At 48.4% G+C, this 72,089-nt stretch overlaps 2 protein-coding genes across 2 annotated transcripts; both read right to left on the bottom strand.

Moving 5' to 3' along the window:
* Window positions 1-23,641: 23,641 nt before the first annotated feature.
* On the bottom strand, window positions 23,642-27,069 carry LOC120642238 (mucin-5AC-like). Its single transcript, XM_039918702.1, has 6 exons — window positions 26,762-27,069; window positions 26,471-26,654; window positions 25,748-25,848; window positions 25,483-25,645; window positions 24,707-24,773; window positions 23,642-24,172 (listed from the first exon to the last, which is right to left on the bottom strand). Exons 1-6 carry the CDS (start codon window positions 27,000-27,002, stop codon window positions 24,089-24,091), a joined length of 840 nt encoding a protein of 279 aa, XP_039774636.1. The 5' UTR covers window positions 27,003-27,069; the 3' UTR covers window positions 23,642-24,088.
* Window positions 27,070-45,051: 17,982 nt separating this feature from the next.
* LOC120640410 (protein unc-13 homolog) lies at window positions 45,052-48,607 on the bottom strand. The gene is made up of 3 exons (XM_039916238.1): window positions 47,282-48,607; window positions 46,360-47,017; window positions 45,052-46,231 (listed from the first exon to the last, which is right to left on the bottom strand). Exons 1-3 carry the CDS (start codon window positions 48,605-48,607, stop codon window positions 45,237-45,239), a joined length of 2,979 nt encoding a protein of 992 aa, XP_039772172.1. The 3' UTR covers window positions 45,052-45,236.
* Window positions 48,608-72,089: the final 23,482 nt, after the last annotated feature.

Below are 72,089 nucleotides of genomic sequence, written 5' to 3'. Positions count from 1 at the left end.
TTGGCAGTTCTGGGGCTCGCTAAGCCGATCAAGGATCTGGCTTTTCAGTTGGAATTCGCCTCTCTGGCGCACATGGTACAGAAGCTCACGACGTATGAACACTATCACCCTGAGCTGTACCAGGAAAAATTCAAGCGCCATGTGAATATGGCCCAAGCAGATGATTCTGATGATTCTAGCAGGGAACAAGAAGTGGTTGTGGCAGAGTGGACCCGGGGGGCAAACCCCGTCCCGTGCAAGTGGGTCAAACAGAAGGGGCTTGTGAAGGGCTTTGATTTTGACGTGGCCAAGGCAGAGCAGATATTCGACTTACTGCTCAAGGAAAAGCAGTTGAAGCTCCCAGAGAATCACAAGCTACCAACGATGCAAGAGTTGCAGGGGAGGCTGTACTGCAAGTGGCACCACTCGTTCACCCATGCCACGAATGAATGCAAGGAGCTGCATCGGCAGATCCAATCGGCTATCGAGCAAGGCCGATTAATTCTAGCCCAACACACGATGAAGGTGGACAGTCAACCATTCCCACAAGCTAACGTGGTGGAGCTGTCAGATTTTAGACCTGAGGGCCAGAACTTGGCGTTTCAAATTAACATGGCGGGACCCATGCGCCGCCGTGACGAGCAAAGGAAAGAGGCCGCTTCTGGCAAACGGCCCCAGGATGAAGACGAGCCGGAGCAGCAACATGTTACTGAAGAACAAGTGCGTCACATCCGCAATCAACTCCCAGCTTCCAATCGGCTTCTAGAAAAATACCAGTATCAGTACAAGTTGCGCCGCCGATATGAATCGGAAGAGGAGGAGTATGAGCACCGCACAGGGAGGACGCTGGGGAGGCGCCAGGCTATACGCGACCACTGGCATTGCCCGTTCTTCAGGTACTGTTGGAATTCCGGCATGAGCCGATTGCCTGCTATCGATGATTGCTTGGAGTGCAGGCCTCGGGGACGCCAGCCAGGCGAGATGTCGGTGTTCCAGCGCTTGGGGCCCAAAGCACGTCACGACGACCATATTGAGCGGCCATCCAGGGATGATCTTGAGCTAGAAGGGGAAGATAAGTATCATCGTCCACGGTGGTGTCCTGACGGGCTCAGCCACTCACAGAAGCACAGAGTGCAGCGCTTACGCAATCTCGAGGAGGCAGAAGCAAGGTACCTCGGCGTGCTGAGGAAAGCGCGTCCGGATCTCGCGGAGCAAGTCAGGCACCCGCGAAGGGTGGAAAGGCGCCCTCCAAGGAGGGAGTGGCGCCCCAAACAGCCAAGAGCCGATGAAAAGCCATCGGCTGATGTGAATATGGTGTTCGTGCTCCCGTCGGAGTTTCGGGCGCCCCAACCAGAGGAATTGGCCGTCGCGCGGCTGGATCTTGGCCCACAGCCGATCATCTTTGAGAAGCCCAAGGAGAAAAGCTACAAGCACCTGAAGGGATTATATCTCAAGGGCCTCATCGATGGCAAGCCTGTGAACAGGATGTTGGTCGACACTGGCGCCGCGGTCAATCTAATGCCGTACTCAGTACTGCGCCGATTGGGTCGTTCTGCTGCTGATCTTATCAAGACCAATGTGATGCTCAATGATTTCAACGGCTAGCCGTCGGAGGCACAGGGCGTCCTCAATGTGGAGTTGATAGTTGGCCGCAAGACCGTCCCAACCTCGTTCTTCATCGTCAAGAGTAAGAGTACGTACACAGTGCTGCTTGGGAGGGATTGGATTCACGCCAATTGTTGTGTCCCTTCCATGATGCACCAGTGTTTGGTCCAATGGGATGGCGATGAAGTGGAGGTAGTCCGTGCAGATGACTCCAGCGAGGTTTCGCTCGCAGACATGAATGCCTGGGACGCGGAAGGGCAAGATCCGATCTCAGGGATCACGCTAGAAGACTGTGATAGGATTGAAGTGACAAAAAACGGATTGAGGCTGGTCTTATCCACTGGCCTCACAGAATAAATACATCCTGGCACGCTACGGAGCCTAGCAGGTTTAGAGAGGCCGGTCCCAGCGACCGGCCCCAAAAAATAGACAATTCTTGTTTAGAGTCGAAACTGTTACATTACGGACAGACTTTAGCCTGCTCTGGCAGTTGGTTAGTTGATGAGCATTCAGTTTCGAGGGGTAATATAGAGACGGCCGGTCCGTGCGGTCGGCCGAAAATTTTCTTTTGTCATCTCCCCGTGTTTGCTGTCGACATGGCAGATGATGACGAGTCACCTGCGTCCACAGTCGATTTTACAGGCGACGGCAAGTTGGGGTACGGGTTTACATCAGCTGCCGATTTGGAGGAAGTTGATATCGGTACCGGGGATAAGCCACGACCAACATTTATCAGCAAGAAGCTAGACCCGAGCCTGCGTGAGCCGATGATAGCACTGTTGAGGGAATACCGGGATTGTTTCGCGTGGGATTATACTAAAATGCCTGGTCTGGATAGAAGCATCGTCGAACATCGGCTCCCGCTTAAGAAAGGATTTCGGCCATTTCAACAACGAGCAAGGCAGATGAAGGCTGAAGTCCTGGAGGAGGTCAAGAAAGAGGTGCAAAAGATGTTGGACACAGGGTTCATCAGGCCATGTAGGTATGCAGAATGGATCTCCAGTGTGGTCCCTGTACAGAAGAAGGATGGCCGATGGAGAGTCTGTGTGGATTTCAGAGACCTCAACAGAGCGACGCCAAAGGACGAATATCCGATGCCCGTGGCAGAAACATTGATCAACACCGCTGCCAGTCACAAAATGTTGAGCTTTATGGATGGTAACGCCGGCTACAACCAGATCTTCATGGCCCTAGAGGATATAAGCAAGACCACGTTCAGAGTACCAGGCGCGGTCGGCTTGTTCGAGTACTTGGTTATGACCTTTGGATTGAAAAATGCCGGCGCAACGTATCAACGCGCCATGAATTACATTTTTCATGATCTCATCGGCAAGCTGGTAGAAATCTACATTGATGATGTCATGGTCAAGTCCACATCGGCTGGGGGCATCTAAAAGATTTGCATAAGGTTTTGGAGCGGACTCGGAAGTTTGGGCTCAAAATGAACCCGAAGAAATGTGCCTTTGGCGTATCGGCCGGTTAGTTCTTAGGATTCCTAGTACATGAGCGAGGAATCGAGATCGGCTTGAAGAGTCAAGAAGCGGTAAAGACAATGAAGCGCCTACTACGAAGAAGGAGTTTGTTGTCGGTCGAAACCCACCGGCGAGCAGCGATGGGCAACACGAAGAGCCGGGAGGTTGCTGGTGAGCTGGCAGGCACTGCTCCCTCGTCGACGGCCCGCAATTCCGTCACGCGCCCGGAGAATGTGTGAAAGCCGGGCGTGCCACCTGACCTATACCCAATCAGGAGGGTGCAGACGTGCTCCGAACAGTTTCCTGGATACAAAGACACGTGTAAACGTAAGTCCGAGCCGTGGTCGGCTCCCCGGGACGACTCTTGCATCGGCTTTAAAGAGCCGATCGAGTCCCGGTGTCAGATGGGATCTGATTGTATCCAGATATGATAAATAAAGCAAACATTTGTAATGCTGCTTCAATTGAATCTAGCTAATCTAATCCATGATGGTAAAAGCTTCACTGCTAAATCGGAACATCCTACACGTGACTAGGCCTAATGAACGTAACAGACCACTGAACCGTAACCCAAAACAGAGGCCTAAGAACTAGCAAGAGCCGATTCCCGGAACAATCCCTATCAAGGCTAAGATAAAGTATCTACTACTCCACCGGATCATCCAGTCTGTTTGCAAGGCCTAACCAAGCAGATATTACGCAAACTCTTAAGAAAAGAGCAAACCATAATAGATTAGATCTACTAAACACAAAAGAAGCAGGATGTTGCCTATGCGCGACTAATTCTATGCGACAAGAACTAGCATAAGATTGAAACGCGACAGCACAGAGACAACGTGATATTCGTAGATGATAAGCAATGAAGCATAACAGATCTACTAAAAGCCATGCTATGAATATCAAGATAACTAGTATTACTCGCCATAAAAAATGCTTCAGTACAAGTAATACCAAGGTAAAGGTAAGAACTACGCTGCCCTGATCGCAAGAAGTGATCAGGGCAGCATGGCGCTTACTTGGATGAAACCCTAGAATTAGGGGTGGCGATGCGCCGAGAGTTGTTGTTTCCGAGATGTGATAACGCTCTCCTTCATGAATAACAAAGGATACATATTTATAGTCCGGAGACTTGGAAAACAATCTAAACTAATCTTGTCCCGATTGGACTCTATCTCTAATCTTGAACTAAATCTAAGGATACATGGCCCATGTGGCCCATATGCTCATGCAGGAGCCGATTTACAAGTCTTCTTGATCTTCTGCTTTAAGCCCATCTTGCTTTCGGCCCATAAATTAATCCTGTTAATTTATGGCGATAACACATGCCCCCTGGTTTTGGCAATGATAGTTCCAAAACCAATCTGTCGCTTCATCTTCCCATTAATGTTCTCTGATCACGCTGTAACCACCAAGGAAGACGCAACATCTCTGCAACTGGCTCCTCGTAGAATGTGAAACTGCCGATCCGTCTCCCATCTTTTTACTATTTAACTTCACTCCGCATCGGCTCTTCTTCACAGCAAAACTCCTTCTTCCTCCCAAAGCCAATAGCGCAGAAACCACCTCAATCCTCCAGCAGCCATGGCCATCTCTTCTTCCTCCGGCTCCAACTCCTTCGGAAACGCTTCTTCTTCTCCTTCTTCCCCTCCTTCTTCCTCCCTCTCGGCCTCCTCCATCGACTCTATCCCAGAGAGCCGAGAGCCGACCCCTGAGTGGGACCCAACAGCAGCCTACGAGGCGCTGGCTCCTCTGCACTGGGATGCAGAGGAGTTCGACTTCGGGGTCGCCTCCGAGGAAGACGAGCCCACGACCGAAGGAGAAGACCTCCAGCTCCTGTTCCAAGAGGAGTCGGAGAAGGACGAGGAAGAAAACCCCTCGTCGGACGGAGTCGACTCTTCCTCGGAAAAGGAGATCGACTCCCCCTCCGATGACGACGAGCCGATGGGCGGAAAGCCCTTCCAGTTCCTCGGGTCCTCCGAGAAGGACAGCGAGGAGGAGATCAGCGGAGATGACGACGGCTGGAGCAACTCCGGGTCTGAAGGCGGCAGCAGCGCCTTCAGCAGCGACGACGACGACGATGACGGCAGCGACGACGACGGCAGCGGGGATGTGCCGGCCCGAAGCCCCAAACGTCGTAGGTACTAGGTACCTACGAACAGTAGTAGTATCGTAGGAGTAGGATCACAAAGCCGAAGGATTATTTCCTTTGTAAAATCGGCTTTCCCTGTAATGAATTTCCTTTAATGAAATCGAGTTTCTTCAATTTTGTGTGTCTTTGTTTACTTTCCCAAAAAGCCGATGGCAACGCATCAGGCTTCCATAAATATCCAAGAGCCGACGAAATTCAAACTAGAAGTAACCCGCAGAAGAATAACACTTTTAGCCTGAACCGAACTCGACGAACTCTCGAATCCGAGCGCAATTCAAAAAACAAACTCTACAAATCCGAGCGAGAACTCTCCAAGCAGCCGGAATTCGAATCAGAACCCACAGCAAGCAAACCCTAAGTCAACAGATCTGTACCATGGCAGATTCTACAACTTGGACGACAAGCTCTGCAACTGATGATACGGCAATCTGCGGCCTGAAGGTAATATTCGGCCTAAACCTTTAATTTTCTTCAGCTTACCAAACTTCTGAAACTGAAACTATGAAACATGACACCATACGCATATTTCTGAATTTCTGAACTCCAGGTGTCAGACATCCTTTTGCTGCATCCCTCTAATCCAAAATCTTTCTGTCTTGGCCCACAAACCCATGAAAACCCCATAGATTTGATCTCTTGTGAAGCAAATAGGATTCCTTTTGTGAGTCAAAACATCGATTTGAACCTCTGGGCCGACTGCTTAAGAATCTGGCCTAATCTACCTGAAAGTTGGATTACATGGTACAGCAGAGTAGCAAAAGCTCACATGCCCTTATGGCAGGATTTGAACATAGCCGATGCACTTAGTTTATCACTATCACCTCTTGACAAAGATGAAAATCTTTTGAAAACCATCGGCTATTTCTGGTCTGATGCCTTGAATTGTTTCCTCTTTGGTCATGGACTCATGACCCCTACTCTGCTGGATGTTACCATGATCACTGGACTAGACATTAGCTCTCCTAATCCTGCTGCTCACAAAATGGCAGAAGTCCCCTTCAAACTTTCTTCCAAGGTTAACTGCACAAACTGGGGCACTTACATGAGTCAGCACATGAAAACAAAAGGTCCAGTGACTGAGAAGGAACACACAGCCTTCTTAAATCTTTGGCTAGAGCACTTCATCTTCTGTGGCCCTTCCTTAGCTCCAACTAAGAACTATCTCCCCTTGGCCAACCATCTGGCCCATGGCAATCACACCGGCCTAGGCAAACTTTTTCTTGGAAAAACATACAGATATCTTCATTTGATGACGTCTAACTTGCTCAACCATAAGAAACTGAGAACTGGAGGCCCTTGGTGGTTTATTCAGTTGTGGGCACAACTGTACTTCCAACACCATATTCCCAACTTCCAAAGTCTAACCAAGAACTCCTTTCCTGATGAGAATGGCAAACCAATTAGATGTACTAGTTACGACCAAGCTTTATTCAGTCTTCCTGGCAGTAAACTAAATTCAGCAGATGCAGCAAACTGGTTCAGAGTCTTCTACAAAAGACTAGATAATCCCCTATATTTCCCATTTACTGAATCTGAATCCTTCGAAAACCCAACTGCCTTCAGATTAGATAACTTTGCCGATGACGACAGCACTCGGCATCTATATTCTTTGATGATTCGACCTGGCTTCCTTCCTGCTGACATCAGCACTTCTAACAGAATTATCAAGCCAGGCTATGAATCTTACCAGCCAGTCATAGCAGCTCAGCAATTTGGCCTAGGACAGGTCCCTCCCCACTTCCATATTCACCACTTGGTGGAGAGCAGAGCCGATCTGCCTGATGGTCTCACCAGCTCGAGATGCTACAGCATGTTTGATGACCTCCACATTCCAATACCAGCCGATCTATCCTTCACATTCTCATCAATCGGCTTCAGCACTTGGTGGGGGAATGTGGAAAACACATGTATTCAGGAAAGCTCTAGGTCCTCAACTGCAGCAAATCGATCCTGAATATGTAATCCCCGAGAAAGAGATACTGAATTTACGACTCACCCTGCTTGCAGCAACAAGATGGTCCAGAACCCATGACCAGCACTGGGGAGCCATTCCACTTTCTTCCAACTGCTCCTGATATACTCTTTTGCAAAAGATCACCACCAATGAAGAAAGTGATAATGACTGTTCAGCCAGACTTACTTCAGTAGGCTTCCAAGCGAAGACACACTTTTGCAAGTGTTGCCCCCCGAGTCTTGACCAAGAAAAGGAAGATGATCACAAGGCATGTCGTCAAGAAACCAGTACCATCTTCTCTGAGTCCATCAGAGTCCAACACCAACCAGGTAACTCATCATTCAAGAACTTTCTTTATTTCATACATATGTACCCTGATTGATTATAATTCCATCTTCAGGATGCAGCTGAAGACATCCCCAACGCAGAAAGCCAAGTACAACATGGGATGACTGCTACTCCTAATGCACTGGTGGAGACAAACGAAGAACAAGCCGATACAACAGATGTTCTTGGCATCAACACCAGCTCTAACAGGACAGTTGCTCTTGAACCGTCCAACACCTCATCTTCAGAATAGGTAACATTCCAAAACCAATTCTGAACCAGCCGATAGCTTCATAAATGTAACTCGTTCTAACTCCAGATATGTCCATAGAGCTTTGACATTTCAGGTTTGCTTTCTTTCGACCCCGCATCGATGGGTCTAACTGTCCCTGGAGCAGAAACATCATCTCTACAGCAATCGGCTAACTTAACACATCCGCTTCAACTCATCAAGGATCTTCTATCTGTCCCAATCACTGCTCTAGTTGATGATTCCAGCAAGATAAAGAACATCTTCGAGCAAATAGAATCCCAACTTCCGGAGCCATTGCAAATCAAGCTCTGGTCAGCCAGCAACCTCCCATTCTTTCGGATAGAAGTCAGTAAAGCACAAGCACGGATGAAAGCACATCGCTCTCAAGCTTCTCTGAAAGCCGACATTACCCAAAAGTGCAAGGCCCTCAACCAGAAGAAGGCAACTCTAGATATCAAAGCTGACGTGTCTGCCAACATGAATCGACTCAACCTCCTGAAGAAATAACTGGCGGAACTCAAAGAAAAGGTTCGCACTACCAAAGAACTCATCCAGGCCGAGGAAGCTTCCATTGCAAACTCCAAACAAGAAACCCAGGAAATATCCAAGCAGATACAAGCAGAGTTTGCAGAGATCAGCACCTTGAGTCGGCAGATAGTTACAGGCGATGACAAGGATGACGAAGCGATTGTAGCACGAGCAGACGCCGTCCGTACTGAAGCCATCCATGCCATAGAGGAATTCCTGAACCAGTAGATAGGCTCAAGAGAGAATTAGCACTGCCTGTTAACTTGAAATCCGTAACTATTTTAAAAACATCTTAAGTCGATGGTTACACATCGGCTGTTTGCTTCTTATACATATATTTCACTAGCCAACTCAAAGTGTTGGCCTGTCATGATATTATTATTTTTTTACTGGCCAACTCAACGTGTTGGCCTTTCATGACTCCTTTTTTTTATTGCTCGGCCAACTCAACGTGTTGGCATGTCATAGTATAGCCAGATGGATGTCATCGGCTCTTGTTAATCGCCTTCCCACATGCTCGGGAAATACTTCTTGAGATGCTGACCATTGACGGCAATAGGAAACTTGACACCATCCAACTCCTCGAGCATGTATGCGTTCCCAGGCAAAACCTGATCAACCTTATACGGCCCATGCTAAGTTGGAGACCATTTACCAAACTTTTTGTCTTTAGTTCCCAATGGCAATACCGCCTCCCAAACCAAATCTCCAACTCGGAAATCCTTAGGTTTGACATTCTTGTTGTATGCACGGGCAACTTTAGCCTTGTTCTCCTTGATCTTTTCCAGCGACCAAAGTCTTAGCTCTGTAAGGTCCTCCACATTATCGTTCATTAAGGCTGCATACTGTTCGGCAGATAGATCATTCTGAAACTCAACACGCCTTGATCCAGCCGTGATCTCCCATGGTAGCACAGCATCTTGGCCGTAGACTAGATGGTACGGCGACGTCTTGGTGGACCCATGACACGAAATACGATATGCCCACAAAGCTTCTGATAACACCTCATGCCAACGCCTAGGATATTCATCGATCTTTCTCTTTATGAGCTTGATAAGGCTCTAGTTGGATGCTTCAGCCTGTCCATTAGCTTGGGCATAATACGGAGATGATCTGATCAGCTCAATCCCCATGTCATCGGCAAACTTTCTGAACTCCTCTGATATAAAGACCGATCCTCCATCGGTCGTAATGGTCTGAGGGATCCCAAATTTGTGGATGATGTGTTCTTTGACAAAGCTGATCACATCTCTTGACGCTACTGACCTCATGGGCACTGCCTCTACCCACTTTGTGAAATAATCTGTGGCAGCTAAGACCCATTGGTGCCCCTTGCTAGACGACGGGTTGATCTGTCCAATCATGTCCATGCCCCAACCTCTGAATGGCCAGGGTTTGATGATAGGATTCATCACTGATGCTGGCACTATCTGAATTTTGCCAAACCTCTGACATGCTTGACATCCCTTGTAATATTTGAAACAATCTTCAAGCATAGTGGGCCAGTAATAACCCGATCGCCTAATCAGCCATTTCATCTTATGAGCCGATTGGTGAGTACCGCAGGCTCCTTCATGAACCTCATGCAAGAGCCGATTTGACTCTGAAGGTCCCAAACATTTGAGCAGTAGTCCTTCCAAGGTCCTGTAGAACATGTCATCCCCTATCAGGACGTACTTCATGGCCTTGAGTCTTATCCTTCTGGGTGCCCCCCGAGCCAAATCCTTCAAGTAATTGAAGATATCGGCTCTCCAGTCTCCGGGTTCTAGAAACTGAACCTCCACGTCGACTCCATCGGCTGCTTCCCTGTACCCGGAAGCCATCTGTGCCAAATCATTGGCTTCATTATTCAGAGTCCTGCGTATCCAGTGGAAATTGATGTACCTAAATTGTGACATCAACTCACGGCATTGCATCCATATTGGGAAAAGAGCCTCGTTCTCACATCTATATTCCTCCGTGAGCTGAGAAATCACCAACTTTGAATCCCCAAAAATTTCCACTGCTTCTGCCCCAGCTTCGATTAGCAATTCCATCCCTTTGCGAACGGCTTCATACTCCACCAAATTATTGGTACATGGGGCAGTCATTCTGATGGAAAAGGAGTAAGTCGCCCCACGAGGCGACACCAGCAGAATTCCCACACCGCACCCATCATCACAAGCCGATCCATCAAAGAACATAGCCCAAGCACGAATAAATAATGCAGCAATATCGGTGCTGATCCTGTCTGCAATAAGATCTGCCAGTGCTTGTCCTTTGACTGCTTTTGCAGGCTGATACCGGATATCGAACTCTGACAACGCAAACATCCATTTTCCAAGTCGGCCTTTCAGGACAGGAGCCGACAGCATGTGCTTTATGACATCCGATTTGCATATGACAATTGTTTCCGCCGAGAGCAAAATATGATGAAGCTTTGTACATGTAAAGTATAAGCAAAGGCAAAGCTCCTCAATTTCAGGATACCTGGTCTCGGGGTCTAACATGCGTCTGCTGAGGTAGAAAACCACCCTCTCTTGGCCATCATGCTTCTGGACCAGCACCGAAGCAATGGAAGTGTCACCCACGGATAGGTACACGTAGAACAGCCTATCTTGCTGAGGAGGAACCAACACTGGAGGCTTTGACAAATATTCCTTGATTTCATCGAAAGCTTGTTGTTGTTCTGCCCCCCAGCGAAACTCATCATCGGATTTGATCTTCACTAAACCCATAAACGGCTCAATGCGCCCAGACAGATTAGAAATAAATCGCCTGACAAAGTTAATTTTACCAATGAGTTTCTGTAACTCCCTCTTTGTAGTAGGTGGCTTCATCGTCTTCACAGCTTCTTGACTCTTTAGACCGATCTCAATTCTCCGTTCATGCACCAAGAATCCCAGGAACTGACCGGCCGTCACACCGAAAGCGCACTTCTTTGGGTTCATTTTGAGCCCAAACCTCCGTGTCTGCTCTAAAACTTGACGCAGATCTTCTAGATGCCCCCCAGCCGACTTGGACTTGACCACAACATCATCAATATAGATCTCTACCAATTTGCCGATGAGATCATGAAAAATATAATTCATGGCACGTTGGTACGTCGCACCGGCATTTTTCAGTCCAAAGGTCATAACCAAGTACTCGAACAAACCGACTGCGCCTGGTACTCTGAACACAGTCTTGTTTACATCTTCCGGAGCCATGAAGATCTGGTTGTAACCAGCATTGCCATCCATAAAGCTCATCATTTTGTGGCCAGCAGCTGCGTTGATTAGTGTTTCTGCAACAGGCATCGGATATTCGTCCTTTGGTGTCGCTCTGTTGAGATCTCTAAAATCGACGCAAACACGCCATCGGCCATCCTTCTTTTGTACCGGTACTACGCTAGAGATTCATTCTGCATACCGGCACGGCCTGATGAACCCAGCATCCAGCATCTTCTCCACCTCTCTCTTAACTTCTTCTAGGACTTCGGCCTTCATCTGACGTGCTCGTTGCTGAAACGGCCGAAACCCTTTCTTGAGCGGGAGCCGATGCTCGATTATGCTTCTATCCAGTCCGGGCATCTCGGTGTAGTCCCATGAAAAGCAATCCCGATATTCCTTCAGTAACGCAATCATCTCCTCTCGCAAAGCCGGATCCAACTTTTTGCTGATAAATGTCGGTCGTGGCTTATCCCCAGGACCGATGTCAACCTCTTCCAAGTCATCAGCTGACGTGAACCCGTACCCGAGTTTGCCGTCGTCTGAGAAATCAGCTACGAATGCAAGCGAGTCTTCGTTATCCACAAGATCAGTGGTAAACACAGGGAGATGACAAGAAAAATTATTTGGCCAACCGCACGGGCTGGCCGCTTCCATAATTACATCATTACTCGAAACCAAATAATCGATGAGTAGCCAACTGCCAGAGCAGGCCATCGTGTGTACATGATGTAACAATTCCGAACCTAAACAGGATTTTTCTATTTTTTGGGGCCGATCGCTGGGACCGGCCTTTCTATTTCTATTACACCCCGTGGCATGCCAGGATGCATCTATTCTGTGAGGCCAGTGGATACGACCAGCCTTAATCCATTTTTTGTCGCCTCGATCCGATCACAGTCTTCCAGGGCGATCCCTGAGATCGACTCTTGTCCTTCCGCATCCCAGGCGTTCATATCTGCGAGCGAGACCTCGCTGGAATCGTCTGCAGGGACCACTTCTACTTCATCGCCATCCCATTGGACGAGGTACTGATGCATTATGGAAGGGATACAACAGTTGGCATGAATCCAGTCCCTCCCAAGCAGCACTGTGTATGTACTCTTGCTGTTAACGATGAAGAACGAAGTCGGGATCGTCTTGCGGCCCACTGTCAGTTCCACGTTAAGAACCCCCATCGCCTCTGATGGCTGTCCATTAAAGTCATTAAGCATCACATTGGTCTTGATCAGATCAGCAGAAGAACGACCCAATCGGCGCAGCACAGAGTATGGCATCAGGTTGACTGCGGCACCAGTGTCGACCAACATCCTGTTCACAGGCTTGCCATTGATGAAGCCCTTGAGATATAACCACTTCAGGTGCTTGTAGCTCTTCTCCTTGGGCTTCTCGAAAATGATTGGCCGTGGGCCGAGATCCAGCTGCGCGATAGCCAATTCCTCCGGTTGGGGTGCTCGAAACTCCGACGGGAGTACGAACACCATGTTCACATCAGCCGATGGCTTATCATCGGCTTTTGTCTGCTTGGGGCGCCACTCTTTTCTCGGAGGGCGCCTTTCTTCCCTTCGCGGTTGTCTGACTTGCTCCGCGAGATCCGGGCGCGCTTTCCTCAGCACGTCGAGGTACTTTGCTTCCGCCTCTTCTAGATTGCGCAAGCGCTGCACTCTGCGTTTCTGTGAGCGATTAAGCCCGTCAGGACACCACCGTGGACGATGGTACCTGTCTTCTTCTTCTTGCTCGGAATCACCCCTGGCCGGCCTCCTCACACAGTTATCCTGACGTGTTCTGGGCCCTAAGCGCCGGAACACTGATGTTTCATCCTGCTGGTGTCCTCGAGGCCTGCACTCCAAGCAATCATCTATAGTAGGCAATCGGCTCATACCAGAATTCCAGCAATACCTGAAGAACGGGCAGTGCCAGTGGTCGCGTATAGCCTGGCGTCTTCCCAGTGTCCTTCCTGTGCGGTGCTCGTACTCGTCTTCCTCCAATTCGTATCGGCGGCGCAACTTGTACTGGTACTGGTACTTTTCCAGAAGCCAATTAGAAGCTGGAAGCTGATTGCGGATGTGACGCACCTGCTCTTCAGTCACATGCTGCTGTTCCAACTTGCGTTCATTCTGCGGCCGTTTGCCAGAAACGGCCTCTCTCCTCTGCTTGTCATGGCGGCGCATGGGTCCCACCATGTTGATCTGGAATGCCAGATCCTGGCCCTCGGATCTGAAGTCTGACAGCTCCACCACGTTAGCTTGTGGGAAGGGCTTTGTGTCCACCTTCATAGTGTGCTGAGCCAGGATTAATCGGCCTTGCTCGATAGCCGATTGGATCTGATGACGCAGCTGCTTGCATTCACCCGTGGCATGAGTAAACGAGTGGTGCCACTTGCAGTACAGCCTTCCCTGCAGCTCTTGTGCCATCGGTAGCTTGTGATTTTCTGGGAGCTTCAGCTGTTTTTCTTTGAGGAGCAGGTCGAATATCTGCTCTGCTTTGGTCACGTCGAAGTCGAAGCCCTTCACAAGCCCCTGCTATTTGATCCACTTGCACGGTACAGGATTTGCCCCCCGAGTCCACTCTGCCATGGCCACTTCTTGCTCTTCACCAGAGTCATCAGATTCTTCTGCCTGGGCCATGTTTACATGGCGCTTGAACTTGTCCTGGTACAGCTCAGGATGATAATGCTCGTATGCCGTAAGCTTCTGTACCAGGTGCGCCAGAGATGTGAACTCCAACTGGAAAGCCGCATCCTTGATCGGCTTAGCAAGCCCGAGGACAGCCAGATCGACTGCCTCCTTCTCTGTGATGCGCGACGAGTAGCATCGGTTCTTGACTTCTTTGAAGCGTTGTATATACTCCGACACAGACTCTCCTCGCCTTTGCCTGACCTGGGCGAGGTCGGCAATTCCAGCTTCAGCAGCCTCCGAATGGTATTGGGTATGGAATTGATCTTCAAGCTGCCTCCAAGTCCGAATTGAATTCGGAGGCAGTGATGCATACCATCCAAAAGCTGGACCTGTAAGGGACTGGCCGAAGAACCGGACCCTCAGAGGATCCGATACTGAGATCATCCCAAGCTGCGTTAAGTATCGCCTCACATGCTCTATGGAGCTGGCTCCTTCTGACCCGTTGAACTTAGTGAACTCAGGAAGCCGATACATGGGCGGCAGCGGGATCAAGTCATAATCACTTGGGTACGGCTTGGAATAGCCGACCGCTTTCCTCTTGGGCAGGATACCAAACTGATCTCTCAGTATTGCACTGACCTGCTCCACACTAAGAACTCCTGGGGCCGATGGCTCAGCACTCGGCCCAGTAGCGTACTTTGCCAGCCACGCTTGTTTCTCTGCGTCTACTCCAGAAGCTCCTGGGCTGACCACCTGCATCAAGCGTGTTGGACTGACGCTGTCAGGGATGTAGGCGCACGTGTAACCATGCGGGATCTCCTTGGGTGGCTCGGTGAGGAATTGGCCTTCTCCAGGATTGCCGCCGATCTTATAGACGACGTAGATCGGCGAATTTTGTGGTCTTGGGGCCGTAAACGAGAACGGCAGCACCGGTCTAGAATGCAGCGTAGCTTCCTCTGTGTGACTCCCCAGGGTTGGCCCCGATGGAGAGTACTGGTTCTTGATTATCTCCTGGATGACGCGGTGCGCCATACGCTCGAGCTCGTTCATCAGGCTCTGAGAATGCCGATGAAGCGAATGGGCCACCATGTAATTCATCTCCTGACGCAAGGCCCTGGTGCGCTCCTCTGATGGTATAGACAGGTCCACGCTGTCGAGAGCGCCCTCAGGGGAGAATCCCTTCCATCTGATGCCATGGTTGCGGGTCCTCTCAAAAGAGCCGATGAGATCAGCTTCCAGCAGAGCTTTGACCTCGTCATACTTCTTCTTGTGTTCAGGAGAGAGCTCTTCATACGTGACGGGCTTAGGAGCAGGTTCTTGATCTTGAGCTCCGGTCATTGTTGTAGTGGACGTTGTTGGCGAGAAGGGTTGTCCCACCAGGCGTGCCAGAATGTGTTGTCGGTCGAAACCCACCGGCGAGCAGCGACGGGCAACACGAAGAGCCGGGAGGTTGCTGGTGAGCTGGCAGGCACTGCTCCCTCGTCGACGGCCCGCAATTCCGTCACGCGCCCGGAGAATGTGTGAAAGCCGGGCGTGCCACCTGACCTATACCCGATCAGGAGGGTGCAGACGTGCTCCGAACAGTTTCCTGCATACAAAGACACGTGTAAACGTAAGTCCGAGCCGTGGTTGGCTCCCCGGGATGACTCTTGCATCGGCTTTAAAGAGCCGATCGAGTCCCGGTGTCAGATGGGATCTGATTGTATCCAGATATGATAAATAAAGCAAACAATTGTAAAGCTGCTTCAATTGAATCTAGCTAATCTAATCCATGATGGTAAAAGCTTCACTGCTAAATCGGAACATCCTACACGTGACTAGGCCTAATGAACGTAACAGACCACTGAACCGTAACCCAAAACAGAGGCCTAAGAACTAGCAAGAGCCGATTCCCGGAACAATCCCTATCAAGGCTAAGATAAAGTATCTACTACTCCACCGGATCATCCAGTCCGTTTGCAAGGCCTAACCTAGCAGATATTACGCAAACTCTTAAGAAAAGAGCAAACCATAACAGATTAGATCTACTAAACACAAAAGAAGCAGGATGTTGCCTATGCGCGACTAATTCTATGCGACAAGAACTAGCATAAGATTGAAACGCGATAGCACAGAGACAACGTGATATTCGTAGATGATAAGCAATGAAGCATAACAGATCTACTAAAAGCCATGCTATGAATATCAAGATAACTAGTATTACTCGCCATCAAAAATGCTTCAGTACAAGTAATACCAAGGTAAAGGTAAGAACTACGCTGCCCTGATCGCAAGAAGCGATCAGGGCAGCATGGCGCTTACTTGGATGAAACCCTAGAATTAGGGGTGGCGATGCGCCGAGAGTTGTTGTTTGCGAGACGTGATGACGCTCTCCTTCATGAATAACAAAGGATACATATTTATTGTCCGGAGACTTGGAAAACAATCTAAACTAATCTTGTCCCGATTGGACTCTATCTCTAATCTTGAACTAAATCTAAGGATACATGGCCCATGTGGCCCATATGCTCACGCAGGAGCCAATTTACAAGTCTTCTTGATCTTCTGCTTTAAGCCCATCTTGCTTTCAGCCCATAAATTAATCCTGTTAATTTATGGCGATAACAGAGTTACAGAAGCTCATCGGCAAAATCAACTTTGTTAGACGATTTATCTCCAATCTGTCTGGGCGTATCGAGCCGTTCATGGGTCTGGTGAAGATCAAGTCCGAGGATGAGTTTCACTGGGGGGCAGAACAGCAGCAGGCTCTTGATGAAATCAAGGAATATTTGTCGAAGCCTCCAGTATTGGTTCCGCCTCAACAGGACAGGCCTTTCTACGTGTACCTGTCCGTGGGTGACACTTCCATCGCCTCGGTTCTGACTCAGAAACATGACGATCAGGAGAGGGTTGTCTTCTACCTCAGCAGGCACATGTTGGACGCCGAGACTAGGTATCCTAAGATTGTAAAGCTTTGCCTTTGTTTATTCTTTACATGTACAAAGCTTCGACATATTTTGCTCTCGGCGAAAACGATCGTCATATGTAAATCGGATGTCATCAAGCATATGCTGTCGGCTCCTATTCTAAAAGGCCGACTAGGAAAATGGAAGTTTGCGTTGTCAGAATTCGATATCCGATATCAACCTGCAAAGGCAGTCAAGGGACAAGCACTGGCGGATCTCATTGCAGACAGGGTCAACACTGACGTGTCTGCACTTTTTGTACGTGCCTGGGCCATGTTTTTCGACAGATTGGCTTGTGATGATGGGTGCGGCGTAGGAATTCTTTTGTTATCGCCTCGTGGGGAGACTTATTCTTTTTCCATCAGGATGGCTACTCCATGCACCAATAATTTAGTAGAGTATGAGGCTGTTCGCAAGGGGATGGAATTACTCCTGGAAGCTGGTGCAGAAGCAGTGGAAATATTTGGGGATTCGAAACTGGTGATTTCTCATCTCACGGAAGAATATAAATGTGAGAGTGTGCCTCTTTTTCTGATATGGATGCAGTGCCGTGAGTTGATGTCACAATTTAGGTACATTAATTTCCACTAGATACGAGGGACTTTGAACAGTGAAGCCAATGACTTGGCACAGATGGCTTCCGGATACAAGGAAACAGCCGATGGGGTTGATGTAGAGGTTCAGTTTCTAGAACCTAGAGACTGGAGAGCCGATATCTTCAATTATTTGAAGGATTCGGCTCGGGGGGCACCCAAAAGGATAAGACTCAAAGCTATGAAGTATGTTCTGATAGGGGACGACATGTTCTACAGGACTTTAGAAGGACTGCTGCTTAAATGTTTGGGGCCTTCGGAGTTGAATCGGCTCTTGCATGAGGTTCATGAAGGAGCATGCGGTACTCATCAATCGGCTCATAAGATGAAATGGCTGATTAGACGATCGGGATATTACTGGCCTACCATGCTTGAGGATTGCTTTAAATATTACAAGGGATGTCAGGCATGTCAGAGATTCGGCAAGATTCAGATGGTGTCGGCATTAGTAATGAATCCTATCATTAAGCCATGGCCGTTCAGGGGTTGGGCCATGGATATGATTGGCCAGATTAACCCGCCATCTAGCAAAGGTCGCTAATGGGTGTTAGCTGTCACGGATTATTTCACAAAATGGGTGGAGGCGGTACCCATGAGGTCGGTGGCATCGAAAGATGTGATCAGTTTCGTTAAAGAGCACATCATTCATAGGTTTGGGATTCCTTAGACCATTACGACCGATGGAGGATCGGTCTTTATATCGGAGGAATTTAGAAAGTTTGCCGATGACACGGGGTTCAAGCTAATCAGATCATCCCCATATTATGCCCAGGCTAATGGACAAGCTGAAGCATCCAACCAGAGCCTTATCAAGCTGATCAAAAGAAAGATCGATGAATATCCTAGGCGCTGGCATGAGGTGTTGTCAGAGGCTTTGTGGGCATATCGTACTTTGTGTCACGGATCCATCAAGACGTCACCATACCATCTGGTCTATGGTCAAGACGCTGTGTTGCCATGGGAGATCACGGCCGGATCGAGGCATGTTGAGTTTCAGAATGATCTGTCAGCTGAGGAGTATGCAGCCTTGATGAGCGACAATGTGGAGGATCTCACAAAGCTAAGACTTTGGTCACTTGAGAAGATCAAGGAAAACAAAGCTAAAGTCGCTCGTGCATACAACAAAATGGTCAAGCCAAAAAATTTCCAGGTTGGAGACCTGGTTTGGGAGGCAGTGCTACCATTGGGAACTAAAGATAGGAAGTATGGTAAATGGTCTCCAACTTGGCATGGGCCGTACAAGGTTGATCAGGTCCTGCCTGGAAATGTGTACATGCTTGAAGAATTAAACGGTGTCAAGTTTCCTGTAGCCGTCAATGGCCAGCACCTCAAGAAATATTTCCCGAGCATGTGGGAAGGCGAATAACAAGAGCCAATGAAATCCATCTGGCTGTATTATAAAAGGCCAACACGTTGAGTTGAAATCCATCACCTCCAGGAACAGTGTGGGGAGCTGATATGTTGCCATCGCCTCAAGGGACAGTGAGGAAAGCCGATGCGTTGCCATCACCTCCAAGAATAGTAACATTCAGGAAAGTCGATGCATTGCATCACCTCCAGCATATAAAAAAAAGAGCATGATCTATTCTATCGACCAATTGTTGAGAGCATCGGGAAGCTACAGGAGATCACCAACAAATTGCCAATGCCGCCAACACTACTGATACCGGTATGACGAGCAAACTTTATTTCTTACTGCAAAATACTTGGGAATTTTGAATTTAAATAGCTTAGCTCCTTAGTGATATGCTAAATTCCTACCAGAGCCATATATACACACTTAAAACCTTTATACATATGTTGCTTGTGTTTGCATTGAGCATTGTCAAATTCTTTGTGATCCTTGTGAGATTCGCTTAATATTTTTAAGATCAAGATCACATACACTCCATGTACTCAATCACTCATATGCTTACTTCTACACTGGAAGTTATGCAAGTATATGCCTTCCATCCATAAAAATGCTCCATTCCTTTTTTGACAGAACTCTTTATATTCATCATGTAGAAAGATTTGGGCTATGTAAAAAAAAGAAGAAAAAAATATAAATGTCCGTGCCCCAAAAAGCATGAGAAGAAAAAAAAGAAAGAAAAATGAAAGACAGCTCATATCTCAGCAAAAGATAAAAGGGAGAGTTCTACAAAAGGGGGATGCGAGTTCCAGCCACAAAAATTCCACACACATGCACATCTTGATCTGATTGTATGACTTGCTTTCTCTATTGGATCCGGTCTTTGACTTTGCAACATGTGCGGCCCGAGTATGCTACCTCTTCATTCCCTACCCTGAACTTCACAAAAAGCCATACTAGAGATAGGGAGAAAGGAGGCAATATAATGCTTTGGTGAGGAATCATACACATTAAGTGATTTGAGAGAATCATTTGAGGAGTGAAGTTATTTTCTGTTCAAAAGATCCAAGTTATTTAGAAGGAGGAGCAAAGTCGATTCGTCTCTTTGCGTCGGCTATCAGTAAAGCATCAGCTATCAGAAGAGCAGCATCAGAAGAGCCGAGGCGCTGAGTCTATCATGCAGATTGAGGCGTTGACTATACAAAGTTTCAAAGCATTCATACTTTGAAACTTGGGGGGCATGTCTTATCGCCATAAATTAATAGGGTTAATTAATGGGCCGAGAGCAAGTTGGGCTTAGTGCGGAAATTAAAGAAGGCTTGTGAATCAGCTGTGTTACCACCAGAATTTGGTCGAGAAGGATATGGGCCGAAGCTGCCGATGGGCCTATACAGATTGTCTAGGGAAGAGGCGATTGTGGTCCATGCCAAGAGCCGATGGGCTCTTCTTATCTGTGTGCGTCGGGAGCCAATGGGCTCTCTTTATCTGTAATCATCAGAGATAGATTAGTTTTCGTATTGGACTAGGTTTTGTTTAACTTGGTCGTCAAGTCTACAAGACTATAAATATGTACCATATGACATTTGTAAAAGGAAGAACGTCATCACGTTTTGCAAACAACAACTCTCGGTGCACCGCCACCCCTAATTCTAGGGTTTCGTCCAAGTAAGCGACATGCTGCCCTGATCGCTTCTTGCGATCAGGGCAGCGTTGTTCTTGCTTTTACCTTGGTATTACTCGTACTAAAGCGTTTTTGATGGCGAGTAGTGCTAGTTATCCTGATTTTCGTAGCATGATTTTTAGTAGATTCATCGTGCTTTTGTTGCTTATCATCTACGAACATCATGTCATCTCGGCGCGATCATGTTTTAATCTTATACTAATTCTCATTGCATGGAATTAGTCGCGTAGAGATGACACTCTGTTCCTTTTTTACTAGTAGATCTAATCTGTTATGGTTAGTTCTTATACTTAAGAATTGGCGTAATATCTGCTAGTTTAGGCCATGCAAACGGGTTGGACGATCCAGCGACGTATTAGATGCTTTGCCTTGATCTTAATAGGGATTGATTTGGGAATCGGCTTTCGCTTGTTCTTAAGCCTCTTTTCTGGTCAAGGTTCGGTTATCTTTTACGCTCGTTAGGCCTAACTACATGTAGGATGTTCCGATCTAGCAGTGAAGCTTTTACCGTCGTGGATTATATTAGCTAGATTTAATTGAAGCAGTTTTTGCAGTTATTTGCTTTATCCATTACTATCTGGATATGCAGATCCAATCTGACACCGGGACTTGATCGGCTCTTTAAAGCCGATGCAAGAGACGTCCCGGGGAGCCGACCACGGCTCGGACTAATGTTTACATGTGTCTGTGCTTGTAGGCAAATCGTCAAAGGCACGTTCGCACCCTCCTGATCGGGTATAGATCAGGTGGCGCGCCCTGCATCTCCGGAAGCGACGGCGTGTGCCAGGATTTGGGCCGTTGACCGAGGGACCGGTGCCAGCCAGCGCCCCGGCAGCCTCCCGGCTACTCGTGTTGCCTGTCACTACTCACCGGTGGGTTTTGACCGACAACACGCTCGCGGTTTGACCTTCCCGTCGCCTGAGCTGAACCACGCATCCCTCGAAAGCCCGCCTGGCCGCCTAGACCCCCTCTCTGGCCCCCGCTCCGCTCGCCATGCGCGCGCCGCCGCTCCTGAGCTCGACACGCCGCCGGCGTGCGTGGCAAGAGCCACGGGAGCTTCCAATCCCCTTTTATTCTCTGCCCAGAAGCACCAGGAGCTCATCTTCATTCTTTTTCCCCACCTCCTCTCGCGCAGCTCACCCCTCTCGAGCCCAGAACACCGCCGCCCCTCCCCTCGAGCTCTGGCGAGTGCCTGCGCCACCGTAAAACCGCCGCTCCAGTATAGCTCAGGCCCATCCCAGCACGCAGCTAACTTCCATGCTCCTCCCCGAAGTTCACCAGTCCATCCATCGTAGCCCAGGCATCCTAGCCCCGCCGGGACAAGCTCACCGTCGAGCTTTGCTCCGCCGCCGCCCCTGCTGACCACGGCTCTGACCTCTCCAGCCCTCTCCCTCCCACCTAAGGACACTAGAAGGTTCGCCCGGGCCCACTGGTCCTCCCTGACCCTCCGTCCTTCGCCGCCGGCAACGGATTTCGCCGGAATTCCGGCGATCGGCTCCCTGTTCCCCTTCTTCCTCTGTTTAGGGACCCAATTGCTTTGATTCGATTAGTTTTAGGGTCCCTTTTGCAAAAAAAAAAGACCAGAACCCTTTCTTGTTTGTCCTGTAAACTTTGAAAAATCATAGGAATTTGTAGAAAAATCCAAAAATAGCAAACCTTTTTTATCTGAGTTCTTTAGAGATAGATCTATAAATTTATTTTTGTGGGTTTGCACTGAATCCCTTGGTTTGTGCTCTAGATTAAATATTAGGAAATGGGTGTTTTATTTCTATCTCATGAACCATAGTTGTGCTGGACTTGGCAGGGCCCCGCGTGCGGTGTCTTTTGTGGGGCGACAAGAGCGACAACGGCGGGTGTGGCGAGGCCCCCACGCGTTGTGTCATCGCGGTGGAGACGGCGAGGCAGCCTGCGTGAGGTCCGGATTCGGTGGTTTCACTCTGTTTGGATGGTGCTGGGTGGGGTAGCGGCATTACGGCGACAGGTCCTGCATGGCAGTGGCCTCATCGGTGTGATGCGGTCTGTTTTTCCTTGACTTCTTATCGACGTGAGATCCTATCTGGACGGCGACTTCCTGGGCAGGACAAGGTTGGTTTCCGCGGCAACTTGGCTTACTCGACCTCCGTGGCTCTACAGTTTTTGAGTGTCTACCCGTGTTGATGTCCCAATCCAACCGGGTGAGAGCTGAGGTGTTGCGTTTCCTGTATTGATGCTCCAATTCAACCGGGAGAGTGAAGTTTGGAGTTCCCCGTGTTGACGTCCCAATCCAACCGGGTGTGTCTTCTTTTTTTGTTTTTTTTCTTTTTCCTGCCTATGGTCTTTCAGGACTGTAGTCTTTTATTTTTTTCTACTATATTAATAGAAACTCGCACTATCTTGTGCGGTTCGTTAAAAAAAAATCTTTTGGCTAGACCTTTGGACCCTTTTCCCTCCCCCTCTCCCTTGAAGCCCTCCTGGCGGTTGGTGCCGAAGCACGTGAGCCTAGCTAGCCTGCAATGCATCAGAAGATTACGTTTCCACTGTTGTCCTCGGATCTGCCTTTATTTAAGAACCAAATTTAACAACAGATTACAGAGATGGACTTGTAGAAGCCCCAATTGAAATACGGTTGTGGTGCACAGCTGCGTGGCTTACGGCGAGCACTGCACTCCTGTCAGCCACTCAGCCTGCTCGACGCATCCACTTTCAATTCAGCTTCAGCCTGTAGTGTTTCGGTCAAAAATTCAGCCTCTAGTGTTGCCACCCGTAGCCGGTGTGGCGCTGTCCACTGTAGCGATTCGTATGGCACGTGCGGGTCTGTGTCCGGCCATAGGGTGCTGCTGCAGGAACCGTCAAGGCCACGGCGGATACTATGGCCGTCGGCGGCCGGAGGCTACATCCGGCCAACCTAGGGCCTGTGGTCGGCAGTGGCGATGACCGTGAGCCAGAGGCGATGATTGACTAGCAATGGTACCGTCAGCCTTACAATACACCAAATATATACATGATCTAACATATTGTATCATGCAAAGGCCTAGTATACTGCCAATGGCTTTGTGTGCACAAGTACACACCCCAAATTCAAATTAACAAAAACAAGAAGAAACTTTGAAGAAAAATCAGAACAAAATATAATCCATAGTTGCCAGATCCTAACAAGCTAAAGATCGAGATATTAGCACTGTCAGCTGGCTCATTTTTCTCAAACAGTAAAAGCTCCCCCTCGTTTTCATATCACAGTATCTGCCACACACTAGTATGCTATAACTACAAGCTTGAACCAAAGGAACATTACTGGCTCAGTGGTGCATGGACTAGTAATCACTTTGCTACCATAACTCCGCAGCTACACTGTAAAAGGAACTCTGAATGTACTTCTGTACAGAAAAGGTCATATACTTTCATGAAAACCTATGGATCAGCTTCAGTTCAGTCCAGGTCAGTTTCCGAGACCTCTTCCTCTGCCAGTTCAAATGCATCGATATCTGCAAAGTACGCTCTGTTTCTTCACAAAGTCTTCTGGTAACTTGGGTGTGCTTGGAGAGGGCCGCTTCTGTTCAAAATTGCAAGCAATCAGAAAGGTAAAAATAATGGATGTAGTTTCCAACGTATTCCAAATTCCAGAAAGACTAAAATCTAGATACCCTAGCCGCTATTTTCATATTCATACTCTTTGTCAATGCACATTCAGACCAAAACAAGATAATCAATCCTACAGATGACACAAACAAGATAATTGGTCCAACAAGCTGTTTTACAGTGTGGCCTTTTACATTCAGACAAGAAACAAGACAATCAATACAAAGCTAGAGATGGTCCATATGCAATTTGAAAGGATGCACATTAGCAGCATTACATCACACAAATGTGTGACCAAATTTTGAAATGCATTACACATAAATATTTCAGAACAGATACACATATGGCTTGTGCAAAGGAGCATGGATGACAACGCTTCAACACAGCATCAGATCAGATATCAACAAACAGCATCATTTGAACAAACCATGGGTGGTAGTAAGCATAACGGAAGTTCATTATGTAGATCCTTAATGTAAGAAAACACTCGCATTGCAATTCTGCTTACCTTTTTAGCTTCATGACAAGGAGCTGAAGAAGAACTGGGCCGAGTATCCTGAGCCATTGAGGTTTTCCTAAAACCAACATGATTCAGTATTTCAGTAAAGTGAACTGCGCTAAGACCGTAAACAATAACTATGACCTATGGATGACAAAAACTGAAGAAAGAAACCCCAAACTTCTAATCACCATGTTAGAGTGAGTCCTGTCGCAGAGACACATTATATGATGTGGTAACTTTAATCTCTCCAAAATGTATAAGAACTAGCACAAATTATTCTAATACAATCTACAAATTATTCTAATACAATCTACAACACACATGCAAGCAGTTGATATACGGAATATCACGGTGATTCCAACATCTGAATGTAATCCAAGTGGCAAAAATTTTGTATGGTTCTGGAATGGTAAGGGGTTGAACTGCAATAAGTGCAGGTACCTTTAAATCTTGTTTACAAAAGGTTAGTGAGACACTGCAACAAGCTAAGAAACATGTATATTGCACAAGCATACAGGGCAAACCACCATGTTAGACCTGATGGGCGGTGATTCTGTAATTATGGTATCGTTCCGCTCTCTCCAGTTAGTAAAACCAAAGTTCGCACAGAGAAGTACTTATCAGGGTTATATGCAAACTACAGCGACTGATGATGGGTCCAAATTCAAGAGTCACTTCTGTATACCCACACACAAGCACAGTATCCAAACCACAAACCCAGTGTACATCAGAAGTGCAAGTGACATTTTATAGGAGCCCAACAGATCACTAGATAAACTCACCTGCTTGTAGCTTTTCCAAGAAGGGGGCAGCTCGCTGTTCCAGCAGAAGCAACAAGTTCCTTGCCCCTGTTGTTGGTGCCGGTGGGGTTCCTCCTCATCCCTTGAGCATCAGGAGCCCTACGCCTGGCATATACCACACTGCGCTCCTCCTCAACTTCAAGGGCTGCAGAAAATCAGGATCACGGTTAACAAATCCCAACCAAATGGTGACCACTGGCACCACTAGAAACTGAGGGGTGGTGAGCAGGCCAGCAGGTTCACTCACCGGCAGCATAGGAAGGTTTGGGCGGGGGTGTGACCGTATTAGCTTCATGACAAGGAGCTGAAGAAGAAATGAGTCGAGTATCCAGAGCCGCAGTGGTTTTCCTAAATGCAACATGTGATTCAGTATTTCTGTAAATGGAGCGTGCTGTAACCATCAAGTATGGCCTACAGGCTAGAAAGTTGAACACATAAATCTCAAAGTCCTGAATCCCTTGACGCTGACAAAGATAAACATTATATGATGTTGTGACATTAATCTCTCCAAATGTGAGACTTAGCAGAAACGATTTTAACTGCATCACACATGCAAGCAATCAACATATGGAAGATCCAAGCAGAAAGATTGTAATCGGTCTGGAATGCTAAGAGGTTCAAATCTTGGTATGTACATGTGTGGGTGCACAGATTGTTAATGAGACAATGCAGCAAGCTATGCAGCATGTGTATGGGATAATCATACTGGGAAAACCACCATGTTAAAAATCTAATGATGGGTGGTGATTTATTGATTGTGATATTATTCTGGCCTTTGCAAATAAAATTTAATTTGTGTTGGAACAGACAAGTGGGAACCTGCATTCCTCAGTCTTATCAGGGTTCCGCACAAACTAGAGACCGATGGTGGGTACAAACCCCAGAGCCAATTTGGCATACCCACAAGTGAAACGTAGTATCCGAATGACACAATCGTTGGCCCAGAGGAAGTGTAAGTGAGTAGATTCACCTGGTCGTAGGTTTTCCAAGAGGGGGGCAGGTCGATGTTCCAGCAGCAGAAGCAGCAACGGGTTCCTTGCCCTTGGTGCCGGTGGGGTTCGTCGTCGTCCTTGGAGCCTCGGGAGCCCTGCTGCGGCTGGCGTAAACCGTGGAGATGGCTGGCGATGCAACGACACTGTGCTCATTATCAAGTGCTGCAGCGAATCCAGAGCCGAGGTTACTACAAATCACAAACCACCCCAAAGCGCAAACCACCGATGGCCGAGAGAGACTGTGCTGGAAACGAGGGGCGATGACTAACCGGAGGCGGGGGACGGCTTGGGCGTGGCGGAGGCCGTGGAGGAGCAGGTGGAAGAGGATGCGGAGGCGTCGGAAGGCGCGGGTCGGCCGCCAGTTCTCCTGGGTTGGATTGGGGTCGGGGGCCCGGGGAGGAGCAGGTTGGTGACGTCGCCCAGCGGCAATGGCGCCTTCCGCTGGCGCCTGGCGGCGGCGGACGAAGGCGTCGGGCCCCGCGGGGTCGCAGCGCTGGTGGTGGGCTTCATCTTCGTTGGGATGGCGCCCGCATCCGCATGCGCATCGAGAGGGGACAGAGGAAGAAGAGGAAGGAATCTTTCGGGAGAAGAAAGTTCCAGTGCTTCTTCATGGGCTGCCGGACGTGGCATAATCTTGTGGGCCGGTGGCCCACCCGAACTGCAGGTATGGCATTAGCTGATTTTTTTATTTTTTATTTATATTTAGTAAATCAAATGATTCATCTAAAATTTAGCATAAATAGATGTCTACCATCCCTAACGGGCAACATGTGACATGGCGCTGAGGTGGCAGAACCTGTCACCCATCCAATAGGTTCTTATTCCCCGTTAATTGGTTGATAGACTGTTAAATATGCAACAGGAAATTAGGTTTTTGTTTCTAAAAGAATCTAAAGTAAATCAAACCACATATGCAGTTCTAATATAAATTCCGTTTGTACTTTGGTTCTGGGTTGGTGTTGCTGCCAGGAAGGCTTGGAGGCCATTCTTGATTGGTGTTGCTTACATCTCGTTGAACAGCTATGTACCTTCCTATTTTCTACTAGTAGAGCACATGCGGCGCGCATGTGTTCATAAAAATTATGACAAATAAGAATTTTATATTCATGAAAAGGCATGTGCGGCACCAGCATATTCAATGCAATACCATATTAACTTTTATGGACATCGAGTTTTCAAGAAATGTTGAAAACAATAGTTTTTATTGACATCAAGTATTCATGGTGCAAACCAAAGCAAGATGAAATGAAAATCAACTCAGATGGAGCGTATAATGCTGAAACCCGAGGTGGATGAGGATAGGTGATCAGGGACGGAGGGGGCAAGAGGACTCTAATGAGAAGCGTAAATTTGATCGAAGCATAATTTCTCTAAGTAGCTTTGCAAATCCAGAAACATCCCGATGGAACAGAACTTATTAGTCTGAAACATGGTAATAATGTTGCTGAATTTAAGTTGTTGATAAACAAGAATAAACAACATATTGCTCAATAGATTTTTTTTACAGCAAAGTGCATATCCGATACTTATAGTTGTGGGGGTGTGTCACCCCAGTCCATAAACTCTCAAAACGACTAATTAAGTTCATAATCTCTGTTTTGGTGTCACTTAAGTCCATAAACATAGGAAACTGAGTGTTGTCCGTTGTTATAATTGCAAATCACCCCCCGATATATTACTACAGATCAATTTTGGCCACATTTAAAAAAGAATCGCCATGCAGGTTCAGGACGTGCAGGTTCAGGCCACCTCCATGCCATGTTCAGACCACATTCAGGTTCAGCACTGTGGCCATTCAGGTTCAGAGATGTGTCATGGACATATCATTCAGCACAAAAAATCACAGGTTTAAGCATCTAAGTATAACCATATCATATTATCATTGCATCATTCAGCAAAAAAAAATCACCGGTTTAACCACCCAAGTTTAACCATATCATTGCATCATCTAGCAAACAAAATCACAAGTTTCACCACACTGACAACAAAAATCCAGCACTACATGTTGTTAGCTGTTGCTCCCTTTCATTAGGACTTCTTTGTTGCTGCTCCCTTTCTTGGCTTCGAGTTCTTTGCAGGTTCTTGATCTCCATCCTTGGAGGTTGTTCCTGCAGCCTTTCTCTTCCTACTTGCAGCTGACTTGGAGTGTTTTGGTCTGCTGCACACCATACTAAATAAACTAAATATTTTACAGCTCAACGGATGATGAAAAGACCACTTTACCCTTATACCCACCTGTCATCCGCATCTCCTTCCTTCCTCCCTCCCTCCCTCCCTCGGTCCCTCCCTTCCACCGCGCCATGTCGTCCTCGCGCGGCCGCCCCGCCCCGTACCCCGCCCGCGGCGGTCTTGCACCGGTCTGCGCCGCCACGGGCCACCTCTCTGAGCGCAGCCACGGGCCACCTCGGGGCGCAGGAACACCTCGCTTTTCCGGCCGTGATCTGACCACTCACCCTGCCAGGCCACTAACCCATTTAAACCAAGCAAGCAGCCACTAGCTAGCTTCAAACCGTAACAACGACACACGCAAACGCCCCAGGGTTCGATTTCGATCCTGTCCATGGCCGTCGGCGGTGTGGGCGGTGGTCTCGGGGCGTCGGCCGCCGCCGCCGCAGGGACGGAGACGACGACGGCCATCGAGGACCTCCCCGTGGACGGGTGCGTGTGCTCCGGCCTACGCGGCCTCGCCGCTGACCCGGCCACCTGGCGCGCTCTCCCTCGCCATGTGGCCCTCCGTCCGCGGCGTCGCGTCGTTCTGCGGTGGCGGGCACCGGGCGCTGTTCGCCGACGCCTTCCTATTCCTGGCGGCGGCAGGGCACAGAGCACGGGGCGGGGCGGCCGTGGGAGGATGACATGGTGGAAGGGGAGGGACCGAGGGAGGGAAGAAGGAGATGCATACGACAGGTGGGTTCAAGGATAAAGTGATCTTTTCATCGTCATTTGAGCTGCAAAATATTTAGTTTATTCAGTTTGGTGTGTAGCAGGCCAAAACACTCTTTCAGGATGTGCTGGATACTAAATCGAATTTGACGATGTGTGCTGTACAAAATCACGTTTTTATATTGTGCTGTGAACAAATTTCTATATATGAAAGCGCCGACCCTCCGCGCCCTCTCAGGCAGCCACGTCGGCTAAAAAAATTTCGCCCGTCCGATCGTGATCCGATGGTTACGGATGAAAGGAAATCTTCCTATTTCAGAGTACTAAATAAAATCTATTTACAAAACTTTTTGTATGGATGGATTACAAATCACGAGACGAAACTAATGAGCATACTTACTTCATGATCAACTCATAATTAGTGAACGGTTATTGTAGTATCCGATGGTTACGGATGAAAGGAAATCTTCCTATTTCAGAGTACTAAATAAAATCTATTTACAAAACCTTTTGTATGGATGGATTACAAATCACGAGACAAAACTAATGAGCATACTTACTTCATGATCAACTCATAATTAGTGAACGGTTATTGTAGTATCACTGTATGACTACGGATGAAAGGGAATCTTGCTATTTCGGAGTACAAAATAAAATCTATTTACAAAACCTTTTACAGGCCGGGTTGTAAATCACGAGACGAACCTAATAAGCATACTTAAATCATGATTAACTCATATTTAGTGATCGGTTACTGTAGTACCACTGTATGGCTACGGATGAAAGAGAATTTTGATATTTCGGAGTACTAAATAAAATCTATTTACAGACTTTTTGCACGGATGACTTGTAAATCACGAGACGGGTTGTAAATCACGAGACGAATCATTAGTGAACGATTACTGTAGTACCATTGTATGGCTACGGATGAAAGGAAATCTTACTATTTCGGAGTACTAAATAATATTTATTTACAAAACCTTTGGTATGGATGGGTTGCAAATCACGAGACGAAACTAATGAGCATACTTACTTCATGATCAACTCATAATTAGTGAACGGTTATTGTAGTATCACTGTATGGCTACGGATGAAAGGGAATCTTGCTATTTCGGAGTACAAAATAAAATCTATTTACAAAACCTTATACAGGCCGGGTTGTAAATCACGAGACGAACCTAATAAGCATACTTAATTCATGATTAACTCATAATTAGTGATCAGTTACTTTAGTACCACTGTATGGCTACGGATGAAAGAGAATTTTGATATTTCGGAGTACTAAATAAAATCAATTTACAAACTTTTTGCACGGATGTGTTGCAAATCACGAGACGGGTTGTAAATCACGAGACGAATCTAATGAGAATACTTAATTCATGGTTAACTAATAATTAGTAAACGATTACTGTAGTACCATTGTATGGCTACGGATGAAAGGAAATCTTGCTATTTCGGAGTACTAAATAAAATCTATTTACAAAACCTTTTACACGGATGGGTTGTAAATCACGAGACAAACCTAATGAGCATACTTAATTCATGATTAACTCATAATTAGTGAGCGGTTACTGTAGTACCACTGTATGACTACGGATGAAAGGGAATCTTGCTATTTGGGAGTACTAAATAAAATCTATTTACAAAACCTTTTGCACGAATGGGTTGTAAATCACAAGACGAATCTAATGAGCATACTTAATTCATAATTAACTCATAATTAGTGAACAGTTACTGTAGTATCACTGTTGCAGATCATAGATTAAGTAGCTCATTAGATTCGTCTCGCGATTTACAACCTATCCGTGTAAAAAGTTTTGTAAATAGATTTTATTTAGTATTCCATGCCTGTGCTCAAATATTCGATGTGACGTTTTTGGGATAAAATTTTTGAATCTAATCACGGCCCTAATTTCTATATGTGAATGCCCCGAAGGTCGGCGCAACGGCAGACTGGCCACGCCAGTAAAAAAAGATTCCTACTATTCGATCCTAAATTGGCAGGGCATGTGATTGGCCGTGCCATCGTTATCTTTGAGGCCTTGAGACACGAATGGTCCACGCGTCAGCTATCCATTCGGTCACTACAAAATATCTGAATCTAGAACTCTCGACCGGTAATTTTGGTGGCCTCCGAATGGGTGTGTGCTCTACTGCAATGACGGCAGTGAAGCTAGGCTGGAGAGCCACGCGGCGAGTTTGGGCGGGCCGCCGGGCACGCCCTCGATGGGTGCGGCGAGTTCATGCCGTCACCGGCGGGCGACCCGGCCTCGCTCCGGTACGCTGCGGTGCCGCAGGTCGGGCGTGATAGCCGCGCATTGCATGGTGAGGAGATGCCCCAGGACCGCTCCCGGCCGCCTTCGACGGCGAGATTGAGACGTCGGATTTCAGCTACTATTTTTTTGCATACTTTGCTTTAAAAATAAATATCATATTTCTATCTATGTATATCCATTTGTCTATACATCTACTACAAATCTCTATATAAACTTATATTGCCAAACGAAAACAAATAAATAAATTACGCGCGCCAAGGCGCGCGCAAGGCACTAGTTTCACTATAAAAAAGAGTACTCGGGCAAACTCTCCTGCAGTCTTGTCTGCTGATCCCAGTATCCCACCCACCTCATCCATTCCACCCAAATCCAACAACACATGGAGTCTCGGGCTCTCGGCTTGCTAGCAAAATCCTATCCCCATGGAATCGCCCAAGATGGAGCGGATGAGCACGTCGCTGCAATCGTGGGTGGAGGACCACAAGCTCTCAACCATCGGTGAGTCAGTGCGATGCATCAGTGATATGTTGTTCACTACTGGCTAATATAGGCTATGTTTAGTTAGGGGTGAAAAAGTTTTCATGAAAACTTTTCGTAACTTTGATCACTAATTAGAGGTACTAAATGAAGTCTAATTATCGAATCACCTCTAAAACTATGGTGTTGTAGCAGTACTGTAGCTAATGAGGCCTTTGGCTGTACGAGCATGGATGATTAGACGCGGTTACTGTAGCATCACTGTAGCTAATCATGATAAAACTTGGCTCATTAGATTCGTCTCGAAAAGTTACATCCATTTAAGAAAAAATTTCGCAAATAAACTTCATTTAGGGTTTAGGGTTTAGATGCATTCGTAGAAATACCGATCTGAATCACTCTATGCATGGTGTAAACCAAACACGACCATATGTAGTAATACCGATCTGAATCATCGTCTCTCGCTCCTGTCTTAATTTCTTCTCAGCTGATCCGATCCCTTTCCCTTCCCTTGGGATGCCTCATGCATGCAGGAGGCGTGTGGGCGGCAGCGGTGGGTGTGACGGAACCGCCAAATTAAAACTCTAATTAAGCGTAATAACCGTCATTTGAACACATCGAGCTCATTAACTTAACGGCTTAATTTGGCGATCCTTTCACAACCCACGTCCCGATCGAAACATCACCGATAGTCCCACACGAAGGTGGGCGCAGATGGTACAAGCACGACACATATTTGAAAAAACAACAAATATACATAATACTTTACTTTAAGTTTTACAAACCAAGAGGGAATAAATATATAATTTACAAACTTTGCATTACTGAAATCCGGATTCAACTAGAGGGAAGAGAGCCTACATCTAACAAAAGTGTGCCCTAGGGAGATCCCTAACTAAACGTCTGGCTCCACAACCTCCCACCCCTCTGCATCCCGGCGGATGAACTTGGCGCAACAGGGACAGAAGTCTACGTCTGCGTGCCCTGAAATAATTGTGGCAACAAACCCTGAGTGTACTAATACTCAGCAAGGCTTACCCGACCAGTGGGTATAACTTAACCCACATATCTAGACATACAAGGCTTTTGGCTAGTAGTTATTTTGCAGAAAACAACGACTAAAGTTATTCCTCACTTTCCTTATTTTAGCCCAAGTTCTATTATAAATTAACATAGTCTAATATTTGCATAACCAAATCTAGAGCAAACATAGTGGAACAATAAGTAATAAATCATGTGTTCATCAACATAAGTATAACCATCTTTTCATCACAACACTACGCTGCGACGCAGTGACCAAGGTGCTCATATCCGAGAGCGACTGACGGCGAATCGATTCGATTTAACCTTGCAAGGTGGACCTAACCAACACGGCACGTATTTGCCCCGTCGGACTATACATGCCAACCATTCTCCTCCCTGCCTCGAACTACAGAACCGCCCCACCTGCATATAGTCAGCCGAGCCCTACAAGAGACCACCAAAAGTAAACATATGCATCCCGATTCTCTGCGGCCACTCGACTCACCCTAAGGGGTGGGTAGAAGTTTTGTACTTTCGAAGTAAGGCAGTACTCGGCTTACCGGTTTCGACTACCTCATACTCCCGGCATTCGGTTAGTACAGTTCAAACATGATCAGCAGGACCAACAACGGCTCGGTCCTTAACCGACACAGGCAGAACTACACTTCTCCCGCCCGGTCTCAGATTCTATTCTTTCTTTCATTCCAAGACTTTCATCCAAAATTAGTACTCATATCTGGAAACATAAAACCATCCTATATCTCACGAGTAACCAAGAATTACTCGACTTCTACCGAACCCTATCTAGCATAGCATTTCTACTGTTCTATACATACTAGTACAACTCAAGGACACCTAGGGTTCATGCAACTAGGGTTTCAAACAACTCCTATACGTAATACGTAAGCAATAAATACATATATAGGTGTCATAATTTAAAATTAATAAGATGTGCACCGGGGCTTGCCTTCGGGCTGCTGCACAGAACTGGGGTCAGACGGGCCTTGGGCCGGGTGCTCACATCTCTCCTCCTGGGCTTGCGTCGGCTGCTCCTGCGGTGCCGCGATCACCTCAAATACGGCGCCCTCAGCTGCGGATGCTACACGTATGCATATGAAATAAATGAGTGCAACCCAAAGATGTAACTACTTTACTTTAACTGAAATACCCTGCGGACTATCCGCTCTCCAGTGGCGGACCGTCCGCCGTACTATTTTACCGACCCACCAGCTCCAAGTACCTCTCTGGACAAAATTTCAATCTATACGGCGGACTGTCCGCTCACCCTTAGCGGACCGTCCGCGGTACACCTGCGCCAGCCCACCAGAGACAATAACGCCTCTGGAACAATTTCTAAACTCTACTGCGGACTGTCCGGCCCCCCTTGGCGGACCGTCCGCAGTTCACGTATTCAATCCACCAGAGACGACAACGTCTCTGGACAAAATCCTAGACTCTACTGCGGACTCCGCGCCCAAGCGGCAGACCGTCCGCAGTTAAATTCTGCGAATCCCACCAGAGACACCGTCTCTGGACAAACTTCAAGCTTCAACGGCGGACCGTCCGCTCCCCTATAGCGGACTGTCCGCGGACAACTCTGCTAAACTACCAGAGACAACATCGTCTCTGGTCGAAACCTAATCTGACTGGCGGACTGTCCGCACCCCCCAGGCGGCGACGGCGGCGGCCGTTCTCCGGCGCCGGCGACGCACCACGGAAGGAAAAAAAGACCGGGAAGCACAAGGAACTCACCACGAATCCATTCCCGCAGTCGGTTCAAGTGGAGGACGACCGGAGAGGCGGATCGACGGTGGAGCAAGCTTCAAGCACCTTCAATGGTGTCCGGCGGTGGTGGGGCGATTCCGGCCGGGGAGAAGCCGGTCTAGGGGTTTGGGGAAGGTAGAGGAGGTGCCGACGAAGGTTCCCGCGCGACGAATCGAGGTTTGGTGGCCGGAGGAGGGAGATCGATGGAAAGGGGAAACCGGCGGGGCGAGCGCACGAGCTCCGCTCGGCTCTGGACGGAGTGAGGAGGAAGAGAGATATGATGAGTGGGTCCCACATCCATCCAGATAAATATCTGGGCGATGCCTGGCGGACTGTCCGTGGATCCCGCGCGGACTGTCCGTGAGGCAGGCGTTACAATCCTACCCCCTAAAAGAAATCTCGCCCCGAGATTTAACGAATGGCTAAAGGGAGAGTTAGAAATTGGTGTGTACCTCGATAGGCTTGTAGCAATTCCGGACATTTAGATTGAACAAATTCGTCCGTTTCCCAAGTGGCTTCCCGCTCGGAGTGATTACTCCATTGCACCTTATAGAAGTCACTAGTTTGATTCTGAGTGACCCTGGTCTTGTGATCAACAATTTTGATTGGGTACTCCGGATAGACAAGATCGGGCTCCAGTTGCAATTTTTCTATATCAATCACCTTTTCTGGAACACGGAGGCATTTCCGGAGTTGAGACACATGGAAAATATTATGAACCGCGGATATTTGAGCAGGAAGTTCCAGGCGATATGCTACCGGCCCACACCGCTCAATGATAGGAAAAGGCCCAACATAGCGAGGGGCGAGCTTTCCCTTCACTCCGAATCGCTGGACTCCTTTCATTGGAAATACCCGCAAATATACATGGTCTCCCACTTGGAATGTGACAGATTGACGTTTCTTGTTCGCATAACTTTTCTGTCGAGACTGGGCTATTTTCAAATTCTCCTGTATGAATCGGACTTGTTCTTCTGCCTCACAGACCATCTCAGGGCCGAACACACTTCTTTCTCCTGCTTCTGACCAATTCACTAGAGTTCTACACCTCCGCCCATACAATGCCTCAAAAGGAGCCATTCTGATGCTTTCCTGATAACTATTGTTATAAGAGAATTCTGCTAGAGGTAGGCATTCATCCCATTTCTTGCTATAAGAGAGCACACAGGCTCTAAGCATATCCTCCAGAATTTGATTGATTCGCTCAGTTTGACCATCGGTTTGAGGATGATAGGCTGAGCTGCGAATAAGCTGAGTGCCCAGAGATGCATGCAACTGTTCCCAGAAACGGGCAACAAACTGTGTGCCTCTGTCAGAAATAATCGTCTTGGGTACCCCATGAAGACTCACAATCCGAGCCATATATATCTCTGCATATTGATGAGATGAATAGTGTGTCTTGACTGGAAGAAAATGAGCGGACTTAGTGAGGCGGTCAACGATAACCCAAATAGAATTATATCCCTTTGACGTGGGAGGCAAACCAACAATGAAGTCCATACTAATATCATCCCACTTCCACGAAGGAATATCCAAAGGCTGTAGCATACCAGCAGGTTTGAGATGACTTGCCTTGACTCTTCGACAGATATCACACTCGGACACATATTTAGCGACCTCGTATTTCATCTTGGTCCACCAGAACCGCTGCCTAAGATCTTGATACATTTTGTTACTGCCCGGGTGAATTGAATACCTAGAAAGGTGAGCCTCATCGAAAATTTGTTTCCGGAGCTCAAAGTTCTTAGGCACCACTAACCGATCTTTAAACCAAAGAACCCCCTCACTATCTTGATGGAAGCATTGCACCTGAGGATCATCCTCACTGAGCCGTTGCCTGATCTTATCCATGCCCACATCATTCTTCTGAGTAGTAATAATCTGATCTCGAAGTGTAGGTGTGAGGGTGATATTAGCAAGTGTGCCCTCAGACACAATAGTCAAGTTCATCTTCTCCATCCCTTGACACAAGGTTTCATGCAGAACTATAGCGGACACGCAACTACAACTTGCTTTGCGGCTTAAGGCATCGGCTACAACGTTAGCCTTGCCCGGGTGATAATGAATCTCCAAATCATAGTCTTTAATCAATTCTAACCACCGTCTCTGGCGCAAATTTAGCTCGCTCTGGGTAAAAATATACTTGAGACTCTTGTGGTCTGAGTATATATGCACTGGATTGCCCAGAAGGTAATGGCGCCAGATCTTTAATGCATGCACCACTGCTGTTAATTCCAGATCATGAGTAGCATAATTCTCTTCATGCCGTTTGAGGGCTCTGGAGGCATAGGCAATCACGCGCTGATCCTGCATAAGGACGCAGCCTAGGCCCATACCTGGTGCATTACAGCAAGCATTAATGGCCGAATTAATATCCGGCGAAGACAAACAGGGATGAGAACACAGCCGAGACCCGTACCTGATGCATCACAATACACATCAAAAGGCCGGTTAATATCTGGCTGAGCAAGGACAGGGGCAGACGTCAGAAGCTTTCTCAAAGTCTGGAAAGCCTGCTCACATTTGTCGTCCCAACTAAACCTCACCCCTTTCTTGAGTAACTCAATCATGGGCCTAGCAATTTTAGAGAACTCCGAAACAAACCGGCGATAATAGCCTGCTAGCCCAAGGAAACTCCGGATCTCTGAAACAGACTCTGGAGTCTTCCAATTCAGGACATCCTGAATCTTGCTAGGATCAATAGAAATCCCCTTGTCTGAGATGATGTGGCCCAAGAACTAGACTTCCGTGAGCCAGAAATCACATTTACTGAATTTGGCGTACAGCTTGTGCTCCCGCAAGCGCTGAAGCACAATGCGGAGATGTTCTGCATGTTCTTCTTCATTCTTGGTAAATATCAGGATGTCATCAATGAAAATCACGATGAACTTTGTCTAGCTCGGGCATGAACACCGAGTTCATGAGATACATGAAATGTGCAGGGGCATTGGTTAGCCCGAAAGACATGACCAGATATTCAAAAAGTCCGTATCTGGTGGAAAAAGCCGTTTTGGGAATATCTTCAGCTCTAATCTTTATCTGATAATAGCCAGAGCGGAGATCAATCTTGGAAAATACTTTGGCCCCGAATAGCTGATCAAACAGAATATCAACCCGGGGAAGTGGATACTTATTCTTGATTGTGACGGCATTCAGAAGTCTATAGTCCACACACAACCTGAGGCTTTCATCTTTCTTTTTCACAAAGAGTGCAGGACAGCCCCAAGGTGACGTGCTAGGACGGATATAGCCCTTATCAAGCAATTCCTGTAATTGTTTCTTTAATTCTGCTAATTCATTAGGTGGCATCCGATATGGCCTCCTGGAGATTGGCGCCGTGCCCGGTTGCAGTTCAATAGCAAACTCCACAGCACGGTCAGGTGGCATGCCCGGCAATTCATCCAGAAAAACATCCGGGTATTCACATACCACTGGTATATCCTCTAGCTTCTTGCCCTCGGCGTGGTGCACCGCATGGACCAACGGGGCGGAGCTCATAAGACTCAAGATCATCGAACCATGAATAGGAGAGTTGATGTGCACAGATCGAGAAACAGTGTCAAGAATGACTCTGTGAACTCCCATCCAATTCATGCCAAGAATAATATCTATCTTCTAGGATGGCAACACTATAAGCTGGGTGGCAAAAATCCTTCCCTGTAACTGCAAGGGTACTTGTCTAACAAGTTGATTAGTAATCAAGTGCCCCCCGGGTGAGTGAATATTATATGGCCTGGATATGCTCTCCACTTCTAATCCCAATCTGCTTACACATTCCTTGCTAACAAATGTGTGAGACGCCCCAGAATCAAATAGTACAGTAACGGGGTGTCCGTTAATAGAGAACGTACCCGACATCACTGGTGCTCCCTCAGGGATGGCCTCGAAGGTAGTATAGTGCACCTGCCCTGGCTTGAAGTGAGCCACTTGCTGCTTTTGGTTTTGCTGGCTTGATTGCTGACCTTGCTTAGGTGGCATTGGGCAGTTACAGGCGAAGTGTCCCGATTGCCCACAGTTGTAACAAGGGAACAAATTGGGGCGTACCCCCGGCTGCTGCACCCAGACCTTCTGCTCATTCTGCTGAGGAGCAGGAGGCCTATCTGTCCCCTGTGGCTGAGTGTACTGAGGCGCCCGATAACCCCACTGCTGCTGTGGCTGGTGCTGAAAAGGAGCTCGCTGTGGGGCCCGACTGCATCAGGTGGAACCTCTGAGGAGCACTGCTAGAAGACCCCACAGCCGGTGACTTTCTCTTCTTTTCTGCTTTATGAGCTAGATGGGCATCCTCCTGAACAATAGCCCCATTGACTAGCTCACTAAAAGTGTTGAACTTGAACATCGCCAGGCGATCCTGGAGCTTGCTGCTAAGCCCCTGCCTTAAACACGCCTGCTTCTTTTCATCAGTATCCACATGATAACCGGCGTACTGTGAGAGTGTGTTGAAGTTCTGGGCATACTGCATCACATTGTTGTTACCCTGCTTTAGGGCCAGGAACTCGGTGAGCTTCCTGCGAATGACCCCTGCAGGAATATGGTGTGCTCTGAAAGCTTCCTTGAACTCATTCCAAGAAAACCAAGTGCCAGCAGGAAACATAGCCACGTGGTTGTCCCACCACGTGCGTGCGGGACCCTGAGCTGTTGTGCTGCATATGACGCCTTGTCATTGTCATTGTAGGGGTACAACGTGAACTTGGACTCTATGGTCTTAAGCCAGCTATCGGCCTCCAACGGCTCGTCGGCCTTGTGAAATAGCGGCGGCTGGGTCCCCAGGAACTCCTGGTACCCAGGAACTGGTGGCTGGTGGTGAGGCTCAGGCCGCGGCGCTCTGCCCTGCTGCACGAGCTCACGGAGGAGTGCCGTCTGCTCATCGCGCCCGGTGAGCATGGCCGCAATGGCCTGGGCCAACTCAGGAGGGTTCGGTGGTTCTCCCATTCTGCATTCAACATGACGAGGTTAGTTCCATCATCCAGATAAATTAAGACAAAACCGATAGCAACTAATCCTTGCTAGTCATGGCACAATGCAGAATGTAGGGCTTCAAAACAATTCTGAATGATACTTGTAGGCGGGGTCAGGCGATCCATCGGTGCAACCAGTTGGTCTGACCGAGCTGCCCTGGTCCAGCCGAAAACGGTATGGCTGACCGTCCGCAGTACATGGGCGGACCGTCCGCTTTACCAAAAATCCGGCTAACCGGACTGTCCGCTGAGACTCTGCGGACCGTCCGCTGTACATAATGTCAACCCAACCCAGTTTCAAATGGTTCTGGGAAATTTTCTTTAATGTCCGGCGGACGGTCCGCTTGCCAGGACCGGACCGTCCGTGCAACACATTTGGACTGCCTAACGGTGTTCTCCGGTCCGACCGACACGCTTTCACAACCCATTCGCGCCGCGCCCATACAACCTTACGACCCGAACGTCACCTACAAAGGTCCTTAAGACCCTAAACTCACCCCCATCAACTTCTATGGAAAAATCTCAAAAACACTATAAAATGAGATGCATGCTCGCCCTACGTTCTTTCTAATAACAATTTTTATACTTTTAAAAAACTTTGAAACTAGTCATGCACGTACCACCCTCGGTGCGTTTCGGCTCTGATACCAGCTGTGACGGAACCGCCAAATTAAAACTCTAATTAAGCGTAATGGCCGTCATTTGAACACATCGGGCTCATTAACTTAACGGCTTAATTTGGTGATCCTTTCTCAACCCACGTCCCGATCGAAATATCACCGATAGTCCCACGCGGAGGTTAGCGCAGATGGTACAAGCACGTCACATATTTGAAAAAACAACAAATATACATAATACTTTACTTTAAGTTTTACAAACCAAGAGGGAATAAATATATAATTTACAAACTTTGCATTACTGAAATCCGGATTCAACTAGAGGGAAGAGGGCCTACATCTAACAAAAGTGTGCCCTAGGGAGATCCCTAACTAAACGTCTGGCTCCACAACCTCCTATCCCTCTGCATCCCGGCGGATGAACTTGGCGCAGCAGGGACAGAAGTCTATGTCTGCGTGTCCTGAAATAATTGTGGCAACAAATCCTGAGTATACTAATACTCAGCAAGGCTTACCCGACCAGTGGGTATAACTTAGCCCACATATCTAGACATGCAAGGCTTTTGGCTGGTGGTTATTTTGCAGAAAACAGCGACTAAAGTTATTCCTCACTTTCCTTATTTTAGCCCAAGTTCTATTATAAATTAACATAGTCTAATATTTGCATAACCAAATCTAGAGCAAACATAGTGGAACAATAAGTAATAAATCATGTGTTCATCAACATAAGTATAACTATCTTTTCATCACAACACTACGCTGCGACGCAGTGACTAAGGTGCTCATATCCGAGAGCGACTGACGGTGAATCGATTCGATTTAACCTTACAAGGTGGACCTAACAATGGTCACTTTTTCGTGTGCCGATAACCAGGTGTACAGCAAACAATGGACAGTTCGCCATGTGCCTAGTCCTCGGCACACGGCGAACTCGTGTTGCAGGATGGCCGAATTGTCACTTTGCCGTGTGCCTAGTCCCCGGCACACGGCAAATTGACCAAACAAATCTTTTTTTTTGACATATAAAGGACCCACATCACAACATATATGTCACAGGCATTACATATCACATATATATATCACAACAAATATCACAGGCATTATATATCACAACTAGCCACAAATAACATCAAAACACACATCCAGAAGTCCATAAAGTTCGCAAATACATATCCAGAAGATCACAAGTCCATAAATGCTGAAATAAACAAGTTTATTACTAAGGTGGGTCGTCGAACGGAGGTGGGGCGCCGGGGTGAGGTGGCAACAACTGGATCGGGGGGGAACGTCGGTGAGATGGCCTGCGACATTTCGAGCGTATTCGATGCCGCCGATTGATTCTGCAACAAAAGAGAGTAGATTGCATGTGAGATGCAAATTAAGTTCTCAACTTATAATCTTAGTTATAATCTCTAAGTCTAAAGTTTCTAAGTATCTTAGACTTCAAATGAAACTACAAGTTTGTCGATTTTCTCACCGGAGGAGTAGTACTAGGAGCAGGAGCCACAGGGAATGGCATCGGTGGGATTGGATTACCCATTTGGACAGAGAGACCTCGAATGAAGTTGTATATCTGGGCCATCTCGGACGTCTGCTTCGCCTCGTTCTCTTGTCGTATCCTCCTCTCTTCAGCCAGTGCTGCCTCATAGGCCTGCTGTTGCGCTTGCATTTGGGCCTACAATATTTCATCACAATGTTATAATGCAAAGCAAACATATGTACAAACTGAACGAACGATGAATAAATCAGAAATAATATGAAGTTGCTGCACTTGGAGCTGTGACGCAAACAGGCGTGAGCGTATGGCTGGGCTACTGCTCGTGCTCCTCGCTTGAATCTGGAGAGAATGGGAGTGCTGGCCGTATCTACAAGGCCGTCACCGATATAGTAACGCCCATGCTTCTTGCCTCCTCCCGCCCTCATAATGACTTCTCCATCTAGGGGCTAGGTCCTCGGATCCCCGTTTGGCCCACGAACCTGCCTTCCCATCTCTGTTACGACTGGATACGACCGTCCACGGTTGGGTTGCTGTACGCCGAGGGCGGGTCGTCAGGGTTATAGGTGACGTTGGATATCGCCTTGCTCTTGCGGGCCATAATCCATCCCATGAACCGGGTGCACTCCTGGCCTTCATGTGATGACAACTGCGAAACAGGAACAAGTTGATTACAAATTATATTGAATTGAACGTTAGAATAACAAAATGAATCTGTGTACACATCTAGCCTTGTACTCATCGTTGTTGAGGCTGCTCTGATGGTGTGCTGTACCTGGCATCAGCAGTCGACGCTGCCAGCTAGCGTCGTGCTTCTCCTACCACTCGGGGTCGAACCACTTGTCCACTATGTGTTCCAAGCACACGGTATCGTTACGGCACCACCGCGCAGGCACCTACACGTGAGCAAATGCATGACATGTAAGAAGAGAGATATTTAGCGATGTATTTAATCTCATAATAAATTTAAAGTTACCTGCAAGTATTGCTCTCGGGTCAGCTTCAAATATCTTGCCTCAGGCTTTTTGATCTTCTGCTTAAGGAAAAGTGCACTGAAGTTGATGACGCACTGGACTTGCGCCTCATAGTGCATGTCCTTCACGAGTTTGTGGCATCGATTGTGAGCCACAATCGCCGCCCGCTCCTCGTACCCCTCCTCGCACCTGTAAAAATCCTGCATATAAAGACGATGGATAAAGTCATCATTACAAAAATGTTCAATGAATGTGATGTATTCACCAGTTTTTCGCGGGGATCAAGTCATCATTACAAAAATGTTCAATGATTGTGCGGCCGTTAATGTCTGTGGGCGGATGGCACACGTGGCGCCAACATCGCCATGAGTGTGCTTGTGGCGCACGGCAAAGATGGATTTCGCAGTGTGCCCTCGAGGCGGCTCACGGCAAATCCATCTTTCGCCGTGTGGCTCTTGTGCGACGTGTGTTGTTGGAGCGACACACGATAAACACATGTTTCGCCGTGTGTGCGTGTTTTCGCTCACGGCGAACACTTTGGCACACGGCGAATTACCGGTTTCCGGTAGTGCCAGCAAATCCTCATCATCATTGGATGGACTCATCTCACAGCCAAGCAGATACCTGCATCCTCTCTTTATGCATGCTTTCCCTTTTGAAGGAAACTGATTGCTGACATCCATGCATGCTTCAATTACGAGCTTCTAATTCATGGTATCAATTCATTTTCTGACATGGTACATGTGATTAAAATGTCTTGAAAATAATCATTTTTCATAATAATCTCTTTATGATATCATAGCATATCCTTGATGCTTCCTTGTCATCAAAGAGGGAAGGGCCCTGCCCTGATGTTGGGTGAGTGGGAGGCTAGTGGTTAGCTTGTTATGGCCGCATATCCTAAGCCGTGCCACCCTCCAAGTCTCCAACATCCATCTTTCTTCAGTTCACCCTAAAAAGGTCCATTGATAGGTTACAAAGTCCCTCTCAATCTCCTTTTTTTTAAAAAAAGAAGAAGCCCGAAACAAACTTATGGTTCGTGATTCTGTACATTCATTATATAATCATGTAATCATCTGTTTGTCTGAAGACCCTGAACTTAAATTATATCTTGCGAGCTGGAAAGACAGCACTGCCCTTCTTTTATGAAACCTTTACACATAAGTTTAGATTATGGCAGAACATTTCACAATTACATTTCACAATTAAGTTTAGTTTATGGCATCTGCAACACTGCGACTGTATTTTTCTATTGCAGATGTCAGAGTTGGCATACATACATATCATGTTTTTCGTGATGGCATCAAATGTGCAGTTGTCGCTAGAGCTGAAGAGCTAAAGAAGTTCCATGAAGTACCAGTCTTGGGTGCTGAAGGCCATAAATTTGCATTGAAATGTGTATGAGTACAGAAGGTGTCGTGAGAATTTTCTAGGAATTAAAACCAAAGAAACTTCATAAGAGAACCTGGATTATATTAGATTTAGAATGGAGTGAATTATGTTTTAATAATAATTTAGTTGTTTTAGCAGTCATTCAATGTAATCCAATTTTGCTTTGTTATATCATTTTTGAGTCTCATGTTATTTTTAAATATAATTATTCTTTAAATATGTGATATTTTTAAATATGCGGCACGTGCATCTATACCAGTTCTTTTAGGGAAGGAGGAAGTACATACACCCTGTTTGACATAACTAAGAGCGGCTCCAAAACCAGCTCCGCTGGAGCCCTACCAAAGGGCTGCAGACACAGCGGCTCCACCCCAGGAGGTGCAGGTGAAGCCCTTTTCGGCTTCCAAAGAGGAGGCGAAGCCACGGCTCCATCCGGCTCCGGCCGCACCTCCCCATCTATTTGCCAGCTTTGCCCCCGCGGCCTCTTCGTGCGCACCCCAACCACGCGCTCACCGACGCCTGGTCGGCCGGCGCCACTCACAAGATCGTCATCCTGTCGCCGGACTCGGAGCTCAAGCGCCGCCGCAGCTACTTCCTCATCCCCTCCGCGTGCTCCGCGCCCGCCGCCGAGATGAGGAGGAAGCACTAGTTAGCGAAACAATCAAGAAGCAAAATACGGATGTGCGCGCGCGAGGGCACTAGAAAATAAATGCACGAATGCTGATGTATTCCGTGATATATAATATATACAGGGGCCGTCTGCGATCGATGCATAGACGGTGCTTTCCTCTCCCACCCGTGGGCCGTGGCTTACCTCACCTATGTACTCGATCGCCTGAGTCATACACCTCCGACTGGATTGGATCCTATATATGAATTAGGCATGCACGGCTACCTTCTCTTGGGCAGATCGAAGACTTTCTTCAAGAATCTGCTCGCTGCCTCGTCGTCCCGGTAGCACAGCACGCGGAGAAGGGTGTTGGCGTCGGAGCGGCTCCAACGCCTCGTCGTGGGTGGCACCGCCATCGGCAGCTCATCATCTGCAGGCGCTGTCGGAGTCGAGGCGTAGTGGCTGACGAGGAACTCGTCGATGAGCTTCTCCGTGGACAGAGCCATGAGCGCCAGCACCCCTTCCGCCTGTGCCGCCTCCCTCTCGACCGCCTCCTCCGGCACCCCGAAGCTGCGGAACAGGCGCTTCAAGCTCGCAAAGTCGTCCGCCACAGCCCCATAATCCGCGCGGCTGAAGGCCCGGCCGCTGCCGCCGGCGAGGACCACCGTTAGGAAGGCCTCCACGGAGGCCTTCATCACCTCGCGCACCGCCAGCGGCTGCGCCCGCTCGCTGAGGACGCCGGCGAGGAACGCGAGGCTCTGCTTGAGGACGCGCAGCGCGGGCCGCATGCGGGCGTCGGAGACTCCCCCCTGGTAGAGCGCCCGGTGGAGGACGTGGGCAGAGTCGAGGAAGACGAGGCGGCAGGCAGAGAGCTCGGACACGTGGTGGCAGGCTGCGTTGAGGGCGGGGCGGGCGTGGTCGAAGGCGGAGCTCCGGGCGCGGCGATGCCGCTGCGACTGCGAGTGCGATTGCGAGGAGAGGGCCCTGTCGATGGACTGGAGGACGGCGAGCAGGTAGTGGAGGGTGTTGAGACGGACGTAGAGGCGCTGCGTGCCGCGGCTGGTGGCGGGGCGCACCGCCTGCTGCTGCTGCTGCTGCTGCTGCTGGTCCCCCCTTGACCTGGGCTTGGCGATGTCGACGACTCCGCCGCAGCTGTCGGGGTCGGCGCCGACCTGGCACGGCGGAGCCGCCCTCCTCCAGAACTGCAAGAGCTTCGAGTCCTGGTTGCACCGCGTCAACGGCGGCAGCGGAGGGATGTAGCTCTCCTTGGACGACCCTGCTGCATGGAGGATTATAATTATATATTGGGATTCGGATACATCCGACGGAGGAGATAGATCGATCTAGGAAGAGAAGAATAAGAAGCAGCAGCAGCAGCAGCAATAAGCAACAACGTCGTCGTACCGCACGAGGCCACGAGCAGCAGCGCGTACTGGTGGACCAGGTGATCGATGCCGTCGACCAGGCGCTGCAGCAGCTCCTCTCTGCACCCCATATTAGTGTGCAGCATCTCCAGCAGCTCATCCACTGTGACCTTGGCCAGCTTCATCAGGTCCACCGCGGATTGCGCGTACGGCTCGGCCTTGGACCTGGGGTTCCAGCTCTCCGAGTCTCGGGCCCTCCTCACGCACTCCGCCCCCATGGTCAGCCGCTCGTCCATCCAGCCCTTGACCAGGCCCGAGATGGTGGCGTCCACGTCGTAGGGGGCCATGGCGGCGGCTATCTCCGTCGTCTGCCGGGCGTCCTCGGCGGCCATCTGTACAAGGGACTTGTCCAGCTTAGAGACCGCCTGCAGGACGCGCACAGCCTCGCTGCTCAGGCCGCAGGCCATAATCCTGGAGACGTGCCGCTCCATGAGAGCGCCGAAGCAGCCATGGAGGGTGGCGGCGGCCACGGCCGCCGGGCACGGGTGCCACTGCCGGAGTACGCGGCTGTACACCTCTTTCTCCAACCTCGCCAGCTCCTTGGTCTGCGCCGCCACATACATCAGGGTCTCGCAAGGGTCCTCCTCCACCTCCACGATCATGCTGTCCATCTGCCCGGCGGTGCCGGTCTCGTGCAGCTGCACCCCATGCATATTAGTTCTTAAAGCAAATTCAATCAGATGATAACCGAAATCGAAAAAAGTCATAAGCAAAGTCTATTATTTCTTTTTCATCGATCCGTTCGATCGGTTGTTGGCCAATGCAAGATTAGTATGAATAATAGACAGTAGATTGTAGTCTGATTTTAATTAAGAGGTGAGGCAGCAGCAGATGGATATAGCTTAGCTAGGCACATACTACACTACTAGTAGTAGAAATAAACAAGAGTCCCGGCGGCGTACCCTGGTGAAAGCACGCCTCACCGACGACTTGATATACCGCTCCACCACCTGCTCACCAGCAGCTGAAGACAATGATGATGCTCCAGCTCCAGCTCCAGCTCCAGCTGAAAGCAGCGGATCGCCGTCCACGACGAGCGCCCCTCGCATCTTCGCCACTAAGACAGCGAGCGACACGACCTTCTCCATATCGGAACCTGCGGCGGCAGCTGCTGCTGCTTGGTCACCAACACCAAACGCCTCGTGGTAATCCAGCAGCTTGCCTTGCGCCCACGAATGCATGGACGCCAGCGTCGCCGCAAAGATCCTGAGGTGCCATGGCTCCATCAGCAGGCCGTCCTGCTGCTTCTCGGCGTCGTGGCTGACTTGCTCGAGCATCGTCAGGACCGCGCGCAGCAGATCCGGCTCCACCTGCCCGGTGGCCACGTACTTGTCCAAGAGCAGCCAGGTGAAGCAGATGTCGTGGACCATCCTGTTGAGCCCCAGCACGTTCCACGTCTTCCTGATCAGCTCCAGCAGCTCGTCAACCTCGTCCAGCACCGCCGTCTCGTCCCGGGCGTCGAAGACGGCGCGGAGGAGGCACAGGTAGAGGTGCACGTTGAGGGGGTAGCCGTCGGCCCAGCGGCAGGAATCCACTGACCGCCAGGACAGCGGCATCGCGACGGCCGACAGGGCGCGCACGTCGAGGGGCAGGGGCCTCGTCTGCAGCTCCCGGAGCGAGGACGCCGCTGGGTTGCCGCGGTCGAGCGGCACGGAGGGGTGCGAGACGAGCCCCGCCTCGAGGACCTTGAGCTGGCGGAGCTGCCACGCGCGGTGCTCGCCGGCGTCGGAGAAGTCGGAGAGTTTGAGGTGGCGGAGGAGCTCCAAGGGAAGTAGAAGAGATTCCACCTTCTTGGACATCTGGGGGCCGACGAGGCAGCGCAAGAGGGTCTTCCGGAGGCGGCCGTCGGTCTGCTCGGAGACCCCCATCTGGCGCCGCATGATCTCCGCTGAAGGCATGGGTCGGCCGCCCGCTCCCGCCATGGGCCTCGCCTTCCTCGCGCGCAAGCCAAGCGCCCGCTTCAGGCGGCTCGTCACCGCCATGTTCTTTGCTCCACCGGCGGCACCTGCCGCCCGACCTCCGGCGGCGGCAGATGGGCGCGTGCCAGCGGGAGTAGTTGAGGATGAGCGGCAGGCGGAGAAGAAGATCTCGTAGGCGGACTCCCGGAGCTCGTCCTGGCTGAGGGCGTCGAGGCGGCCGAAAGGCCACGGCAGGTCGGGAGGGAATGGATCCGGAATGGCGCCAGCCGCATCCGGCAACGAGGACGCCGAGAGGCGGCGGCGGCCCATGGCGGGCAGTCGCCGATGGGATGGATGGATCGGGTTAGCCCGCCTGCGTACGTGCACGCATATCGCCGGTCTGCGCGCACGTACGGCCGGCCGGGCGCCAACACGGCAGCCTCCTCTGCCAGGCTAAGGCTATATATGCGTGCGTGGATGAATGCATTGCCTAAAAACAGAAAAGCAATCGAACCAGATGCACATAGAAGATGGTAATCAACTTCACCGAGAAAAGAGTCGATCGATATAGGGCAGCAGGCACCATTTGCATTTTGCAGCACCAAACCATAGTTCAGTTCTAGTTCATATATATGATGGATCGTTCATAAGCGAATAAACGATCCTGGCAACGTATCAAGTGCAAACCAATCTCTCTGTGCAAACTATGAAAACTTCAATCTGAGTCATTATATCAACATCCAAGCGGTATGGGGGATTGAACAATTTTACAATCTGAACCTGCCATATGTTCCCCAGATCACTGCCATATAGCAGCCGCTGCTTGCTGGACAAACATTAGACTAGCCTTTCTTAAGGGTTTAATTTAAAATATGGGAAAACAATTTTACAGTATCCGCAGTCGTCATTGATTTCGACAGTCATATGCATCTTAAAGATAAAGAAATAATACACAACTTTGGAGACATGAAGCAGAGGTTACGATTTCAATATTAAGAAACACATGAGATCAGAACAATTCAACCATATCTATCTATATACTATAAAGATCCTTAACTTTTGAAGTCACCTTCCATCTGAAAATTTTCTACCCACCTCTCACATCCCCTCTCGTTGTTCCCACCTGGAAGAAACCTGGACATGGAAATCTAGAAGATCAAGGAAAAAAACAGCATTTCTAAAATGTTTCCTAGAGTTTGTCTAGTTTTTTTACACCGGCGCCGGATCTACCCGCCTGCCATACCCACTCTCAATCCCGCCCGCGAATCCCTCTTTCCTGCCCCTTGAGTCCTTCCTCATCCCGCAAATCATGCCTCCCTTTCCTTCTCTCCCATCTCTTCTTTCACCCCCGATGCGTGGCAGCCGCCCGTGCACCCCGCACCACACACCCCCGCCTGTGCCCTCCATGACGTGTTCGTGCGTGCAGGCGGGCCGGTGCATGGCAGCAACGGCGGCGGGCCCGTCCGGTGGAGGCGGAAGAGGTCGCCGCGTCCATGGCGGCTGCGGGAAGAAGAGCAGCTCGGCAGCTCTGGCCGGCCGCACCTCTCCCTTCCCCCGCGGCGCTCGGCGTGGATCTACGGCGGCGGTGTGGATTTGCGGCGGCAGCGCTCGGCGAGGCGCCACCGCCCATGTCATGCGCAGCCGTGGCGTGGCGCCGAGGGCAGCGAGCTGCTGTGTGCGATGGCGGCATCGAGCACAGGAGGCGGCGACGTATGCGCAGCTGGCGGCGGCGCGGGTGTTGGTGGTGGAGCGGCAGCGGCTCTTGCCGCTAGGCTATAATTTTGGTTATTAACGCAGCAAATTAGGAGGCGCAGCGAATCAGGTGGCTGTCTTTCCATATTTTGTAAATTTCTTTCCTCCTCCCCCGCCGCACACCTGCCTCCGACGCCGCCACACCCTGCGACGTCGACTCTGTAGCAGAACCGCCTAAATTAAACCGGCTTAAATGCGCTAACTATCATCTTAATGGTTAATCAAGTTACCACGCACTTAAAATGGTGTAATCCGGTCGTCTGTCGGGTTAAGGATCGAAAAACACTGGAAGTCTCACACGAAGACGAGCACAGATGATTACAAGCAGACAAAAATTCTCAAATTTAAAATACAAAGTAGAGCTTTACAAAATGAGTTTTAAACAAATTATCAGAGTTCAACATGCAGCGGAATTTAAATAGAAGTTTAGTTTGGAAACAACGATAACTACGAAGGCGTGAGGATGCCACATCGAGCCCACTAATATGAATCCTGGTTAACTCCAACAGCAGCAATTACCCTGAAAATAAGATAACAACAAACCTTGAGTATACTAATAGTCAACAAGGCTTACCCGACTATGGTATATACTTAGCCGACTCTTAGACATGTATGCTTTTGGCTTTGGGATTTGTTTTGCTGAAAAGCCGCTAGTAGTGAATCCTTACTTTCCATAATTTAGCTCAAGTGTAGTATTCGAGTACCACCTAGGTTTTCTAAAACATCTAGAGCACACATGGTAGATCAAATTAATCCTCTAGTAAGCACAATCAAACGTTTCATTCCATTCTCACTTCCATCCTTTACTACGATGTGACAGAGAGATCAAGGTTCTCTTAACCGAGAGAGACGGCGAATCGATCCGATTTAACCTTGCAATGTAGACCTAACTCACACGACACATGCAAGCCCCATCAGGCCACACGCGTCAGCTGTTCCCATCATTACCACGACATCTAAACTACGCCTGCTAAAACCCAGGTGAAGGGCCACTCACGGTGAACTCCTGGAGAACCCGGAGGCGACATCCAATCCAACACCCGCCATCATCCCATGCCTAGTGTAGCAGGTCGAGATTCAAAATATCATTGTAACTCAGTACACAGTTTACCAGTTTCGACTACCTCCTACTTCCGGCATGTGGTTAGTACTGTTCAAACTTGATCAATGTGCCAACAACGGTACGGTCCTCAACCAACACAGGTGGAGATTTACTTTCCATTCATTTCATATCCATAATCAAACTTCTCTTCGCCTGGTCTCCATTTCTCTTTCCTCATTGATTCATTCTCAAGCCACATTGCCATAAGTAACAAGTTCCTATATCTCGCGAGTGACAGCAATCACTCGACTAAGTAACAAGGTCCTATATCTCGCGAGTGACAGCAATCACTCGACTTTTACCGAATCCAAATTAAGCATGGCAATACTAACGACCTACACATACTAGTAGATACTCATAGGTACCTAGGGAGAAACATGCATAGTAGGATTCCATACAACTCCTAGAAACGTAAATGCACCAATATTTAAATAAACATTGAATACTCAAATTAGGGGTTATGCTCCGGGGCTTGCTTGGGATAACACTGAGTCAGTACTAGTACTAACAAGGCCCTGGGCCCTTCTGACTTTGAGCCGGGTCTTCGGTTGCTCCAGCGGGTCCTTTTCTCTTCAGGATGCATCCACCCAACACCGTCTTGTGGTTCGGTTCCGTCAGCACGTGCTTCACGTCCACACGTTGTACATCTAGCGTACCTAAATGAGATGTGCCAAGGCGGATGTCTGAATGCATGGAAGTGCAGTAGACGCTATAGCAAAAAGGGCAAGCAGGGCAAGCACAAAGTCACGATTGCATGGGCACGAACATGATGCTATGCAATGCGATACCATTAACAAGAAAGACATGACTGGGCAATCATTTATCGAGTGAACACAACAAACAAGCTCAAAAGACAAAAGGGTTGGTGCGTCAATACGAGGGTTCATTCAATTTATTTTAGCCTGAAGCATTTTCTACTAAAAAGTATTACTAGCTTGTTTAGAAAAGACTAAGCAAAGACATAAAGCAAGAAAGAGCAATTAGGACAATTTATTTAACCAACAAGTTACAAAAGCCTTTCTACTAGTCTAAGCAAAACTGCACAACAAAGTGGTTAAACCACTCAACTCATAGCTCTATCATAGAGATAGTAAGCACAGCAAGCATGGTACACGAATTAATTTAAGTCCAACTATTGCAAGTAGTAGAACCGAGTTGTCTGAAAAATAAATCATATTTTGATGCTAATTCAAGAAAATGAAAGGTAAATTGAACCAAGCGATATAAAGCAAACCACATATGATCTCAAATGAGTTAACATGATTTAAATATGATCAATAAAATTTTCTAAATTTAACACGCAACAAAGCATTTCCTAGCAACCGCATACAAGGAAAACTAACACTAGAAACCAAACAAAAAGTAAAAATTTAACTTGCAACCATAAACTGGTAACCAAATTTTACCAGCATGATAAGCTATTGAGAAGAAGTGTAAAAACAATTAACCAACATTTATTGATATCATAAAGTATTTATTTTGGCCCTTAGCAAGACAAGTTGAACAATTAAAGATCTACCAACATGCATACAACTTATGGGCCTGGGAAATTTTACAATGAAAAACACATGCAATTATGGGGCTACTACACAAATTTCATAAATTTTAGACTACCAGATCTGCAGATACAAAATAAACGAGCTTAAACAAGCAATAACCATGATTAAATCAAAACATCACATAAAAATTATACAAACGGCAGGTTTAATATTTTTCCTAAGTACTACATGTCAAAAGAAAGCTATCCCAACTGGTTTTATATTTTTAGCATGCTCCTAACTGCATTTATGCATTAAACAAGCTACAAAAGCATTTATCTAGCATAAATAAAACTGCACAGAAATATTTGTCAAACAACACATTTCATAGTTCTATCATATACAGCATAAAAAGATGAAGCTAACAAAATAGGTTTTGCATTTTTAGCATTTTTCTACTATTTTCTTTAGATTTTCAAAGTTTGCAGCTATTTATTGAAAAAGACCATTCGCAACACTATTCATTTTGAGTCTATAGTTGTGCAGCTAGCCCCCTGGACTTGTTTCAATTTTAGCCCGAGGTACCTGATCGCGAGTTGAAGCAGAGGAGCACTCAGGGGGCTCGATTCTGGTGAGAGGGGGCCATGGTGGCGGCCTGGGAGTGGTGGGGAAGCACAAGGGGCTCGCTATCGAGAGCAAGGGCGGGAGGTAGTCGGGAGGGGGCTGGCCGCGGAGCAGTGGTGGAGGCTGTGCTGTAGCTCGGTTCCCGGTGAGGGGGTGGCCGTGGAGGTTGGTGAAGGGGCTGCGGAGGTCGAGGGGGATGTGGGGGAGCTCACCACAGTGTCGATTCGGGGGGAGGAGGACCGGAGGGAGGGGCTCGATGTTGGGGTGAAGCTTCAGGCTGGCTGCGGAGCTCCTGGTGGTCGAAGCGACGGCCGATTCGGTCGGGGAACAGTTCGTCCGAGCTCGGGGAGGGGCGGAGGAGGTGGAGGGCAAGGTGAGTTGGCTCTGGGCGTGAGGGATTGAAGTGGGGTGGCGGGTTGGACGGAGAGGCGCCGGCGGTGGGGCTCTGCTCGGCCCAGCTCGACTCGAGCGCGAGGAGGAAGAAAGGGAAGGGAGGAACTGATAAGGCTCCACGCACGGGATAAGGGCGATGCGCACGGAGGTCGAGGTTCACCGGCGCGCGACGCCTGGAGTCGTCGGCGCTGAGTAGTGGTATGGGCGGCGTACGGGCACAGTGGAGAACAGTGGAAAACAGTGAACGAGTTTGAATGGTTTTGACCCAAGTTTGACCGCCCGAAACTCAAAATTTCGTACTGGAACTTCAAATTTGGCCAAAATAAAAGTTGTAGAGGAAGATAAGATCTACAACTTTGGTTTTGGGCAAAACTTGATTCGGAGTTTGGATCAGGGAGAAAAACCTGGTCGAACTCAGCTAAGTTGATGTTTACTATGCAAACTTGATTAGCGCTAAAGACAACGCTTGAGCTACGATTAGCAACGAAAGCACAAAATTAACATCCGGAGTGTTACAATCCCGTCGCGGGCTCGCGGCACCGCCACCCCGACCACACCGCCGGGGCCTCCGAGGCGGTGGTGCGGCGCCCTTGCTGCGGCTCGCGCCAGCAAGGGCAGCGGTCCTGTGGTGTGCACAACCAGCCGCCTGCTGCTGGTGGAACTTGGCCCATCTTATGATGTTGATTTTCCTCTTGTTAAGCTGCAGAAAAATCCCGTTCCCCTGCAAGCACCACGGAGGATAGCTGTAGAAGAAGGCGATTGTGTTGTGCCACCCCCTCCAATTCGCTCTTTCTTTGGAGGTGCCTGAGCTTCTTGGAAAGGTATCTCAGTTCCTTTACCCTCTCTTCCTAACATTGCACATTTTTCCCCCTTTATGCACTTGGGTAATTCCTTCCTGACCTTTTTGAAAAATTACAGAGTGCCTACTGCAGGAGCTAGAGGTGGAGCAGGAGCCCAAGGTGTATTCTTCCTTGTGATGGCAGAGGCGTGATGAGGATGAGGATGTACGAGGCAAATGCGATGACGATGGCAAGCCCATCGAAGATGTCATCACCGGCAACGTCGTTGGGTGGCAATTGATCGACATGGTGATGTGCAATTAGGTACGCCTCTCATCACCTCTCACAAATGCATTCATGTGTGCTAGATGCTTGATAAAAATACGAATTGAAAGAACTGTGCTTGATCAAATCATTGCTAACACAGTTTGGTGGAAATTTACAAACACTCAAACAATAGTACACTTTTTGGTTTTGATACTCTACTTGCATAATGGAGTAGTAGCATGTTTGATTTTTGCATGTTGTCATTTATAAGATAAAATCAAATTCTTGAATTCGTAATAACACTAAATATTTTCACTAAGATAAAAGACAAGATAAGTCAGTTTTATGTGGTGAAAAGAGGCTATAATTTCCGTGGTTGGAGAGAGTTTTGCAAGAGGATATCAATCCACTTGCGAGATATTCTTATTTGGATTAGAATATCATTTAGGGACTAGATGATAGGTTCCAATAAAGTCTTTCAAAAAAAAGATATTCCAGTAAAGCCTTTGGGGTGTGTGTTTTTTTTTTGGAAAGGGCTGGTTTGAAGATTATTTTGACTAGCGACAGTATCACAGCTTCAGTAGACATTGAGGAGGGCTCAGACAATCTACAGGCAAAAACAAATGTTGTTTGTGCATATTGTCGCTCACTCACTATGGTGTGATTTTCAAAAGTTAGACTGTACGCTTTGATCAGTACAGTCCATGAGATTTGGAAGTGTGTGTGTAGAGTTATAACCTAGGTATGCTTTTTCATTTTGCACATATCAGCAAAAATTTAATCAAACTGTTAGGTTTGTTATAGCCAATGTAATCTTCGCATTTATCAAACTGTTTGGGGAGATTGATAATACTTGCTTGCCCTTAATCATCCGAGTACAATAGATTATATAGGCCTTGACCTCCTAAACTTAAGGAAATAACCACCAGGGGATAACCTTCCTACTTCCTAGCCACGGATCGCGGCATTCTCGGCGGCGGCGGCGCGCCTCGCGCATGCGTGGACGGTGCTGGTACTGCCTGCCCCACATGACAAAAGTAGTGTCAATAAATGATAAAAATGATATCATAAATAAATTCCTGCAAGACCATTGTTGGTTTGGCACGTTGTGCACTGGTCAAAGAGCTATTTACTGATTAATTTGTGGTGGTACTATACGCTATGGCAAATTAAGTGATTGACCTTATGCATCATGTTCTTATTGTGAAGTCAGCTTGATTAAGGTGTCACTAAAGTTATGCAGCTTTCAACTACCGGCATCAGCATCAAGCAGCCTAGGGAGAAGGTCACTTTACTCAGAAACCCTTTTTTTAGCACCTGCAATACCATTACCACTCAAGCTGCAGGAAAGCATCCATTCCTAACACATGGTTAAAGTGGATTGCAGTGGAATATGATGTACATGGTTTATCCTTTGTATTGATCTTAAACATGGATAGTTTGATAGACTAGAGAGGAGGTCTGGTGGACCACTTTATTCCTGTAACTGACAATTTCTTGTGTGGACATAAAGTTATATGAAAATCTAAAAAATGGGGCCAGTGTGAGCTCAGCTTTCACGTTTAATTATTATAGCTTCAAAACAGATATTTTTCATTTGGTGTGGTCATTAAGATATATTTGTCATACCTATATATGTCATGGAGTGATGCCTCTCATATCTTTCAGGCTTCAGCACAATGCACCCGAGGAGGCTAAGACTTGATGAGTTCTTACTGATCAGATCAACTTTATATCTGTTCAACAATTATTAAAAGCTGCAGATAATAGGTAAAATCTGATCCATCTTTGACCTTGCTGATTTATTCTGAAGTGGACCATTTGCTTTTTTCATTTCTAGCCTTCGCAATTCGTTTTTTAATTTCATATGATAATTATGTTCCTTTTAACATGTTATTTAAAATTAAAAGGAGACATGTTGGAATGGCATAATCTTGGCCTGGTGTTTAGAGAACCTTGTATTCTCATCTTTAGGCATATTTCGTACAGAAAAGTTTTGTGTTTGCCTTCTCGATTTGGTCTGATGGATGATCAGGCTGCCAAGGCATTCTATCCCCTCTCCATTTAATAGGCCAAGGTGAGTCGACAAGCATTGCTCCATTTAAATGATGAATCACCCTGAAATATCAGGAGTTGGAGACTAACATAACACTGGAAATTTTTATTGGTTGAGGTCAGCATTTATCACATTGCTAAACACTTTCAAACTGCTGGACCACAATATGTAAGTTTGGATTAGTCGAGTTACTTGTTGGTTCTGTTTATATTTACCATAATTTCTGAACTTTAAAAGTTCTCAGGTGAATTTACTTACTATAAGAAACTAGTGCTTCCAGAATTTATCACATGAAAAAAAATATTTGTACTGCTTTCAATAAAACATTTTGAGCCAGTTGATGTGGTTTATTTCATTCTCATTAGATATAACCAAGTTTAATAATCTAATTTATACTGCTTTCTATTTATTTTTCAGGATATATTGGGTGCTATTAACTCTATAATAGGTGAATTGGTCTCCTCTACAGTAGTACTCTTTGCTTGATCCATACCTCTTTTTTTTTAGATTATAGTCACTCAGCTAGATTATACCGGGGCGAATTTCCCCACCTGTGGGGAAAAAAACCCCCTCGCTGTGCTCCTGATAGCTTGGGCTGTGTAGTCAGCCTGGCCCGGCCTGGCGTCACGGTTTTCCGGCCCAGTGGGTAACGGTTCCAGGAAATGGCACCAGACCCAAGGTCAGAAAGAGCCGGGGTTCGGGGGGTTTCTCGGCCTGCGTTAGACGGCCTCCTTCTTATAAGAATGCTCGGGGGTGTAACACCCCTGTGTTAATCGTCTCGCTAATCATGAGTTAACTCGCTAAGTGTGGACTCAAATTCGTCGTTAACGCTAATCGCGTTCGCTTAGCAAACATCTAATTAGCCGTGTTTGATCTCGTTTTTTTGTCCTTGATCTGAGCTCCAAATCAACTTCCGCCCAAAACGAAAGTTGTAGATCTTTTAATCCTCTACAACTTTTATTTTGGCCAAATTTCAAGTTGTTATATGAAATTTGGAGTTTTATTTGGTCAAAAATCGAGTTAGAAATCGTCAACGAGTGAGCAGGAACTGCAGTGCTCGGCACTGTGCACGCCCGCGCCCATACCGGCGACTGAACGCCGGCGAGCGACTCCACGCGTCGTTCATCCCGGCGATCCTCGTCGTCCGAGCGCCGCTCTTCTCCTCGCTAGGTCGAGAGGCTTCCAGTGCAATCCATCCCGATCCCCTTCCTCGCGCAACGAGCGGACTGAGCGAACCCTAGCTCGTCACTCGCAGCGCCGGCCGTCGTTCGTCGCCCGGCCGTCGTTCGTCGTCCGGCCGTCGTTCCTCGCGCCCCGATTCCCCCCCCAAACCCCTATCCACCTCGTCCTTCACCTCTTACGACCCTCCGCGAGCCCGTTGGAGCTCCACCACGGCCGAAGTCGAGCTCCAGACCGCGGCCACCATTGCTGTCCGCCCCGAACTCCACCCCGCGTCATCGAGCTCCCTCTCCGAGGTCTCCTCTGCCCAAAATCGACCCACGGTGAGCTCAATCACGGCCTCCTCCTACTCCCCGACCTATTCCCCACCCGAATCGGCGCCGCCGCCGTCGAATCGCAGTCGCGCCGTCGCGAACGCGCCGCCCGTCGCGCGCACACGCCGCCGGACCTCCCTGGGCGCCGCCCCTCGCCGCTGACGCGCGCCCTAGGGCCGCCTGGCCTCATTGGAGCTTGCTCCGTCCCACCCCGCGGCCGCCGCAAGCCGCCGCCGCCGGAACGCCGTGTGTCGCCGCCGCCTTGGCCGTGCGCCGCTGCTCGCCGTCGCGGAGCCCCTCTGCGCCTCCCCGCGAGCCACCGCCGCGCGCCAGGGAGCCGCTCGGCCTCCCTGAGCCCGCACCGCCCCGTCCGCCGCCGGTTGACCCCGCCGCCGGCGGGGAACCGCCGCGCCGCGCCGCCCCTGCCTCGGCGCCGCCGCAGGCCGCTGCGCGCCCGCGCCCTGCCCTCTGCGCCCCACGCGCGCCCTACCCCACCGCCCTGCCCTGGCCGTGGGCAGGCTAGGCCGCGCCGCCGGCGTGCCGCGGCCGGCTCAGGCCGCCGCCGCCGCCGCCCTGTTGGCCGCCGAGCCGGCCCAGTGCCGTGGCGCGCGGCACGGGCGAAGCAGGGGAAGGGGGCACCTGGAGCTGGGCCTGGGCTCCCTTACAAGTGGGGCCCGGCTGTCAGCGCCCCCCCCCCCCCTTTTATCTTTTATGTTTTTCTTTCAATTATTTCGGCTGGCAATTCATAATTATGTAGAAATTCACAGAAAAATGCGAAAAATGCCAAATAAATTTTGTTAGGTTTCTAAAATCACAAGCTTCTGAGGAAAAATACTTGTGCATGTGAAATACCACTTTTGCTCTGCTGAAAAATTCAGTTTGCGTTTAAGGTAGTTTATTTTGTACCACTTTTTTTGTTGCTCTAAAAATTATGGGAAATTCGCAGTGGATTACTCATTTCATGTTTAGTCCACTGTAAAAGTTTCATGGCTTGTTGCTATGCGCTTTTGGGTAGATCTATTTGTACTTCGTTTGCTTACTATGGTTAGTTAATTGTTTCATGCATGCAAAGCAAATTCCTGTTAATCCATGCTAACCTAAGTCGTTTTAGTAGTTGTTTTCGAAGGAAACACTTCAGGCTAAATGTTTAAACTTTGTTTTCGCATCGTAAGCTCTCATGCTTTGCGCTGAGTTCTAATTTGTTGCATTACATATTTTTATTCGTGTAGACGCCACGAACGACGCTGTCCACGAGCTAGTCGCTGAGCCGGTCCAGGAGCCCCGAGCAGGAGCGCAGCAGGAGGACGCCGTTGAGCACGCTCCAGCAGATTTTGTTAACCCCGCTGACCTGCAAGGCAAGCCCCGGAGCATAACCATAATTTAAAATTATTCAATGTTTATTTAAGTATTGTGCATTTATGTTCTAGGAGTTGAATGGAACCATAGTATGCATGTTTTCCCTAGGTACCGTGGGCCTATACTAGTATGCAGGTGTCGATAGAAATGCTTTGCTAAATAGGATTCCGGTAGAAGTCGAGTGATTGCTGTCACTCGCGAGTTTAGGATCTTGATCCCTTAGCTTTGGCTTGGAAATGTGTTGATGAGTAAAAAGAATTGGAGACCGGGCGGGAATGAGTTGGATTAGGTGAGAAAATGAACTCCCGCCTGTGTCGATTGAGGACCGTACCGTTGTTGGCCCTGATGACCGAGTTTGAACAGTACTAACCACATACCAGAAGTAGGAGGTAGTCGAAACCGGTAAGCTGTGTACCACATTACAGCGGTGATTTGAATTCCGCCATGCTACGCTGGGCGTGGGAGTTGGCGGGTGTTGGATAGGATGCCGCCTCCGGGTTCTCCGGGAGTTCACCGCGAGGGGCCCATCACCTGGGTTTTAGCAGGCGTAGTTCAGATGCCGTGGTAATGTGGGAACAGTTGACGCGCATGGCCCGGCGGGGCTTACATGTGTCGTGTGAGTTAGGTCCACCTTGCAAGGTTAAATCGGATCGATTCGCCGTCTCTCTCGGTTAAGAGAACCTTGGTCACTGCGTCACATCGTAGTAAGAAGTGGAATAAGTATTGTAAGGTAGCGATGGAATGCTTTACCTGTTGTTCTGAAAAATTAATCTAATCTACCATGTGTGCTCTAGATGATTAGGCAAACTTAGTTAATACTTGAGATGCTAAACGGAGCTAAAATATTGAAAGTAAGGATTCACTTCTAGCAGCTTTTCAGCAAAAGAACTTCAGAGCCAAAAAGCTTTGCATGTCTAGGTAATGGGCTAAGTATACCCAGAGTCGGGTAAGCCTTGCTGAGTATTAGTATACTCAGGGTTGTTGTTGTTGTAACCCTTCTGAGCAGGTTGTGTCCCGGCGGACTTCGAGGAGATCTGTGCGTCCTGGATTGGACAGCCGCTTCCTCCAGGTTGGACCGTCGAGTGGGCCCCGTCTTCCCCGTGAAGATTGGGCAGGTTAGCGTCACATCGGTGGGCAGGATGTGGAGCTCACCTTTTATCGTCGTCGTAGCTATCGTATTGTATTTCGAACTCAGTTTTAAACTTCCGCTGTGCGTTTGAACTCTGTTGGTTGTATTTAAGACTTTTATGTAAAACTGGTGTTGTAAATTAATTTGAAGATTTCTTTATGCTGGTAACACCTGTGCTCGTCTTCGTACGGGTCTAAGTGCAATTGTGATCCTGGAGTACAGTAGTTTAATCGGGATTTTACCCGACAGCCTGTCAGGTTACACCGTTTTAAGTGCACAGTAACTGGATTAAGTATTAAGATGATGGTTAGTGCATTTAAGCCGGTTTAATTTGGACGGTGCTGCTACAGCTGGCATCAGAGCTCTAAATTGCACTGGGGTGATTACCTTGCAACGATTTCGGGTTTTTCGAAAAGTTGACGCTAGATGCGCTAAGGAATAGAATAGATAGTTCGTATGCCCTAAATATGTTATATAAGTTAGGTGGCAACTAAGTATCTATTTTATTCCAGCACTTTCAGCTTTTACTTTTTGTTAAACCTTACTTCTGTAACGACGCACCTACGTTGAGGTAAGCAAGGTAAGCATTCTGGTAGTCCTTAGAATAGCCCACGTGTTTCATACGTGCGCGGGTCCCGTATGTTGAGCATACGAGGAGGTGATAAGGCTCAATTCAAACGAGCCTGTCACTATCTGCCGCCTGATATGGAGTGCGGATTTCATGCCGTGTGATTGTGATCACGGCCATTTCGTAAGGCAATGTTACGAGATGTAAACCTGTCATGCGGTTGGCCATGACCGTGACCCTTGGGACACGTCTACCCTTGGATGTCCCGTAAGGCGAGTGTACGGGAAGTGAATACGTTGTTATGACGTATGCAGCGCTGCCCATTCAGCGTCGAACGTCTGGGTGCCATCTCTATAGTGGATGGTAATGTATGTGTGAATATGTGGGAAACTGCATATGCGTTACCCGTGTGGCGTAGGACACATGGGGGCCGTTCGTGTGTGCTGGCACGAAGGGTCCAGAAATGGATAATTATATCTGTCTCTGTGTTCTTTTGCAGGAAACTAACCACGTTAAGCGCGTTATAAAATCCTTGATCGTAGGAACGACTAGTCTATATATAGGGAGATTACGTAATTGTGCCACCGATTGTTCTCGTATACCATATTTTGGTACTTGTTTGGGTGAGAAACGCTAGAACGTGGCATGCATCTTGCATCTTGCATTCCTGAGTTGTTGTTTGTTTTGTCGCTTTTGGTTACGCTTCGCAAAAATTTATTTGGATCACCATGTTTTTACTATGTGTTCTTAAAAAAATTTTTGTGTTGCGTTACCAAGTTTAAACCTGTTTCTTTTGAAAACTGTGACTTACGTTAGCGCTTTGTGTTCTTACAGATGGCTAGCTTCACGCACGTGATCGTGGACGCTGAGGGTTGGGCGCACTCCAATGCCCTCCACACCGGCCACTTTCCTCGTCTGCTGTGGCAGATGCTCAGGGCGTTTGACTACACTGAGCCCCCACAGTACTCCGGACACGAGTCTAGCTTGCTGGGCACCGAGCGCTGTCAGATGATTGTGAAGATTCCTGCTTGCCCCGCTCGCTTGGATTGGGACTCGTGGCAGCTCACTGTCTATGGTAGGAAGCTGGCAGACTCCTGGGAGATTGCAGCTAGGAAGGCTATTGAGGAGTTCTCAGAGAAGCATAATGCAGAGGTGATAGATACTCCTTACAGTGTGTTTCCTCTGAGGGATGAGACTACTCAGGCCTATACAGATCGGGTGAACCGCAACCTGAACATCATGATGCCCGACTATAGCGTCAGGACAGCACTCTCGTTCAGCTACTCCTCAGCTTTGAGCAACATGTATGAGCAGCTTCGTAAGGAGAATGCGATATGCAGGAGCAAGGCTCGAGAGGCTCACCTCCATGAGCAGCACATGATTGGTACCCAGGACAAGATCAAGACCCTGAAGGCCAAGTCCAGAGCGAGGAAGATCAGGATTCAGGAGTTGCAGGAGGAGTTAGAGAACAGGACTCAGATGGTGCAGCACCTTGAGGGGCAGCTTCAGCAGGCCCAGGAGTGGATTGAGGACGCCCAGGCTCAGGTGCAGGCAGCAGCAGAGATGGAGGCTGATGCAGCAGAGGAGGAGCCAGAAGAAGAAGAAGAGGAAGAGGACCCTGAGGAGATCGAGGGAGTGTCTGGAGTCGAGTCGGGACCTGGGACTCCGTGAGGACGCAGCGGGATAGTATTGATTCTCCCCTTGCAGTGTAGCCTAACTGTAGGATAGTTGGGTAGAATGACCAACATAGTGCTCTAGGCTAACCTTGGGTTGAGAATTCTTTTGTGGCTCAGTAGTTCGAGTCATGTAGGATAACTCCTCGCTAGTATGGTGTGTAGCCGGGTCGGGCAAGACCTTTCTTTTAGTAGTGGTGTGTTGTAGGGTCGTTTGTGAACCCTTCTCCCATGCTAGTTTGATGCCGTAGCACGGCTTGGTTTGTACTGAACCTTGTTCCAGCTTAAGCAGCGTGGCTGCTTAATGTAAAATTTGCTTTCTTGGTGATCTTTTCTGTCAGTGTGTGAAATTTCAGCTTTGAGTTGCGCTTCGACTGTCTTCAAATCTGAAATTTTTGTTGAGCGATGTTTAGTATTGCATACGTTAGAGCTACTCTGGACGAAACTTGTTGAGTTGATGCGCTTTCAACCAAAGCAAGTTAGTTTATCTTCCCTCGGTGAACCATATCGCGAGGGGAAGGATTCATGCTGTGTGTTCATATTATATATGCACATTATTTATTTGCATGAATTAGTCCTGATAGCGAAATGGCTAACCAGGGGAATGATTATTTTTGCAGATGGGTGATAATCATGACAATGACAATCATGAGGCACTGCCCCAACAACCTCCCTCTTTGGCTCAAGCTGTTGCAGCTCTTATCGCTGACCGCAACGAGCAGACGGAGTTGATAAGGCAACTGGTGCAAGCCCAGGTCAATGCCGGCAGAGGTCGACATGCTCCCCCGCTAGCACCAGCAGAAACTGACTATGTCAGTTTTCTAGCCACCCAGCCACCTCTGTTCCACAAGGCCGATGATCCCCTTGAGGCTGATGCCTGGATTCGCACCATTGAGGATAAGTTTAGTATCCTCAATTGCACAGAGATGGACAAAGCCGCCTTTGCGGCACAACAGCTGAGAGGACCTGCGAAAATATGGTGGGTAAATCACAAGGCTCTACTTCCCGCTGGTACACGTCTCACTTGGGATGAGTTTGTGGCAGCGTTTAAAGCTCACCACATCCCTACGAGCTTAATGAGGCGAAAGATGGCAGAGTTCCTAGCCCTGAAACAAGGGACCAACACTGTGCTCCAATATGCCCAGACCTTCAATCAGCTATCCCAGTATGGCGGTTTTCATGTGGATACTGATGAGAAGAAACAGGATTGCTTCAGAAGGGGACTCAGCACAAAGCTTCAGGACAAGCTAGCTCTCACCGCATGCAACAACTTTACTGATCTGGTTAATAAAGCTATCACTCAGGAAGATGCCACACTGGCGCACAAAGCTGACAAGAAGAGAAAGGCACCTGCTGGATCCTCCAGCAATGCACCCCAGAGGTATAAGCTGGGTCAGACAGGGAATCAGCAGGCTTCAAACCGTCCTCCACAGCAGGGCCGTTGGGTCGCTAGGCCACCCCAGCAACAGCAGCAGTGGGCACCCCGTTTTCCGATACAGCAGCAGAGGCCCCTAATGCTACAAGCTCCACGCCCCAACAACTACCCCTGTTACAATTGTGGTAACCTGGGGCACTTTGCACGAGACTGTCGTCTGCCACCTCGGCAGAACATCTACAAGACTCCAGCACTGAGTCAAGGTTCCAGCCAGAAAGATCAGAAAAAGAAGGTTGTACCTGCCAAGACTGGTCGTGTGAACTACACCACTCTGGAGGAAGTTCCGGAGGGCACTCAAGTGATGGCGGGTACGTTCTCCGTTAATCACTGCCCTGTTACTGTGCTATTTGATTCTGGAGCATCTCATAATTTTATCAGTGAAGCATGTGTGGCACGACTTCACTTACAAGTAACATGCTTAGAGAGACCATACATTATTCAGACACCTGGCACCCGGTTAAATGCTGGCCAAGTAGTTCGAAATATTCCCCTTACCTTGGGTGGGAAAAATTTTCCACTCACTCCCATTGTTCTTCCAAGTCAAGGGATAGATATCATACTTGGAATGAATTGGATGAAGAAGCATGGCGTTATCATCAATACCTCTTCTCGTATCCTTCAGTTCAACTCTTCCATGTATGGTTCTATGGACATTCATCTTTCCCAGCATGCAATTCCAGCCACTGTCATATACCATCTGGAGGGAAAAGTTCTAGAAATAATTCCGGTGGTTTGTGAATACCCCGATGTGTTTCCGGAGGACTTGCCTGGCATGCCTCCCGATCGGGATATTGAGTTTGTCATTGAATTACAGCCTGGCACAGCGCCCATATCTCGAAGGCCATATAGAATGACTCCCAGTGAGCTAGCTGAATTAAAAATCCAGTTACAAGAGTTGCTGGATAAAGGCTATATCCGACCGAGCACCTCACCTTGGGGTTGCCCGGCTCTGTTCGTGAAGAAGAAAGATCACGGGCTGAGGCTATGTGTGGATTACCGACCTCTGAATGCAGTGACCATCAAAAACAAATATCCACTTCCTCGTATTGATATTCTTTTTTATCAACTAGCCGGAGCTAAGGTATTCTCAAAAATAGATCTACGATCTGGTTATCATCAAATCAAAATCAGACCGGTGGATATACCAAAAACAGCTTTCTCTACTCGTTATGGTTTATACGAGTATTTGGTAATGTCTTTCGGATTAACCAATGCTCCCGCTTACTTCATGTACCTCATGAATTCGGTATTCATGCCGGAGTTAGACAAGTTCGTCGTGGTCTTCATTGATGATATCTTGATCTACTCCAAGAATGAGGAAGAGCATGCTCATCATCTTCGCATAGTACTTCAGCGTCTGAGAGAGCACCAGCTTTATGCCAAACTCAGCAAGTGTGACTTCTGGCTGAAGGAAGTACCATTCCTCGGTCACGTCATATCTGCTGAGGGCATCTCTGTGGATCCCAGTAAAGTACAAGATGTACTCGATTGGGAAGCCCCAACTTCAGTCCCGGAAATCCGCAGTTTCTTGGGTTTAGCTGGGTATTATCGTCGGTTCATTCCGGAATTCTCCAGAATTGCGAAGCCAATGACTGAACTTCTGAAAAAGGGTGTTAAATTCTATTGGAGTGCTCAATGTGAGGAAGCTTTCCAGAAATTGAAAACACTTCTCACTTCTGCTCCAATCTTGGCCCAGCCTGATACTACAAAACCTTTCGATGTCTACTGTGATGCCTCAGGCACAGGACTTGGCTGTGTCTTGATGCAGGAGAACAGAGTGATTGCTTATGCTTCTCGATCACTCAAGCGTCATGAAGAAAACTATCCCACTCATGATCTTGAATTAGCAGCTGTGGTCCATGCTCTGAAGATCTGGCGACACTATCTTTTAGGTTCATTGTGCAATATTTATACCGATCACAAGAGCCTCAAATATCTTTTCACTCAAGCTGATTTGAACATGCGTCAAAGGAGATGGCTTGAGTTGATTAAAGATTATGAGCTCGAAGTGCATTATCATCCGGGAAAGGCAAATGTAGTTGCCGATGCATTAAGCCGCAAAGCTCACTGCCATTGCATCTCAGCTATACCATTAAGCGAATCTCTTTGCTATGAAATGGAAAAGCTGAATTTAAGTATTGTACCACATGGCACATTGACTCATCTAGAGCTTACTCCTACTCTTCGCGATCTCATCATAGCGGCACAAAAGCAAGATAAAGGGGTGAAGGAAATTCAGAGAAGACTATCAGAAGGAGACCCTAAAGTGAATTGCTTCCACCAGGATGCTGAGAATGTGTTATGGTTCAAGCACCGACTAGTGGTGCCTAAGAATTTTGAGCATAGAAAACAGATCCTTGATGAAGCCCATACTTCACGACTATCAATTCATCCGGGTAGCAACAAGATGTACCAAGACCTGAAGCAACGATTTTGGTGGACTCGGATGAAAAGGGAAATAGCCAAATATGTGTCAGAGTGTGATATCTGTAGAAGAGTTAAGGCTAGTCATCTCAGACCAGCTGGAACTCTCCAGCCCTTGAACATTCCTGAATGGAAATGGGAGGATATCAGCATGGATTTCATCATCGGATTACCTCGAACTCAAAAGGGTTACGATTCTATTTGGGTTGTGGTCGATAGACTAACCAAGTCAGCACATTTTCTTCCAGTCAGTACTCGTTACTCCACAAAAAGATATGCTGAGTTATATGTTGAGCGTATCTTATGCCTGCATGGTATACCCAAGACTATCATCTCTGATCGTGGTAGCCAATTCACTGCTCGCTTTTGGGAACAATTGCATACATGCTTAGGAACTCGGGTGATTTGCAGCTCTGCTTACCACCCTCAAACAGATGGCCAGACAGAGAGGATTAATCAGATTCTGGAAGATATGCTCCGTGCTTGTGTCTTGACCTATCCACAGAAATGGGATCAATGTCTGCCATTAGCTGAATTTTCTTATAACAATAGTTATCAAGAAAGCATCAAAATGGCTCCATTTGAAGCCTTATACGGTCGTCGATGCCGTACACCTCTCAATTGGTCGGAAACCGGAGAAAGAACTATCTTTGGGCCCGACATGGTACAAGAGGCCGAAGAACAAGTTCGTCTTATCCAAGCCAACTTAAAGATTGCACAATCTCGACAGAAGAGCTACGCAGATAAAAGAAGAGATCCACTCGTCTTTAAGGTCGGTGATCACGTCTATCTGAAAGTATCACCATGGAAAGGCGTGCAAAGATTTGGAATTAAAGGGAAGTTATCTCCCCGATACATCGGTCCATATCCAATTGTGGAACGATGCGGTCCTGTGGCTTATCGGTTGGATCTTCCAGCAAATCTTTCTGCAGTTCATAACATCTTCCATGTGTCGCAACTCAGACTGTGCCTTAGAGTTCCGACGGAAGCGGTTGAAAGCGACTCGATTCAAATAGAGTCTGATCTCACTTATTCTGAACATCCTATCAAGATTATTGATCGCAAGGATCGAGTTACACGTCGCACAACCAACCGATTCTACAAAGTTCAATGGAGTAATCACTCCGAAGATGAAGCTACTTGGGAGAAGGAGGAATTTCTGAAATCCAAGTATCCGGAGTTTTTAAACGCTCATCCAGGTACTACATCTTCGAACCCTTTCCGCCTGTTTGAATTCTCTCATGCTTGAATCTCGGGACGAGATTCTTTTAAGGGGGGAAGGCTGTAACACCCCTGTGTTAATCGTCTCGCTAATCATGAGTTAACTCGCTAAGTGTGGACTCAAATTCGTCGTTAACGCTAATCGCGTTTGCTTAGCAAACATCTAATTAGCCGCGTTTGATCTCGTTTTTTTGTCCTTGATCTGAGCTCCAAATCAACTTCCGCCCAAAATGAAAGTTGTAGATCTTTTAATCCTCTACAACTTTTATTTTGGCCAAATTTCAAGTTGTTATATGAAATTTGGAGTTTTATTTGGTCAAAAATCGAGTTAGAAATCGTCAACGAGTGAGCAGGAACTGCAGTGCTCGGCACTGTGCACGCCCGCGCCCATACCGGCGACTGAACGCCGGCGAGCGACTCCACGCGTCGTTCATCCCGGCGATCCTCGTCGTCCGAGCGCCGCTCTTCTCCTCGCTAGGTCGAGAGGCTTCCAGTGCAATCCATCCCGATCCCCTTCCTCGCGCAGCGAGCAGACTGAGCGAACCCTAGCTCGTCACTCGCAGCGCCGGCCGTCGTTCGTCGCCCGGCCGTCGTTCGTCGTCCGGCCGTCGTTCCTCGCGCCCCGATTCCCCCCCCCCAACCCCTATCCACCTCGTCCTTCACCTCTTACGACCCTCCGCGAGCCCGTTGGAGCTCCACCACGGCCGAAGTCGAGCTCCAGACCGCGGCCACCATTGCTGTCCGCCCCGAACTCCACCCCGCGTCGTCGAGCTCCCCCTCCGAGGTCTCCTCCGCCCAAAATCGACCCACGGTGAGCTCAATCGCGGCCTCCTCCTACTCCCCGACCTATTCCCCACCCGAATCGGCGCCGCCGCCGTCGAATCGCAGCCGCGCCGTCGCGAACGCGCCGCCCGTCGCGCGCACACGCCGCCGGACCTCCCTGGGCACCGCCCCTCGCCGCTGACGCGCGCCCTAGGGCCGCCTGGCCTCATTGGAGCTTGCTCCGTCCCACCTCGCGGCCGCCGCAAGCCGCCGCCGCCGGAACGCCGTGTGTCGCCGCCGCCTTGGCCGTGCGCCGCCGCTCGCCGTCGCGGAGCCCCTCTGCGCCTCCCCGCGAGCCACCGCCGCGCGCCAGGGAGCCGCTCGGCCTCCCTGAGCCCGCACCGCCCCGTCCGCCGCCGGTTGACCCCGCCGCCGGCGGGGAACCGCCGCGCCGCGCCGCCCCTGCCTCAGCTCCGCCGCAGGCCGCTGCGCGCCCGCGCCCTGCCCTCTGCGCCCCACGCGCGCCCTACCCCACCGCCCTGCCCTGGCCGTGGGCAGGCTAGGCCGCGCCGCCGGCGTGCCGCGGCCGGCTCAGGCCGCCGCCGCCGCCGCCCTGTTGGCCGCCGAGCCGGCCCAGTGCCGTGGCGCGCGGCACGGGCGAAGCAGGGGAAGGGGGCGCCTGGAGCTGGGCCTGGGCTCCCTTACAAGTGGGGCCCGGCTGTCAGCGCCCCCCCCCTTTTATCTTTTATGTTTTTCTTTCAATTATTTCGGCTGGCAATTCATAATTATGTAGAAATTCACAGAAAAATGCGAAAAATGCCAAATAAATTTTGTTAGGTTTCTAAAATCACAAGCTTCTGAGGAAAAATACTTGTGCATGTGAAATACCACTTTTGCTCTGCTGAAAAATTCAGTTTGCGTTTAAGGTAGTTTATTTTGTACCACTTTTTTTGTTGCTCTAAAAATTATGGGAAATTTGCAGTGGATTACTCATTTCATGTTTAGTCCACTGTAAAAGTTTCATGGCTTGTTGCTATGCGCTTTTGGGTAGATCTATTTGTACTTCGTTTGCTTACTATGGTTAGTTAATTGTTTCATGCATGCAAAGCAAATTCCTGTTAATCCATGCTAACCTAAGTCGTTTTAGTAGTTGTTTTCGAAGGAAACACTTCAGGCTAAATGTTTAAACTTTGTTTTCGCATCGTAAGCTCTCATGCTTTGCGCTGAGTTCTAATTTGTTGTATTACATATTTTTATTCGTGTAGACGCCACGAACGACGCTGTCCACGAGCTAGTCGCTGAGCCGGTCCAGGAGCCCCGAGCAGGAGCGCAGCAGGAGGACGCCGTTGAGCACGCTCCAGCAGATTTTGTTAACCCCGCTGACCTGCAAGGCAAGCCCCGGAGCATAACCATAATTTAAAATTATTCAATGTTTATTTAAGTATTGTGCATTTATGTTCTAGGAGTTGAATGGAACCATAGTATGCATGTTTTCCCTAGGTACCGTGGGCCTATACTAGTATGCAGGTGTCGATAGAAATGCTTTGCTAAATAGGATTCCGGTAGAAGTCGAGTGATTGCTGTCACTCGCGAGTTTAGGATCTTGATCCCTTAGCTTTGGCTTGGAAATGTGTTGATGAGTAAAAAGAATTGGAGACCGGGCGGGAATGAGTTGGATTAGGTGAGAAAATGAACTCCCGCCTGTGTCGATTGAGGACCGTACCGTTGTTGGCCCTGATGACCGAGTTTGAACAGTACTAACCACATACCAGAAGTAGGAGGTAGTCGAAACCGGTAAGCTGTGTACCACATTACAGCGGTGATTTGAATTCCGCCATGCTACGCTGGGCGTGGGAGTTGGCGGGTGTTGGATAGGATGCCGCCTCCGGGTTCTCCGGGAGTTCACCGCGAGGGGCCCATCACCTGGGTTTTAGCAGGCGTAGTTCAGATGCCGTGGTAATGTGGGAACAGTTGACGCGCATGGCCCGGCGGGGCTTACATGTGTCGTGTGAGTTAGGTCCACCTTGCAAGGTTAAATCGGATCGATTCGCCGTCTCTCTCGGTTAAGAGAACCTTGGTCACTGCGTCACATCGTAGTAAGAAGTGGAATAAGTATTGTAAGGTAGCGATGGAATGCTTTACCTGTTGTTCTGAAAAATTAATCTAATCTACCATGTGTGCTCTAGATGATTAGGCAAACTTAGTTAATACTTGAGATGCTAAACGGAGCTAAAATATTGAAAGTAAGGATTCACTTCTAGCAGCTTTTCAGCAAAAGAACTTCAGAGCCAAAAAGCTTTGCATGTCTAGGTAATGGGCTAAGTATACCCAGAGTCGGGTAAGCCTTGCTGAGTATTAGTATACTCGGGGTTGTTGTTGTTGTAACCCTTCTGAGCAGGTTGTGTCCCGGCGGACTTCGAGGAGATCTGTGCGTCCTGGATTGGACAGCCGCTTCCTCCAGGTTGGACCGTCGAGTGGGCCCCGTCTTCCCCGTGAAGATTGGGCAGGTTAGCGTCACATCGGTGGGCAGGATGTGGAGCTCACCTTTTATCGTCGTCGTAGCTATCGTATTGTATTTCGAACTCAGTTTTAAACTTCCGCTGTGCGTTTGAACTCTGTTGGTTGTATTTAAGACTTTTATGTAAAACTGGTGTTGTAAATTAATTTGAAGATTTCTTTATGCTGGTAACACCTGTGCTCGTCTTCGTACGGGTCTAAGTGCAATTGTGATCCTGGAGTACAGTAGTTTAATCGGGATTTTACCCGACAGCCTGTCAGGTTACACCGTTTTAAGTGCACAGTAACTGGATTAAGTATTAAGATGATGGTTAGTGCATTTAAGCCGGTTTAATTTGGACGGTGCTGCTACAGCTGGCATCAGAGCTCTAAATTGCACTGGGGTGATTACCTTGCAACGATTTCGGGTTTTTCGAAAAGTTGACGCTAGATGCGCTAAGGAATAGAATAGATAGTTCGTATGCCCTAAATATGTTATATAAGTTAGGTGGCAACTAAGTATCTATTTTATTCCAGCACTTTCAGCTTTTACTTTTTGTTAAACCTTACTTCTGTAACGACGCACCTACGTTGAGGTAAGCAAGGTAAGCATTCTGGTAGTCCTTAGAATAGCCCACGTGTTTCATACGTGCGCGGGTCCCGTATGTTGAGCATACGAGGAGGTGATAAGGCTCAATTCAAACGAGCCTGTCACTATCTGCCGCCTGATATGGAGTGCGGATTTCATGCCGTGTGATTGTGATCACGGCCATTTCGTAAGGCAATGTTACGAGATGTAAACCT

Source organism: Panicum virgatum, chromosome 7K, assembly GCF_016808335.1.
Source record: "Panicum virgatum strain AP13 chromosome 7K, P.virgatum_v5, whole genome shotgun sequence".
Taxonomy (NCBI): domain Eukaryota; kingdom Viridiplantae; phylum Streptophyta; class Magnoliopsida; order Poales; family Poaceae; genus Panicum; species Panicum virgatum.
Note: the sequence above shows the minus strand (reverse complement) of the source record. Positions and strands in the feature narration are given on the sequence as shown.

Coding starts and splice junctions, on each gene's coding strand:
- LOC120642238 (XM_039918702.1), bottom strand. CDS start 27,002: ATGAAGCCCACCACCAGCGCTGCGACCCCGCGGGGCCCGACGCCTTCG. Junction 25,849..26,470: donor CTTGGAAAACCTACGACCAG/GTGAATCTACTC, acceptor TGTTGCATTTAG/GAAAACCACTGCGGCTCTGG. Junction 25,646..25,747: donor CAAACCTTCCTATGCTGCCG/GTGAGTGAACCT, acceptor GATTTTCTGCAG/CCCTTGAAGTTGAGGAGGAG.
- LOC120640410 (XM_039916238.1), bottom strand. CDS start 48,607: ATGGGCCGCCGCCGCCTCTCGGCGTCCTCGTTGCCGGATGCGGCTGGC. Junction 47,018..47,281: donor TGAGGCGTGCTTTCACCAGG/GTACGCCGCCGG, acceptor CATGGGGTGCAG/CTGCACGAGACCGGCACCGC. Junction 46,232..46,359: donor GCTGCTCGTGGCCTCGTGCG/GTACGACGACGT, acceptor TCCATGCAGCAG/GGTCGTCCAAGGAGAGCTAC.